The sequence below is a fragment of the Onthophagus taurus genome, chromosome 1 (genome assembly GCF_036711975.1).
Source record: "Onthophagus taurus isolate NC chromosome 1, IU_Otau_3.0, whole genome shotgun sequence".
NCBI lineage: Eukaryota > Metazoa > Arthropoda > Insecta > Coleoptera > Scarabaeidae > Onthophagus > Onthophagus taurus.
The window spans coordinates 10335743-10406498 of NC_091966.1; the positions used below are offsets into that span (position 1 = coordinate 10335743).

The following is a 70756-nucleotide window of genomic DNA, read 5'->3' on the forward strand; positions in this document are numbered from 1 at the left end:
GTTCTTGTTTTCATAATAAAAAACCACCAAAATTCAAGATAAAATGTTCAACACAATGTCAAAACTTACCTTCCAATATTTTTTTAATAATTCCAGTCCAAAAACTACTTCATACTTTACAGATTGAAATGCCGCTTGGTTTTTTCATTTCAAATACCGCAAAACATTTTTTTTTAAATGAGTGGTTACGATGCCGTACACTTCAGCAATAAGCGGCGATTTCAGGCTGCAAAAATTGTAAAGTGTGCTCAAAATATGAATAATTATGTGGTGAAAAGTTCGCAGTGGTATGTTTATTTGGTTCGTCAAAAAATCTCAAAAAGAACCTTCGCACGGGTCACTTTTTGCCATATTTTCAGTAAATCCCTTATTTTAAATGGATATTCTTCTACTTATAAAATTTTCATATCTTCTTTTGATATAATTTAAATACGTTGAATATAAAAACATTTCTCATTTGAATGAAAGTTTTAGTTTATTTCCGCCTAAAATTAAAATAATATAATAAATCATTTTTTAATAAATGAACTGATATAAAAAAACTATTAAAAAAAACAAAACGAATTATTACAAACGGTTTATTTATAATTATATAATTATTATTCACAAAATGATTTACAAGTTGTTCATCCAACACCTATCACATATTTCTCGTATTTAAATAGTAATCTATATAGTTAGAATAATTCTTGCGAACCAGATCTGCGGGCCCAATGTAATATTTTCCATAAAAATATCACATTTGTTACATGATGTAGTGTGTGTAAAGGGGGTGGGGTATTTTCGATATATAAATACTCGTTTGAATATATTACACATCTCGTACGTATTCTCAAAGTACTTGACTTGGATATAAAGTTTCAATCAAACGAAACATCAATAATCGTCGCATCTTTATCTCTTTTTTAAAATTCTTCTCTTCACTTATTGGACATTTACAATTAAATAACATTTAATAGTTAATAAATACTAATAGCGTAACTAATAAAATAGATTTATTTGTATTTTGTACTATATTACAAGAGTAAAAAAACGGTGAAAAATACAAAAAAAAATAATAAAAGGAAACAATACTATTTTATCGCTATTTTATAAATAAAACACACAACATAAAAAACTTGTAAACCACTTTGTCCATAGGTTTTTCAATTCTTTCTTTCTTTTTTATAATTATCTTTGTTTAAATTTGAGAGGTCTTGGGAGTGGGAAAATAAAATTATTAAAAAAACAGACGTATAAAACTGAAATATAATTTACGGTTTTTCTTCACAATTGTTTTTTTAAAATTATATTTATATTTATAATATGTATACGTGTGTGTACAAATCGTGTGATGAGGAGGAAAAAACGATGCACACAGACAGGACGTATGATCGGCAAAAAATATACAATAACGTTAAGTGCTGTACAAATAATATGTATAAAATGAAACGAAATTATGTACGGGGATTACAAAGAGTGGATTATCATCGTTCATTTTGTTTTTTAAATCGTAATAGAAAACCGACAATTTTATTATTTTTTTCAGTTAATATTTAATATAGTTTTCTTTTTTAATTTATATTATCTGCATTGTGTAACATGAAACAAACAAATGGCTTGTGCGGTCGCGAGATCGGCAAGGAGAATTGGTGTGAAAAACATTTAGGAAAACAATTATACACTCAAACATCTAAAAAAACAATCGAGAGTCGAGTATAAAAATAAAATATATATAATAAAATCTTTAAGTAATTATTTATTCAATTTACACTAAAATCGTTTCGGCCGGCGAGACAACGCGCGGTCTCGCGCGATAAAAATAAAACTGTACAATAAAACCTATGGCTCTCACGATAACAATTAGTAATAATTAAAAAAGAATTGCACCTAAGCCATTTGTTCTGTACAATATCTGATGAAATTCTATAACGAGCCTAGCTATCAAAAATCGTCAACACGAATTAATCATTTCAAAATGAAATATATAAATTAGTACTATTCGCAATATATTCACAAATACCGTAACTTATTACAATATGTACAAAAATATGAATACAGACATTCCACGAATGTAATTGACTTTGTACATTGAATCCACACACAACATTCAATTTTTCCATTCATACACAAACATACCAACACGCGCACGCGCCGAACGACATTTTATCATTCTCAGTTGTCTATTTATTATTAAATTAAATTATTTTAAAATGGCTTCACCATATGTCGATAAAATCAATACACCACAAAATTAACAAAAAATTCTCAACTTAAAATTCATTATTCGCTTAAATTCAACTTAATATTTCCATTTTATATCATAAATTAGATCTTTTTACATTTTGTTTTAGAAAAATCTTACTTTCATAATGATATAGTATGCAAAATACGAATGTCACAAATTACTCATTAAAGATATTATAAATTTCAAATATTGTTGGATGATTTATTCTGCTTAAAGAAAGAAAAACAAAAGGAGGTATCTTTTTCGAGGACAACGAAAACCATATTCGTATAGGTCGCAAGATTGTAATTTTGTGCACATAATTGCTGTTGTACAAGATTTTGTATTATGTTTTGTCCTCGTTTTGTTGGTTAAGCACTGTTTTTTCAAAAAATTTCAAATAAATAAAGAAAAATAATAATAAATTCTCATATAATGCAGGATAATAAAAAGCCAGAAATCATTCATAAATAGAATTAATAAACAAAAACTCAAGTTGTAAAGGCAGCTAAGATTGTATCTTTTGCAGCTCCAAAAGAGCTGTCAGTCTAATATCTGACTTTCGATCTTGTGCAACAGCACACAAAGCCCAGATCTCAATCCTATTGAGAATTTATGGTCAATATTCAAGATACAATATTAGAAAAGTAAACCATTTAAAAAAAGCGGTGAAGACAGAATGTGCTAAAATACCACCTTAATTAATCAGTAAACTTGTAGAATCGATACCGAGGTGTCTAAATGCTATTCTCAAGCAAAAAGGCTACCCAACAAAGTACAGTAAAACCTCAACATAACCGAACTCGTGAGAACGATCTTCGGGTATACTTGTAATATTTAATACATGATCACAATGTCAACGCATATAGATTGAATGTAACACTCAAGGTATTCCCTTCATAGACTATGAACATCAAATAGAGCCAAAAAAATAAAATCAAATCAAGCCTTCAAGTATAAAAAATATCAGTACACCAAAGAAAGAATATCAATACTGCTTTGTGTTAATACCGATATATCGCATAGACTGACGTCCGTCATGATTGATCCGTCATATGATGGAATATGAAATAGCAGATGAAAATGAAAATAACTGTGAAAGCGAAAATAGCGAGAAAGATTAAAAATAAGCCTAAACATATAATTATCAACGATCAGATCGCATCTCGATGAAAGAAATGCAATAGTATGGTACTATGCACATTTTCGTAATTTAAGAAGTTGATTATAAGAATACAGCAAATCTGAAAAATGCAAACTAAACATATTACTTCGACATCTAATACATATAAATATCATTTCAGAACGAAAGTGTGCATAAGAAGATCAATAGACATAAGTAGTTTCTTTATAATTAATATGTATATAAAAATTAAGTGTTAAAAAAATGTTTTGTATTTGATAGGAAACAATTTTGGTGAGTAATATTCAAGAATATATTTTTATCCCCCGTATTAGTCCATTATAACGAGGTTTTACTGTATTAATATTATTCCAAATAAATAATTTTCTTAGTTTTATTCTTAGCACGAATTCGGTTTTTGCTGTCAACTGCAATTAAAATGTCCTATAGCGTTTAGGGGTCGAACTGCATAGGTAAGCAAGATATCTACTTTTGCTTTTACCTTTTCTACTTAAGTGAAATACATCATCAAAAATTTTGAAAATTGTACTACCTTTCTTGAGTAATTCGTGATTTTCTAATTTTTCAGTGGGTGTACGAATGCGGATTTTCCATACTATATAAACATTTTTTTACAAAATTAGACAAAATGATTAAAAAAATATTCAGAACACTTACTATTTTGACAAAACATGATTGTCTTTATAAAAAGATTGTTATGATAGAGAAAAAATAGAGCGCAATTTCTATTATTAAACCATCTTCAAAAGCTTTCTTATTCTGTTCGACTGGCTGATTTTGATACATTTTTCTATAAAACCCTGAAATTAAAGATTAATTGTCTTATTTAAACAAAACTTTAAAGTTAAATAACATTTACGTATTGAATTCTTTATTTTAATTTAAAAGTTAAATTTTTTAATTTAAATTCAATTCCATTCATTGAGATTTTCTTGTTAATTTGTAGGAAGTATCATAAATGGCGCTTTCACCATCTCTGTACAATCGGATCTGTTCGCGTCTTCACTGGTCAACTTAAATACCTAATAATAATTACAAATTACAAGATACTACCTATTGTACACGCTATCATCTAACTTCACAGTCCTTGTTTAGTGGCAGCGGAGCCGTGGAAAGTCCGCTAGCTACGACGGGAGAGTCCTGAACCGGACCCGTTGGTACCACTATCGCCGTGGCAATCTCGATAGGATCGGCTTTGCCATTTTCGCCCTCGGATGTGATGGTCGAAGAAGGTGGTGTAGGAGGTGTGGCGGTTGTAGGGGCTGCCGTCGTTGTAGCCCCCGCTGCAGACATTGTACCCGGAGCCGTTTTCATTACGTACCCGGAACCTTCTTGACACCGCGCTAACTTTAATTTAATTGGTACCACTTTAACCGGATCCGACGTCGCACTTTGTTTATCAGGGGTAACGTTCACTTGCACAACCGCACTGTTACCATTCTTACTACTAGTCCGATCGTTATCGTTATTAGGTTTTTTGTGCAAGCGGATCACTAATTTCGTCGTTTCTTTAGAGATGATTTGCACTTCATGTTTTCGCCGTTTCTTTTTCCTACCGCTTTTATCTTTCTCTTTCTTTCGTTTTCGAACTTCCCCGAAATCGGCCATCACCTGTTTTCTAAATTTCATGCTCTCGCGTTTTAGATCTTCAACGCTTGGTTTAGCCACCGTTGGCAACCGTTTCTTCGGTGGTCGAATCGCGTCTTTTTTATTCTCGTCACCTTTCGGACCTTCTATTATACTATTGCCGCTAATACGAATTTTTAATTTGTCCACTTTTTGAGTGACGGCCACGGTTCTTGGTGGTCTTCCCCTGCGTCTCTCCATCGACCCGGAAGAGGCACTTCTTCTTCGTTCTAAAGACTCGTCATCCCCTAATATATCTAATTGTCTTAATTCTCGCGATAATTGCGATCTGGCTTTGTTTTCTTTGCGATGTTTCGTTTCCGTAAGATCGTCATTCGTTCGATAATCGCGATAATCTTCCTTAGTTGGTATGGAAGTCATCGAGGCAACGGCTTTAGGAATGGTTATGATTGTACGATTGAGCGCGGGGGCTGCTGGGGTGGTTGATGTAGTGGCCGAAGGATCGTCCATATTCATATCTTGCATACAATACCTCCACAGTAATTCTTTCTTTCTCATGCGCCAATTTGTTGCGCTTGGATTCGTTGTTACTGAATTCGCAACGCTGGGAATGGAGTTTGAAGAAGAATTTGATAATGGATGAACAGCTGGAGGTAAAGGCTGCACACTGGACGTGTAATTAGCAATTGGACCTTTAATTTTAACTTTTAATTGATTTCTAGAGTCGGAGAGCGAAACTTTGATATTTGATACTTCCGGTTGCGGTGGTTCTTCTGTTTTCTTACTGAGAGCTGTTTGTAATTCTTTCTCAAAGTCCTCATCCATCTCATCATGAACTTGTTGGGGTGGTGCCCCCGGTGCACTAAAAGCACCCAATAAATTTGATTCGCTGTATGTTTGTGAATCGAAACCACTATATGTCCGCATATCTACAGGTCCCGGTAATACTGGCGGTACGATATCAGGGAATGTTTGCGTTATCTCTTGACTTGGTAGCACGTTGGCGTCTGATTTTGGTTGGTCGATTGGTGTGGGAGGTCTCAATTCACTTAAATCGGCATTAAATCGCTTATGAGACTGAGAAGAAGGACTTGTGAATTTAGGTGACATAGAAGAATCTCTAGAAACGTCAGTTTTACCGCGTTCGTGCACATCCAACGATTTCCGCCTCTCTCTCATCGCTCTCAAATCACTCATACTCTCACTCGTCATATCATCGTCGAAATCGAGATCGTAAACTGTTCCAACTAATTTATTATGTATGGTGTTTAGGTCGTAATCGTTATGATGAGCATAAGAACCTCGTCCCCTTCCTCTACCTCTACCACGACCTCGAGATTGAACCTGACTTCCTCTTCCTGTAGATACTTTAACTCCTCGTTTATTTTCATTTCTAACACGAGCAGAAATTTTAGGCGCTTCTTGTCGCGGACTTTTACCGGGACTTTTACTCGGCGATTTACCTTGTTGAGATTGAAATCGAGCCGATGTTCTTGTTGGTTTAGAAGGTGATTTTTTACCTGCGGAGCTGTTCGATTTCAAAGATGGATTCGGTGACGGTTGAATATGGTTTGATGTTGGAGTAGAATTACTTAATGCAGGTGAAGGCGGCACTTCTTCGTGATTAATTGGTATGACCTCTTCCGGTATCTGTTGAGATGGCGGTTGCGGTATAGAAATTACTTGTTCTTGAATCGGTGGTAAAGCTGGCTGTGGTAAACTGGTGTCGTGACTAGAATCTTTTTGCGTAGCCGCTTGGGTGGTTTGCGTTGGTGGATTAACCATTGCGGCAGTCAAAGCCATGTTATGTTGTGATGAAGTAAATGCAGCTGTACAAGGAGACGGGAAATTCTGTTGGTCTTCTACAGGTTTCAATCCGGCATTCATCATTGTATGCATAGCAGGAAATGGGGCGCCGAAGGGAGGAGGAGGAAACATACCTGCACCTGGGGAAGGAAAAGGTAATTGATTACTTAAATTAGGAGGAGGAAATAAACTAACTGGTCCGATGCCACACGATTGTGGATCAGGAAAGGTGGGGGCGAAGTTATCGAGTAAATTATGACCGATATGCATTCCATGAAAGGGAAATTCCATTGAATTAACCAACATCTTTTCTTGTCGTTTTATTATATCTTCTTCTTCTGGTTTTCGTTGTGGTGAACTAATTGTTGATGCTGCAGAGCTTGATGATGATCTTCTACTCGGCATAACGTGTCTATCTGCCCATTTAGCTTGCGGGTGCACGTAAGGGGACGGACTGGGCATGTAATCCATAGATGCAGTATCAATAAATGGTGTTTGAGTCACGTTTGGTGAAGGTATTTTATTAGTTTCGACTTGTGGTGGCAAAATCGAATTTTCTACTTGAGGAATATTATTATCGATATGAGTAGATTGGGTATTAATAGTATGAGTATCAAAATTGGACATATACGCAATCGCTTCAGGTTGTGCATTGGTGTGTTGAGCACGATTCAAATCTAACCCTTGCAAGTTTGGATACGGCTCGCTAGGAGGCACCCATCGTTCATCAGCTTCCGCAGTTACAGTATGATGTGAATGTTGGCTGTGTTGATTTAAAATATCATTTGCATGTACGTTCACCTCTACAGAAGCAGTATACCTCAATTCCTTCGCTTCTTCGATCTCCTTAAAGTCCTGAACATGCATTTCAAATTTCATATCAAGAGATACTCTTGAATTGGTCTCTATTATGTTATCATCTTTTTGTAACGTATCTTGAGTAGATGTAGACACGGTATGTTCTGCGAATTCGTTTCGGTCGATATCGTTTCTACCGGATGTTACGCTGGCCGTATCATCAAAATCGTATCCAGTTGACTTTTTTGATAAACCCATACGTAGTTTTTCGACCAAATTTAAAGTTTCTCTGGCGCTATCTTCTTTCGTGTCTTCTTTAAACGATGGGATGTTGTTAGGAGGAATAATGGAAGGTTTTAAAATTTCATCTTTTCCGATACCATACAAGTTTGCGTTTAAAATATTATCGAAATCATCAAACAAATCGTTTTCTTTGTCATGCCGAGGTTGAGGTGAAAAAATAGATCTATTTCCTTCTTCGATTATATCTTCCGTCTCGTTCTTGTGAGAATTTTTATTTTCGTGATTGTCAAACTCTAATTCTTCTTTCTTTTCGTCTATAATGATAATATCTTGTTTGACTTCAACATCATTTTTAATTTTCGTTTTAGTTGGTGATTTTAAAATATCTTTTTCTTTGGGCTCTTTGTTCTCTTTTGAGGGAGAACTTGATAACCTTTCGAATGGTGGTTGATGTTTATCTTCTTTTAATCGTTTCTTATCCGGAGATTTAATAATTTCATTTTCTTTATTTTTGCTAGGTGATTTAGTTAATTTATCTGATAAGTTGGGAGAACGGGCAGGCTTTTCTGGTGATTTTGCTTTCTGGGGTGATTTACTTAATCTTTCCTTCTTTTCTATTTTATTTGGTTTTTCGCCTCGACTTTCACCTCGATCGGGTCCAAATAATCGATCTAGTGTAGATTGAGAGGTTGAAGACCCACGCCTTTCAATGATTTCTTTTTCTAAATTCCTTGTTGGCGATACATTTTTCTCATTTAACTTCTTCTCCGTTTTCCTGACCGGAGATGATACGCCACTGGACTTTCTTGTATCTGTTTCCTTTTCGGCCAATTGTTCTTCATTTGATTTTCCCTTTCTGCTCTTAGACTCCTTTCTGTCAACAGGGCGACGTTGGGTTTCAACGACAGCTCGAGGCCGGACATTAACATCTCCGATCCGATCACTATTTGATGGTGGGGGTTTGGAGTTGCTGATTCTAGGGCGACCTCTACCTCTTCGTCCAGTACCTCTACCTCTACTCGATTCCTCTCTTTCAAGTGTTGTCGAAGTTGAGGATAATGTTGATGTCGATTTTTTGTTGTCAATGCTTTTTCTAGCTGGTTGTGCTGGTGCGGCTTTGGGTACTTTAGGTGGAGTAGGTGTGGATGGTCGACTGGAATCACTCGAGTCCGAGGAGCTACTAGTAACAGGGGATTTGGGTGCCTTGTCAAGAAAGGGCCAGTCCTTGTTACTAGACCGCTTAGTCTGATCTCGAGCTGCCGCCGAGACTTGACTCTCCGATTGCGGTTTATCATCGTAATCTTCGCTGTCCGAACTAGACGTTGATGACGAATCAGAGGAAGAGCTTGAACTGGAAGACGTGCTACTGTTTGAGGAAGATTTTCGTTCAGACTCGGACACTTTAGTGGGTTTCTCTTCCTCTTTTTTCTTAATTTCATTATCTCTCTTATTTTTGGTTACGTCGGCTATTTTATTATCGTTTTCAACCTTCGTGCCAAGACCTTTCATACTTTCAGTTGCCTTTTTGGCTGCTTGCCTCTGAGGAACATATGCTAAAATTTCTTGATTATCACCTTTCTCCACTTCCTTATCTATATCAAATATATCACTTTTAACAACTTCCTTTTTGGACTCAGTCTTTTCTTTTTCTTTAATAATCTCCTTGTCTTTTATTGGTGGCCTGCCCTTCGGTCTTGGGGGTTTATTGCTTTTCTCTTTATCTCCAACATCGATTGGTTTTCTTTCTGTAGTTTCTTGATCGTTTTGAATTTGCTCTTTTACTCTGTTAGTAGATGTTTTGAGGTTTTCAGAAGCTTTCTTAGCAGCTTGTCTCTGAGGAACGATGAGATCTGAAGGGACGTAATCCTTCTTTTTAATAACAGGTTCCTTTTTGCCTTCTTCTTTTGTTCGCTTTTTATTTTCAGGACTACTTTTATTGGGTGACTTGGACGTTGTTGGTTTATGAGTGAAATCTTTCATCGCGGCTTTTGTGCGCATTTTGCTTTGTTGAGAATCACTTGCCGCGTCGTTACGCGTTGAAGCGTCGGAACTATCGCTGTCTGAGTATATTAAAGCCATTGCGTTCGTCGATTCTTTGTGTTTATTTACAGGTAACGGCATAAGTTCGTCGCTATCGCTGCCCGAAACACCCAGCTCGTTTTCAATTTGAACTAGTCTAGATTTCGGTATCGATTTCCACTTGTCGTTTGGTTTGACATCTTCGTCACTGCTTGTCTCGATTTTAGGTTTCGATATCCTACTTAGTCTTTTCTGACGTCTTTCTGTGGTCTTTGGACCTCGTTTGTTGACCGACTTAACTCCATCGTCAGAACTACTGTGTACTCGATTTTCTTTGTCATCTTTAGGACGCTCGTCACTACTGCTACTACTAGACATACTGCTACCATATAAACTACTACGTTTTTTAGATCCGTTAACGTATATCTTTTTGTACGGATTATTTTCTTTGAAAACACCATTGAAATCAGATCTTTTCTCATCGCCGGACGCCTTGAGGCCGGCAATTTTCGCTAAAATACTATCAAAGTCTACAGTATGATCTTCAGCTGCAGTATGAGAATATAGGCGATCGTATATCGACGGACCGTGATTTGCCTCCATGACAGCTTGTACAACCGTGGACGATAACGTATTTCCGCCCGAACTAAGCACCGCCACTTGTTTATGAAAGGTCTGTTCGCGCATACGAAAGAATGTCCGCGATAACTTTTCTCTTCTGCTCACCATGTAGCACAGATTACGAACACGTTCGAGATCCTGCCTCAACTGTACAAACATTTTCATTTTTTCTATATCCGCTTGTTCTTGTTTGTGAGAGAGCATGTCAACATCATCCGATTTCGGAGGAAGAAGAGGTTTATTATTGCCCGCTTTTCGTTTCAACCTCCAGTAATTGTATATTGCATTCAACGCTTCCATATCAACATCGATTCCAACTACGACATCTTTAACTGTAACATGCACATAAAACTCGGCTTCAATCTCTTGTAACCTTGTTGCTCGACCCTGATTATTCTCCTCCGTATCTTTTCGTTTCTTCAATTTATCGTCATCTTCGGATCCCGAATACATGCTAATCTTTTTTCTTTTTCGCAATTTACTATGTTTTTCACAATAGGAACGCAACCGGACACCTTCGGCCGTATAATCGTCCTCGATGATCGCCCGCATCTCAAGTCCGTGTTTGAATGCACACGTCACGTGATACGCAGTTTTACACGACCGCACCGAACATTGAATGCAAGCTCCCACACGTTCTCGACAAAGCACGCAAACGAGGGCCCAACGAGTTTGTGGTATACTCGAAATTTTAGTTATTGGTTCCATTCTTTCCACGCACCCAATACTAACTTCGGGGATCCATAGAGAGCACGAGACATGAGCGTAATGTTTTCCCGATCGCGTTGATTTCATCGCCCCGCCCGGATTTGGACACAGCACGCAACACGGTTTCACCGCTTTTTCGGCGCACGGACCGCACAACCATTGTCCTTCCGGAATGCTCATAATACCGTAGCAGGCTTGATGTACACAGATGTTACAACTATCACAGAATACCATCTCATTGCCGTCCTCCGAGTCTGGAGATCGACATACGTCGCACACTACGTTTTCGTCGTACTCTATACCTAAGCCCTCTTCATTTTTTAAGATTGACTGGATCTTGTCCCAGCACCTCACCTCCAACTGCTCAAGCACGCGTTCCAATTGATCTTCTGTGATTACAGGGAGTCCCATGCAGGATCGTTCATCGTTTATCAATTTTAACCACGTCACGTCGCATTCGTCCAGGTCATACGAACACGCTGCCTCCGCCTGTTTTGGCACCTTCGACAACACGTGATCTTCCGATTTGTATCTGTCATCGTTCGTTATTCTTACGTATTTGTTCTTCGGCCTAAAGAAAATTAATATTAGCACAATATTCTTGCAGAACAATTAAGTTCCTTTTCATTTCAATTTGATTACTTACAATTTAAATTCATGCGGCGACTTGTAACTGTTGGCGCAGTGAGTGACAGTTACGGATGGTTCCGGCAGCGAATCCGGATTGACAGGCACCTGAACGCCCCTCTCCCATTCCTGCTTCCACTGATCGCAAATCACCCAATATTCGTGAGCAGCGAGCGGTTCAGAATCGGGCAGTTTCATGGCACTAATAAGGTCCTTTCGAAAAAGCTCGGCGGGAGCTTCGGTGGTGGTGCGATTGTAGATGCCCTTGAGGTCGTTGAGGGGCCGAGGCTGCCATGAAGCCACGGAGGCCGTCTCTTCTTCTTCCGGCGCCGGCCGCTAAAAATTCAATTATACTTTAGTCAGAGAAAAGATTAACTTCTTGATCAAACTAGTTTTAATCAAGGAATAGAAATTATAATTATTAAATATTTAATATGATATTTAAATGATAAGTCCACAACATGATTGTAATAGTAATAGAAATACAAGGTAAACTTATTAATAATATAGTTTACAGGATACATGAATAATGCAATATAATAAAGCATAAAATTAATTCCAATTAATTCCTCTTATTGTAATTACTGACAAGTATTACAACTATATCTGACGAGTGTGATTGCAACGAAAACTCCTTTGGCAGTCAATGTGCTAAGGTATTTTTCAATAAGAAATTCAAAGTATTCAAGGACAAACTTATTCAGGAGCTAAGATCTGACATTGCAAGATGCAAAAATAGAGTACAGAGTGATCCAAATTTGATTATTGATCTTCAGTTATCAGTTATTGCTCTTTTTCAAGAAAATTATCATACCGAAAACCTCCAAGGTTTTTATTTTCACCCTACAACAAAAACTGTGAATTTCATAGGCACAAAATGTGTACATTTACTGGGAACTGTATACAATAATAACATTAGTCTGCGAACGCATATCAACAATATTACAACTACAACAAAAGCACATTCTATAACTGACTTTCCTTAGGTTACACATTTCCTAACAGCTGCATTTTTTAAATCCTTGTCCATTTGTAACAGATAATAATCCTATAATTTTATTTGGTAAGATTTCAAACGTTATTGTTGTCCTTATTAACATTGTTGGAATATTTTTGTTTAGAATAGCATTTGTTCAACTATTAATTTAAGATTTACTGTAAAAAATTAGTTTGTTCTATGTAAAAATATCAGAACTGTTTAGTAGTAAAGTGTTTCTTTCACCAACAAGACAAATCTAAATGTTCCTCTAAATATATTTAGAAGAAGTGTTTAGAACTTTAGTAACTCAACAAGTTTTAATTGAACTGCACCTCTTAAGTTATCCATATCTTCATTTTATAGTTTGTAATTTGGTCTCAATTTAAGTAGATGAAACTAACATAATAATAAGCTATCATTGAAAAGTGATAAAAACTTTCTACAATTGTCACTTTAAATATGTATTGATTGGTGATAACTTTTTAAATCCAAGTTTATTTTGATCCAAATAATGTTTCACATAGCGTTTCTACAAAGAACTATCCTTTATCATCCATGTATTATTCTAATAGCGACCATTAACTTTATTTATAAATTTCCTTATGTTCACATCAGAAAGTAGCTAAAGCTCCTAAGAGTCACAAACCATCTATTTAAGATTTCTTTCAATAATTTCTTCATTTAAATGTGATAAATGGGAAATGAAGAGGTTGAACTGAGTTGAATGTATTGCTTGCAATCCATTTCACATATATTTGAAATCCAATCTTTCATCATTCTTCCCCAAAATCCCCTTTATTTCGATTTTCAGTATGTTTTGAGGTATTCTGGCTCCATCTTCCTTGTTCTTCACTTCTATAAGCCACATTTCCAATGAAAATCCACATGAGTACGTAAGAAATAAATCCTTATAGACACTTTGCAACAAATTATTAACTATATCATTAAAATCCGCAAATTTGCACATACAGAGAATATATTGAACGTTAAACACTTTATAAAATTTCCATTGACCATTAATTTTCACAATCAGTTTCCACAAATATTTCTTCTCTGATTTTTGCGTATACAAATTTGGGACACAAGTTGATTAAGTAATCATTGTGTTAATCACTGTGACTGCGCCTTTCTTTTCTCACATCACAAATGGTTAGTTGTTTGATTTGGTGAATTTGGTTTCCATCCTAATAAAGTGACCAATCATCTATTGAAACAATATATAAATCAATTTCTATTTCAAACTTAATTAAATTTAACTTCTTACCTTAAAGCGGTTTCAAATTAAAATTTTCCATTCATTTCAGTGGTGCAGTATATAGTTCCCTTCTTTTCTTGAAAGATACTAGACAATCCTGATTTTTCCTTCTGTGTTGTGCCTTGTGTTAGAATGCCAAATCATTCAGTTTACTGGCAAAGTTAAACAGTTTCCTTCAATGGTCAAAATCACTTTCATAATGATGAATCAAACATTGCAAGGTATTTGCAATTACACCTAAACCCTATAACTGGCAGTGGATCATTAGTTGTATGTTGTACTGGTTGAGATATATCACTACAACACTTATACTGGGCTAGTTTTCTTAAATTTACACAGGCGGTTTTATTTTTTGGTTGTCTCCACATCATTGAGAATGAAGTTTAGTTCATTATATGAATTATTAATGAATAATGAATGATTAAACAAAGCTACACTTTTTGTATAAGCTAACTAAAACACTCCAGAAATAATGGAAATTTAACTCATTTAAGTCTATTGCAGCCACTGTGATAGTTCTAATATGGGCTTTATCATTGTTGTTAGTTCATCCTTATTACAATATTTGATTATCTAGTCTTCAGTCAATGTTAACACCTGCAAAGATCATGTTATCATGAAATATATTATAAATAAAGGTAAAATTATGCTTACTTCAATGCAAATAGTTTTCAATACTTACTAAAAATGTGTAACAATTTAAATAATTCGACATTTTTTACTTGTCCCTATCCCAACTTTCGGTACCATTACTGTAAACTATTTATTTATCACTTTTCAATACACTTTTCCCTAATTTTCAACTGACATCTACTACAAAAGAAAGTAAATGTACACATTTCCCTAAATAATTTCAATCGATGTATCATTAACATAAATAAATATGTTGCTTAGTTGTTTATGATTTAAAAAAATAGATTTGCATGTAAATACATCGAATTTGGACCACACTGTACATATATATTTCTGGAAATCTCTCAGAGGTATTCAAATATAATTAAAAAATCCTTTTGGTTATAATACCCTATAAAAAGCAAGGCAATAAAAATATTAGTTGCTTCTAGTTAACCACTTATTTTTAAGACTATTACAATCAAGAGAAATTCAATAATTTCAGAACTAATCATTAGTTTACCTAAGAATTTAACTAAAACTTGTAAATAACATTGTTGTTTAGTACAACTAATACAAACTAAAAATTATTAAGAAGCTTTGCATTAAATGTGATTAATAATATTAATCAAATCTAGTAATGGATTCACACTTTTTGTTTAAAAACGCTTATATATTCTGTAATCACTAAATCATGAATGAAAAAATCATTAATTATGTTTGAATAATCAATAACTTTAAGTTAAAAGTGCTTACCTTACGCCTTTTAGCAGGAACCGAGCCATCGTCACAACGATTAGGCCGCTTTACTCTCTGTGACATCGCACAAATATAGTGCAGGTAATGAGCTTACGCTGCACAACCTAAAAATGTGAATGAATGAATTAATACTGATTTCTATTAGAGGTTAACCTCAAAATCACTTACTACATAGTTTCCTTGTAGCCCTAACATAAACTCGACTGGGATTTATGTCTGAAATAGAATGAACAGTATGTAAAACAGATTAAATTGGATATATAATCGTAAAATAGATTAAGAAACAGCGTTAGGACGTGAAGAAACATACAGAATGTGGATGGGTAAAAGAAAAAAATAGTAGTGTTTAGCCCCTGGCTATGTAATATCTGTGCCCATAACAGAGTTTTGGGATCGTTTGGGGTTTCCATTAAGACTCTAACGCAGATTGGATAATCCTAGAGTCAGAAATTTCCCGCGATTTCAAGAAAATTCGCAGTAATTCATTGGTATAGTTTGACAAACACTAAAGGTGTCTCCCAATGTCTAGGTTGTAAACATTTACATTTAATGGGCAACACATACACAAACACTAATTTTCACAACTGATACACAAATCACCCAATTAAATAATCAATTCTATTACCATTTTCGTCGAATTTTGGCCGCTTTAGTACGGGTTTCAGAGTTTTTTCAATAAATCGACTTCATTAGACTCCATTTGGTAAGCCTAACAACATTGACAGTATAGGTGGCGCCACCGTCGGCAGACACACAGCAGCAGCAGCAGCACAAGTAGCTGAATTATTAAGCGTCTATCTCTCTCAGAAATCGTCTCGATACGGCGATAAATTATCAACGTATCCAGTAATTTGTATTTTTTCGTTTGTACGCGATGCACGGTACGTTCACGTTGCCGTAAAGCAACGAAAATCTTTTAAACGTGCGCATCCTAACGATGAACCGTCCAAAAACTCTACTATTGTCGTCTTTATTTATCATAACCAATATGTCCTCATTACGCATTCCTAGCGGTCCGAACGAGTTTCACTCACCGCCAAAGCAGCTACTACATTCTTATTTTTCAAGTTTTTATTTTGCGTTATCCGTATTTCGTTTTTAAAATTCGGTAAACGCATAAGAAATCGAAACACTAAAATAAAAATCCGTTTTTCGCACAAAACTGGTCAATGTTATTTGGCGCCATCATTGTCTAAAAAAATAACTGACCGTACTGGTCACGTGACATCAATACCGTGTTATTTTTTAAAATCAAGTTCAAACGTTTATTTTTTAATCTAATCAAAACTTTTCTGGTGCATTCCCTTTAATTAAATCATTAACGATTTTGGTATTTTTGATTTAAAGAAAGCTTATTGTTTATTTTTAAATCGGAAAAATGTGCTCAACCGGTATAATAGTTTCCTAATTAATCTGACGTTATTTATAAATGTAAACAATACGAAAAATAACAATGGAGCAGGTTTATTAATTATTTTATTCTAAAGTAACTCATTTCTATTTATTTCTTTTAAATTGTTAGGTACAAAGTCTTAAAGGTAAAATTGATCAAGCAGTTCGCACCGCTGAAGAATTTACAAAATTATATTACGATACTGTTGACAAACGAAGGCATGTAAGTTACATAACCTCAATCTTATAAGCATCCTGGTTAATTTATTTCTAATATAACGTAGAACGTCCGGTGAAAGAAAGTTTTATTACGAGGGCGTGATTCAAGGTCGTCTCTCGATTTTACTATTAATATTTTACCTTCTGAATTAATTACCTTTTAATTGATTTTCTTTTTGTTATTTAAGTGTATTGCAAAATTGTACCTGGACAATGGATTGCTTACGTGGAATGGAAATGGAATATCTACCAGTGATAGAATACAAAAATTTTATATGGATTTACCTTCATCGGAACATTGTGTTATTACATTAGATTCACAACCAATATTAGGTATAAAATTAAATATCTATTTCTTAACCTCTTAATGCAACTAAAAATTGAGAGGAGATAGTTTGTGTACCAATATTTTGATACACTGAAGATAATTGCACTTTGCTGAGCAGAGTTAACTTAGGCAATAAAAAATGCTTGAAAATGATCAAAAAAAAATTGAAAAATAAATTTTTAGTTAAAATGGTAAATTTTAAAACACATAATGACACAAAAAAGGATGTAACATTCACGACAACGTACATATTTTTCTTTGAGCAGAGGAATCATTGTTGGATTTTCTCAGTAGTGTTTGATGGCCATATTCTTAAGATACAATTTGAGTTCAATTACTTTCAGACAAAATTTGAGTGATCAATTTCTCCACCAGATTTTTTGTAAAGCATGAAATCGTTTAATATTGCCAAATTTAAGAGATGAAAAAAACCTTTTTACCAATGATGGTAGAATTTAAGAGGACTGCTACATCTTGAGTTTAGGTGCACAGCTTGATGGCCTATTCATAACATCATGCATTGGTAGGCAACTACTATTCTATTTCACACTTTGAATTAGGCTAGAACTATCATAGTTCTATGTCATAATTTATGTTTGATGAAAAATATTACAGTGTAATGTACCTAATAGTTTAAATGATCATATGTCTATGACCATATGTTCTCATCAACAGAACATATTATATTTGTAACCAAAATGGCGTCTGTTAAGCTTTAGAGCACAGTAATTGCCACCAAATTATTAATTTCCAAGTATAAAGCGAATGAAATGTTGTACAATGCCAAATGGAATGTCTATAAAAACAGAAATGAACGTTTACTTGTTTATCAATGGATTGCTGAGGTTATAATTGATATTATTGAAGGTTGTATCTACAGTAGCAGATGTAAGGAAGAAAATCAATGGATTAAGTTGCTAAGAATCAAAGTGTTACAATATGGTGGTTTTCCACCCTTATATTGTTTCTGAAATGAGTATTTTTCTTTGAAATCAATTTATATGCTGTAGACGCCAAGTAACAAAAGTTTTTCTCACCCATTCTTAAATAGTTCTAGTAATATTTTGGGTTTTCACTTTTCAGTTCTCTCAATAAAATATTTTGAATTCCCAAATTATTACGCCCAAGTCCTAACCTACACTCGTTTTTCACTCTATATGTTGCTTTTCAACAATAAATATATTGTAATTATTGAACTCAAACAGGCACCAAATACACTGAAAACTGAAAGAAACCGTTGTTCATCCATTTTGTATAATTATGTGATCAAATATATTACATAGTGTAAATCGACAATATATTTTCCATATTTTCTCATCAAACTTTATACTACAAATATTTGATAATATCTATGACGTAGAACTATCATAGTGTAATACCGGCCTTAGCAAATGCTTAATTTATTCTATTCGTGTTTTGTAATGTTGTTAGTTTGACATTTAATAAGGTTAATAATATAAAAGAAATCTTGATGCAGTTTAACTATGCGTCTCTTAAGACAGCTGAAACCAAAACTTAGTTCAACTAGTAGTAGTTAAACTTACTAGTTCTAGGCCTAGTGTGGTTAATAAAAGTATACAATAATCAAACGTTCAATAACAACTAAAACTAGAAGAGCTAACGCTAAACCTAGAACTAGAAACATACAGGTTTAGCCTTTTGTCTCTTAAGATGGCTAAACCCGATATTTCTAGTTCTAGGTTTAGCGTTAGTTTTACTTTTAATTCAATCTAACACTGAATAAAGAGTAAAACTAGTGCTAACACTACCACTAGAACCTACACTACACCTAGAATTAGAAATATTCTGGTTTAGCCGTTCGTCTCTTAAGATGGCTAAACTCAAATGTTTCTAGGTCTAGTGTTAGTTCCACTTTTAGTTCAATAAAAATATACAACAATGTAGCGCTAAATAACAATTAAAACTAGAACTAACTTAAGGCCTATAGACGATATTGGATATGTGAGATATATAAAGATACGAAATCTTTCCATTTCATTAAACACACTACTCACCTTCCTCTCTGAAAAACAATTGTTTTTCCATCTTTTATTGTTTTACTCTTCAGCTCACTCAGTATCTCTTTTCGTGATACGTACAATGTTCCATAAACATCAGTTTTACTTTTTTATCAATAGATCAGCTAGTCTAGATGAGTTCCTTTATTCAATAACGGTCGCATCAAAATTGGAAGATATTGGAAGATCTACAAATTCTCTGTCGTGAATGGTATTTTTATGGTATCAATTGTTTATTAAAATCAAGCTGGAAGAAATTTAGGCAACTCTAATCATCAATATCAATATTTTTAACCCAGAAGGTGGAGCGAATGGTGGAGGTGGAGCAAGAGTGTGATAATTATTACTTTCCTTGAACAAGCATCACTCTTTGAATTATTACTCACTTGGTTGTAAAACTTCATTTTCTGAACTAAATAAGAACAAGTGTACAAAGTAATAAGAAATGAACAAATGTGTGTTTGCACAAGGTAAAGATTACATACGTGTGGCAAATTTTTTTTGCAACCTATTTACCGTATCTAACACATTTGATGCTCAATTGTTTCTTTGAATATGGTAGATAATAGATTATTAAGTGTGGAGCAACATTCCTTCTATAACATTTTGTCATATCTCCAACAATAGTCGAAATATCTTTGGTGACAACTAAAATCAAACACACTGGATAATAAGGGTTATGAGTTGTGACTATATACCAATGCATACCGACGGTAATAAACTGTAGCAATATATAAACTGGAAATATGCAATTTTTGCATTTATGGCACTATTGAACTAAGTAGATGTACGATATGTTGGGAAAAACACAAGATGGTAACTTTATGCTGTAGATGAAAGCAATGTCTGTGGGCCACATTTAGTACACTTGGATATGAACGTGTTAAAAGTCCATTTACATGTTTTTATTGGTCACATTCCGAATCTATATAACAAAATAAACAAACTGTTACTTCTTTATTTATTTCTTTGTCCCTGTGTGTACTATCATACTGTTGTGTTTTCATCCATGTTGTTTTTTTGGTGTTTCTGTAGGGGAAGCATATTGAGGTTACTGCCATATCTTTACTATTGCCAAAGTTTAATACGAATTCTCTTCACATTTCCTTCTCCATGCAATGAGGTCTATAAACAAACTCTGCATCTTTTCATAGTTTGGCATCTATATATCTTCCACGATAAATTTGATGTAGTTGCTTAATTAGTTATCAGGTATCATAGACTTCACTACCATAGACCAACTTTTAAGAGTTGATAAAACCTTTCTTTGATAGCCTCCTCTTCCTTCCCTATGGGGTAGTGGACATTTATTAGTGCTGAAGTTAGACGACATTATGGTACTTTTAGGTTGACATGTTTTGGAGTTTTATTGCTTGAGGCTGACAGAAAGTGTTGATGAACACACGATTTTGTATAATAAAGATTTCATTGATACAATTTCTTCAAAAAAATCTTTAGCAATATTTCTAAGAATACTTTTATTAAGATTATTTCTTTTTTAGATGCAGCAGTAAATGGTCAATTAACATTTTTAATTCAAGTAAGCGGAACTGTGAAATACCAAGATAAGCTACCAAAAACATTCCAACAGAATTTTGTAATAACAGCGCAAGGAGATAAATGGAAGATTGTTAACGATTGCTTTAGGTTACAAGAGCCTTTGAATGCAAGCGATAAAAATTAATTTTATAAATAATTAATCTTATATGATAAGGAAATAAAAAAAACTCAACTTTTTGTAATAAAATTTATTTCATTGTTTCCAATATAATTTTCTCTTTGATTATCACATCAATTACATTTCTGAGAAAGATAAAATTTTTGTTTTAGGCCTACAACAACTTTTTTGACATGGAATTACATTTTCTTATAAACAATGTAAATGTCTATATAAATTTTTAAAATAGTAAATTGCTGTGAGATTATTAGTCAATTTAAAAACTAATGAAACATATATCGCTTATATAAAATATATACATACAAATTAAAATTCAAAGCCAATTAAAACAATATTTTGATTACAAAAATAAATGAATGCAAATAAAATTTTTTAACCCATAAAAACAGTGCTTGATTAAATTTAATCGAAATGAGCCCCACAATTTGAACACCTCTTTGTTTTATCAGCGAGACAACACAAAATTCCTATTGGGAAAAAGAAAATAGCGCAAAGCAATCCAAAACAAGTAAAATGGTCTTCCAGAATTCCAATCCTACAAGCTGGACAGGCACCGACAACAATAACTTCTGGTGGAACTATAACGGTGGTATGGGTACTAGTACCATAACTCGGAATGAAACCTTGATTTAAAGGGGCGGATGGTTGATATGGATAATATTGCGGTTGGTGAACACCTTCAAATTGTTTTTAAGTTATTTTATTAAATATAGTAAATAATGTGCGTTGAACATATTAAACAAAAAGAAAAATACCTGTTTGAATGGGGTTTGGCCCCGGATATGGTGGCGGAGGGTCTGGTTTTGTTGACATTATTTATCTTATAGTTTACAACAAATAAAAAACATAAGTTGTCAACCTCAATTATTGTGAATCATACGTCAATTAAATGACAGTTCAAAACAAGAACAATATACACACGAAAATTTCTTTCAATTTAAAAGAAATCAAATACTTAAAAAAAACTGACGAACTAAATATAAAAATAAAATAAATAAACAAGATTTGTTAATTTTTATTTATTAAATAAATAAATAAACCTAAAATTCAAAATGGAAAATAACCATTTTCGTTTGTTGTATGTAAAACGAACTTTGTACGAATTTCAATGCAAATATCTGTCAAAATCAAATGATGTGTCAGTTTGACATTTAGTAAGGTTTTGTGGTCGAGTTATAATTGAATAAAGTATAAATATGTGGTGTTAATGTTGGTGTGTACGTCTAAAAATTCTTTGATTTCGATTATAATGTTATCGGAAACAATACTTTAAGGTTAGAACGCGAGAAATGTACTAAAATCAGATAGCGATACACGTCACGAAGTATGGTCCTTTCATTAACACGGTGGGGCCTTCCATGAAAACATCACGCCGATTTTAATTAACGATGCAAGCGAACCTTAAAACGAAGGAAATGTTTATCTTACGCGCCCTAGAGAAAATATTAAATGATAAGGAAATCAAGAGGTCGCATCACTCCCAATTAAAAAAGGCTTGCGAATCAGCTTTAGGTTTATTTTAAACATTATTTTATCGTTGTTTGTGTTAATTTTTACGTGTGATTGTAGAGGAAATCAAGAAAGAGTTATCCAACGTTAACGATAATGAAGAGGAAAAAGTATCTGATGCTCTTCCGATACCAAAAAGTGGTGATGCTAATGTTTTAACCACTGAAAAGTATTTTTTACCTTTTGAACTTGCTTGTCAAAGCAGGTCGGCTCGAATAGTAGTCACAGCGTTAGATTGTTTGCAAAAACTTATTGCTTATGGGCATTTAACAGCAAATGTACCCGATTCAACAACACCTGGAAAATTACTTATTGACAGAATTGTTGAAACAATATGTGCATGTTTTTCAGGGCCACAAACAGATGAAGGTATTATTTAAAATTATTTATTTAAAATTAGTAATTTATTTTTAATAATTTTTATAGGTGTCCAATTGCAAATAATCAAGGCTCTATTAACAGTAGTAACTAGTCAACATGTAGAAGTACACGAAGGAACAGTCCTCTTAGCAGTACGGACATGTTACAATATATTTCTGGCCAGCAAAAACTTGATCAACCAAACAACAGCTCGAGCAACTTTAACACAAATGTTGAATGTAATTTTTATGAAGATGGAAAATCAAGCGTTAGAAATGGAAGTTCACGCAGAACAACAGAAGCAACACATGCATGAAAATAAGAATGAAAGTCTCGAAAGAGATACAGGGACAATTGTTGAAAATGGAAAGAGCGATGAAAGTAGTTCGGATGAGAAAAAGAGCGTTGAAAGTGAAGTTTGTAGCGAGGACATTGCAAGAAGTATTATTGATGGTATAGTTGCTTCTTTGGGTGAGGATGATACACAAAATGGATCTGATCGAATGACGGATACTACAATTGAAACTGATGGTCAACATAGTATTGTTAGGTATGTAAATAATGGTGAAATTTAAATTTAATAACATTTATTTAAATTTTTCTCTAATAATGGATTAAAAATGGTTGCTTTTTTGTATAGATCATGGAATTAACCTATGTATTAAATAATACAGACATAGCTGCTTTGAAATATGCAATAAAAAATCGCATATTTTTTTGGCGTTACTGAATGTAAAGAATGTTACAAAAATTTAAATTATATTGTTCATGGGAGTTAAAGTTATTTGCGTTATCTACATTATGCAAAATTTATTGTTGTATGTAATTGGGATTGGTTTTATATTCTTTTATCGCTATTGGTGTATTAATATAAAAGCAGATTAAAAAAAAATTATGTTTATTGGTGATATAAGAAAAAATACGTAAGAAAGAATATGCGTCTAATGTAAAATGATTCATCATTCAAAAAACATACAGTTTGTGCATAGAAAAAACAATAGTTTTCTTCTAATGTGTAATTAAATTTAATTATTAGAGTTAATTTTAATTTATGATTTAATTGAATTTTTATTTATATTATATAAGGGTACAGAGCGGCTGCATTTGAACAATGGTAAGGCCTAGAGATTTGGGAAAAAAATCCCATTGGACAAGAGCAAGGACGGTAGAATCTAAAAGGAGTGCTACATCCTTTGTTCTTTTGTAATCCTGAAAATGACGTCACACAGTGGTCTGAAAACACTCAAAACCCGATCGAAAATCCATTTAAAAAAATGTTTTAGTGTTGTTTTTTTAAATGTTACATATATTTTAACTATTAATAGACTCTTATGTTAGTAAAGTTTATGAAATCTTAGGTGTTTTATAATAGCTACTCGAAATAAATTGCTATTACAATTTCTTTATTTTGTATAAAGAAATTTTCTAGAAAACGACACAACTTTATAAAACAAAAAAAGATGGTATATCACTGCTTGAAAATATTGTGTCGTTGGTTTCTTATAAAGTACAGAAAGGTCTTCATTTTATGTCTTTCCAAATTTCAAAAGGTGTTTGTTGAAAAAAATTACAACCATTTCTATTAACGTCAATAAATACTTATATTTATTTGACAATTCAATCTCTTAAATTAAATATCTTGTGAAAGAACAATTTTTTTACAATTTAACAATTTAAGAAGCTTGGGAAAAATCATCATGTGGCTTAAAAATTGACGATTTTTTTAATCAATATGAAATGACCCAAAAAACACGTTAAAAATAAAAAGAAAGGGCGGAAAAGTGATTAACACTAGATTAACTTCAGTTATAAAATTTCTATTATATGATAACTAACTTCAGGTTTAAAATGTGAACCTCAATTTTGACATATTTGTAATCTTTATTAAAAATCCTTTAAAATGAGTACAAACACGATACGTTTAATTCCAATATTACTCGAGATATAAGTAACTTCCGGTTTGAAATGTCAATGTCATTCTAAAAAAATAAAAAATTAAGCTTGGTATTAATATTTAAAAATTAAATTTCTATCTTCATTGTTCAACTTCGGGTTTAATGTTTTTTATTCTAACGTTTTTGAGACAAGTGCGTCATTTTTGGTCTCATTTTAAAGGTTTTTTAATGAAGATGACAAATATGTCAAAATTGACGTTGACGTTTGAAACCGGAAGTGATTGTATTTCCATTAATATTAAAGTTAAATATGTCGAGTTTGGACTCATTTTAAAGGATTTTTTATGAAGTTGACAAATATGTCAAAATTAAAAATTGAAAGTTCGAACTTTTTTGTTTTTTGAGATAAATGCCTCAAATTTGGACTCACTTTAAAGGTTATTTTATGAAGATTACGATTATAATAATAAAATTAAAGTTGATATTGATAACTGAAAGTTTTTTTCACGACTAAACCCGAATGTTTCTAGTTTTAGTTCAATAAAAATATACAACATAGTAATACATTAGATGTAACACTAGCCCGAGAATTAGAAACATTCGGATTTAGTCCCACGTTTCTCAAGACGGCTAAACCCGAATGATTCTAGGTCTTCGGTTAGTTCTAGTGATAGTGCTAGTGTAAAACTAGAACTAACACTAGACCTGGAACTAGAAATATTCGGGTTTAGCTGTCTGAAGAAATGCATGGCTAAACCCGAATGTTTCTAGTACTAGGTTTAGTGTTAGTTTTAAGTCTAGTGTTAGTTCGAGGTCTAGTGTTAGTTCTAGTTTTAGTGCAATAAAAATATGCAACATACTGATATCTTATGCTAACTAGCGCTACCTACCGCTGTCGTTTGTAAAATGGATAAGATGAGAGATGTTAATCTATTTGCAGAGTCTCTGGAGATGGCCAAGGGCCGAAACTAGTTAGACTTAAATTCTATATAAAATAAAAGACATAAACTTTCAATTTTACACTAACATCTAGAAAACGACACTGGCCCGAAATTGTAGATTCATCTATTTTTTCTATTGTAGAATTTCTTGGTGTATCTAAGTGTCGTATCTAAGTCGGTTCTTAGACGTATGATGCAAATCGGACTTGAAATCGTATAGCGTGATTGGCGCTTAGCTTTATCCTTTAAAATAATTAGTGGTAGTATTGTAGGTCTTTCGCATTTATTCTGCATTTTTTCTAAGATAAGTTACACCTTTACCTACCAGACAGCATGAAAATCTCTAAAAACGATAAAATGTCGCTTAGTCAAGAGATGTATAACGCTGTCCAATTGTGGATCTTATTTAGCCTTGCTATGATTTTCTTTATTTTGTTGCTATGTTTTGAAAATTATTTGACTACGAATTATGGTCTCCAACATCAATTCAAATTAAGAGCGATGAATGGTGCTGTGTTTTGTAAAATTATTCTTGAATAGTTTTTAAAACATTTTTAGTAAAAGCTAGGTAAAATTAAGCTAACTAATCTAATGTAATATTGCTATTTCCTGAAAATAACCTTATATCAATTTGATAAATATCAAATTATTCGCTACTCATAGTTCCTCTATAAAACAATTTAAATATGTATTTAGGAATTTCCGGTCACGTAATTTCACGAAAAAATGTGAAATAATCGCCTAATGTCTTGCACGAAATTTTATAGTAGTATTCTTCTTTGAAGTACTAATTTACATGAAAAGAAAATGAGAATGAATTTAAGTAAAGTACTACTTCCGGTTGACGAATTTAATTCAAATTTTGACATAACATTTCCTTTTTGGTCTTATAATCATATGCCAAGTTTCATAAAGCTAGCTAATAACAGCTAAATAATATTTTCGATACGTCACACCACTTCAGTCATGGGTCAAACCCGACACTTTCTAGTTCTAGTGTTAGTTTAATTGTTATTGAACTGAAAGTACAACCATATAACAATTTTGTTACTAATAATATTTTTATATCGATATTAATTAAATTATCTTTCATTTTCAAAGTTTTTCCATATTTTTAATTTTAGCCAGGCACATTTTTTAAATTTAATTTTCCTGCCAAACGGTTAACTTCTAGCAACTTGACACGTGGCAAGTTATAAGTCAATAGAGATTGAAACATTTACAATTGACTTGTACTGATCTACTCCACTTACCTTGATTAAAATTTATTAAATAGAATCTTTTTGTTTTTCAGAGTGCCTTCTCAAGAAAGTGTAGACACCCACAGTGAAAACGACACAGCAATTACAGCAAAATTCACTCATATCCTTCAAAAAGACGCCTTTTTAGTTTTCAGAGCATTATGCAAATTATCTATGAAACCATTACCAGATGGAACGCCAGATCCAAAATCCCACGAACTCCGATCAAAAATTTTATCACTACATTTACTCCTCTCAATCCTTCAAAATGCCGGTCCAGTTTTTCGTTCAAACGAAATGTTTATAACTGCAATTAAACAATACTTATGCGTGGCATTATCTAAAAACGGGGTTAGTTCAATTCCGGAAGTTTTCGAATTATCATTAGCAATATTTCTTGCGTTACTATCAAATTTTAAAATGCATCTAAAAAAACAAATTGAAGTTTTCTTTAAAGATATCTTTTTAAACATATTGGAAACTTCGAGTTCTTCATTCGAACATAAATGGATGGTGATTCAAGCGTTGACAAGAATTTGCGGAGACGCTCAAAGTATCGTCGATATTTATGTGAATTACGATTGCGATTTATCCGCTGCGAATCTTTTCGAACGATTAGTTAATGATTTATCGAAAATTGCTCAAGGTAGACATGCCTTGGAACTAGGGGCATCGCCAAATCAAGAGAAAAGTATGAGAATTAGAGGATTAGAATGTTTAGTTTCTGTACTTAAATGTATGGTTGAATGGAGTAAAGATTTGTATGTTAATCCTAATTTACAATCAACTGTTGGGGAACAACTAATAGTTAGGGAACCGGATACAACGTCCCTGAAATCTCATGGTGGATCAAGTACTAGTTTACATTCTAGTGAAAGCTCCGCTGGAAATAAAGAAATTTTGGATTCTCCTGAACAATTGGAAGTGCTTAAACAACAAAAAGAGGTAAGATTTGTATTAATTTGGATTTTAAGCTTTAAAATTTTAATATAAATAATTTTAATTTTTTTTTGTAAGGTTTGGGAAGCTGGAATTGATATGTTCAATAGAAAACCAAAACGAGGTCTTTCATACCTTCAAGAGCAAGGTTTATTGGGCACCACACCACCGGAAGTAGCAAAGTGGTTACTTTCTGATGATCGCTTAGATAAAACATTTATCGGCGACTTCTTAGGTGAAAACGACGAGTTCTGCAAAGAAGTAATGTACAGTTATGTGGATGAAATGGATTTTAACGACATGGACATTGTGGCTGCTTTAAGACATTTCTTGGACGGTTTTCGTTTACCAGGGGAAGCCCAGAAAATCGATCGACTTATGGAAAAATTCGCCAGCAGATACTGTGGATGTAATCCGAACAACGGTCTTTTTGCTAGTGCCGATACCGCTTATGTACTTGGATTTTCAATTATAATGTTAACAACCGATCTTCATTCGCCGCAAGTTAAGAACAAAATGACTAAAGAACAATATATTAAATTAAATAGGGGAAATACTGAAAGTAAAGATGTACCGGAAGAGTATTTATCGCAAATTTACGATGAAATAGCTGGACATGAAATTAAAATGAAATCGGTTGTAAATAAACCTGGAAAACATCAAATAAATAGTGAAAAAAGGAGGAAGATTTTATGGAACATGGAAATGGAAGTGATATCAACGGCAGCTAAAAATTTAATGGAAAGCGTTTCGCATGTTCAAGCACCTTTTACAACTGCGAAACACTTAGAGCATGTTCGTCCGATGTTTAAAATGGCTTGGACGCCTTTCTTGGCAGCATTCAGCGTTGGATTACAAGATTGCGATGATCCGGAAGTTGCTTCGTTATGTTTAGATGGTATCAGATGTGCTATTAGAATAGCGTGTATTTTTCATATGAGTTTAGAAAGAGATGCATATGTCCAAGCTTTAGCTAGATTTACTTTATTGACAGCAAATTCGCCCATTATGGATATGAAAGCAAAAAATATCGATACAATAAAAACATTAATAATGGTAGCACATACTGATGGAAATTACTTGGGAAATAGTTGGTTGGAAATTCTAAAATGTATTTCTCAATTGGAATTAGCCCAGTTGATTGGAACGGGAGTTAGGCCACAATTTTTAGCTGGACCTGGACATAAACCTCCTGATCCTAGTTCAAAGGAACATATCGGTCAAACAAGTTCTCAAAGTGTTGTAGTGGCTGTAGATAGAATATTTACAGGATCAACAAGATTGGATGGTGACGCAATTGTAGATTTTGTAAAAGCACTTTGTCAAGTATCATTGGATGAATTGGCTTATCATAGTCAACCAAGGATGTTTTCTTTACAAAAGATTGTCGAAATATCTTATTACAACATGGGAAGAATTCGTTTGCAATGGTCGAAAATCTGGCAAGTTTTAGGAGAACATTTTAACACGGTCGGATGTAATTCAAACCAAGATATTTCATTTTTCGCCGTCGATAGTCTTCGTCAACTTTCGATGAAATTCATTGAAAAAGGTGAATTTGCTAATTTTAGATTTCAAAAAGATTTTTTACGTCCATTTGAACATATAATGAAAAAGAATCGTTGCTCTACAATTCGTGATATGGTCGTTCGTTGTGTTGCGCAAATGGTTAATTCTCAAGCGACAAACATCAAATCTGGTTGGAAAAATATCTTCTCAGTGTTTCATTTAGCCGCAAGTGACCAAGAAGAAGGTATTGTTGTATTAGCTTTTCAAACAACAGGAAAAATTATCAACGAATTATACGAAAAACAATTTTCTTCAATGATCGATTCCTTCCAAGACGCCGTCAAATGTTTATCTGAATTTGCGTGTAACGCACGATTTCCTGATACAAGTATGGAAGCTATTCGACTTGTTCGAACTTGTGCATTAAGCGTGCATTCTGCTCCACACTTATTTGCTGAACATGTGGGGATGGAAAATGATGTGGCTGTACCGGAAGATGATAGAGTTTGGGTACGCGGTTGGTTTCCGTTATTATTTTCGTTATCTTGCGTTGTAAATCGTTGCAAATTGGATGTAAGAACTCGAGCATTAACCGTTTTATTTGAAATTGTTAAAACGTACGGAGATTCTTTCAGTCCACATTGGTGGAAAGATTTGTTTAAAGTTTTATTCAGGATCTTTGATAACATGAAATTACCGGAACATCAAACGGAAAAAGCTGAATGGATGACGACGACTTGTAATCACGCTTTATACGCAATCGTAGATGTTTTTACACAATACTTCGATGTTTTGGGGCCGTTATTATTAGAAGAATTATACGCCCAATTACATTGGTGTGTACAACAACACAACGAACAATTAGCACGATCAGGAACGAATTGTTTAGAAAATTTGGTGAATTCAAACGGACATAAATTCGACGAAAACACGTGGGATAAAACGTGCCAATGTATGTTAGATATATTTAACAGTACAATTCCCTCGGCGTTATTAACTTGGAAACCCGATCCAAATCAATCTAATCCAACGATTGTTGAAAATGGTGATGTTAAACATGGAATTCTTAAGCGTCCCAGCATCCCGTACGATAATAATAAAAACACTGATGCGGCGTTATTTAACGGATTAGTTATAAAAACAGCCGTCCAACTTGAATTGATACAAACGATAGATAACATCGTTTTTTATCCGGCAACATCGCGCAAAGAAGACGCCGAAACTTTAGCTTTGGCAGCCGCTGATATGACCGGAAATGGAATTCTAACAGAAAGCCAACGAGAAGAACAAGGAATGTATAGATTAATAAGCTCCCCTCATTTATTACAACTCACAGATTGTTTATTACAATCTCATCGATTTGCTAAGGCGTTTAATATGGATCACGAACAAAGAAATTTGTTATGGAAAGTTGGGTATAGAGGGACCGTTAAACCGAACCTTCTAAAACAGGAAACTCAAAGTTTGGCTTGTTCGTTGAGGATATTATTTAAGATGTATTGCGATGAAGGAAGGAGACAACATTGGCCTATTATACAAACTCGACTTATTGCAGTGTGTCAAGAAGCTTTGGAATACTTTTTGAGATTGCAAAGTGAATCTCATAGAGATTCTTGGACTTCTTTATTATTACTTGTATTAACAAGACTATTAAAAATGCCGGATGATAGAGTAAGTTCAAAAATGTTGCGTGTTTTAAATAATCAAACTAATTTATTTCTTTTTTAGTTTGCTGTACATGTATCTAGTTACTATCCTCTATTATGCGAAATAGTATGTTTCGATTTAAAAGCAGAGTTGCGATCGATATTGCGAAGAGTATTTTTGCGAATTGGTCCAGTTTTCAGGATAACAACCACTTAAAGAAGATTAAAAACAGTGAGATATACATCAAAATACATGTGATTATAACAATGATAAATTCAATTATTATTACTACCTAAACAAAGTATAAAAAGAATAAATCGAAAAATTCGTAGAAAATTCTTATAAAAGGAAAAAAAATAGTAATTAGGTTACATTCCAGGTCTCCTAAAAAATTATTTCAATTAACCATAAAATTGAATTAAAAAAAAATAGTGTTTATGTCTTTCTCATATACAAATAACCAGTTTATAAAATAACACTACTTTTCTACTCACTTAAAAGAATGAAATTTTATTAATTAATTCGTTTTGAATAAATAGTAATAATCTAAAAAATGTATACAATTTCAAACAACAAAAAAAAAGTATGAATTAATCAAATAGTTTCTATGTTTAGATAAAGAAATAAACTTTCATGTACGTTAGTCTGTAATTGATTTAAATAAAAACTTAAGGATCGTCTCGCAATTCTGTACAGGCTTAGGAAAAGGATGGCAGAAATATGTATTATGTGCCTTCAAATTGAAACAAAAAAAGAACTTAATAAGTAAGAAGAACATAACGTGAATGACAAAAAAATGTTACGTACATAAGAATATAAGTTTTAAAGTTGTTATGTACTTCTAATGTAAAAAAAAATCAATATTTATAGTCTTTATTTAATTAAAACACTTATGTATCGGTTATGTTGATGTAAATATGTCCACATCTACTATTAAAGTTGTATAATTAACTAGTGACATATTTTATTGTTTTTCCTATTTAAAAACGTATCAGAAAAATAACAAAAAATACATCATAAAACTATACATTTTTTAAATACGAATAGTAATACTTACAGATATATGCTCTAATAGAAGCAATAGAAAAAATAATAATGGTAATACTAAATAACAATGATTAATTTTGTGTTGTTAAATAGCTCTTAATAGACAACTCCTACAGCGATAAAATAGTACTCAAGTTAAGGTATGAAGTCGAAGGAAGAGCACACAAATCAATGATGGACTATATAACGTACACAAGATTAATGAGATATGCATAAGTATAAGGCATTAAAGTCATTAGAGAAGTAGAGTTAAATACAGATTATTGATTACTAATAACTGATACAACTTTCAGAACGCTAAAAATGCTAAAATAGAAGAGTTAGAGAAGACCAAAAAATAATTAGAATACTAAAATAAGTTAATGGATATTCTAAATATATGAAAACACACAAGCAGGCAGAGACAGAACCACATAGTATATTATATACATGAGAACACACTAATAGAACAGTAGAAATGAGTAAGGAGTTACATTTAGCTTTTGTGGAACTAAGAGAAGCGGTTGATACAGTACTGAAATAGATTATTACTGACTAACACTTATGAATACCTTCGATCTAGTCTATGCAGACGATATAATATTGATAGCAGGTAAAAAAACTGAACTATCAAGAAAAATTATCATCTGAAGAGCATGCTCAATGTAACGAAAGTGGAAGAACATAAAAACATGAATGTACCATTACTATTAAGATTGGGAAAATAGACAAAAAGATACAAAACAGAATACAGAAAGTAAGTAATACCAAATCAACAACATAATAGTTAAAACGGAAGTAAGAACCAATACAAAAATAAGAATTTGCAAGTCGGTTTGGGTGGACATCAAGGCAATTGCTTATTTACAGTAAACATATTTAAGTCTTGATGTAAAACGCGATTTGATAAGAACCAGGGAACGTTACATAATGGAACGACAACCCGGACGTGGATCTTCATCTCGTTGAGAATTGATGCGTTTCTTTTTCTTGCTGCACAAGATCTGTCCCCAGCACTACATTTCAAAAGCGTCAATTTTGCATTTGTGGTGGGAAGTGTTGTATTTGCAGCGTATTTCTTCGGTCCACTATCATTAGTTTAGGAATAGCGAGATTTACTTTCAACCACAGTACGCGGCTTTAGTTAGTACTTACCGGAAATATTCCTGCAAAGTCGATGGCTAGTATACTTGTATCTTCCCATTTTTCTTATCATAGATGGCCATCCTTTTTGGCGAAGAGTTTTTTTCAAGAACTTTTACTTTCTTGAATCAGTCGTGGATTTCGTTTCGGTTCTGCTATTCTTCTAGTTCAACACATATCTTCTTGCTGTAGTTGTCTTTGTCTTGTTGGCATTTCTTCTGTATTTGTTTGACTAATTGTCTGTACAAGGTTCTACCTTCCTGAGTGTGAATGCTCTCATCTTCACTATTTTCCTCTCTTCATAAGCTTTATTGTTTCTTGGGTGATCCAGTGCTTATGTTGCTTACACTCCTGTCTCCTTTTGTATATTTCATTACATTTGAGAGCTTAGGCTGTATTTCCGCCTTGAAGATCTGGATTTCTTCCAGTATCATCTTATTGGCTTTAGGTGTCTTTTTTATTGTTTTTAGTATTAATCTATGTTCCATCACTAGTAGTTGATAGACGGACGCGCAATCGGCACCTGGGAAGGTTTTGCAGTTGGTTACTCATGTTTTGAGCTTCAGTCGACGATGATGAAATCAATTTGATTGCTGAATCTGTTCCTTGATCACTTTCAAGTATAGTCGGCGCGAATGATTCTTGGGTAACTCCTTTAGTTTGAGACTGTTTATTCTCGTTCGTTTTTCCTGAAAAATATACTGTGGAGCACATATTATGATTTTATTTGTATTTAAGCTAAAATTAAATTTATTGAAATGGTTTCAATTATTAAAACGCCAGTTTGTATGGATTTTAGGAAAATTCTAAATAGAATTAAACAAAGTATAATAAAATATACTTAATTTTTTAAAAGATTTATTGGATTGACATCTTTAAGCAAGCATAAAATGTACTAAAAACGAGCCTAATTCTAAATTTGGCATCAATATACATAATTATTATAAAAAATCATCAATTTTAATTAAATTGCTTTTTTTTTTAATTGATTTTTTACCATGTAAGGCCACAGTCATAAGACACAATTATTAATTACATAGAAATGTTACATGTCAACAATAATTCTAAATTGTTAATTAGATGACAGAAGCAATAAAGAATTATTAAGTGATTCTATTAAAAGGGCTAACTTAGTCTAGAATGTCTAGAACTTCTGGAAGTCCTGCCTGAAATTGACCCCTTTGATCTTGGTCTTTTCAATTTTTCCTTCAATCTTTCCCTATCGATTCTTATAACAGACATTTTTTCTGAAGTTGTTATTTCGAAGAAAACGCGATGGAAAGCTTCAACAGCAGCAGAAACCTTAAAAAATTAAATTAAATTATGAATTATTTTTCGATTTAAATTTTACCTGTTGAATAAGCCTTCTATGTAATTCAACATCTGATTCATTTATATTATCAGCACATTCTGAGTGAAGTTCCATTGCGCATATTAAAGCATCTTTTATAGTTTGTATAAGTCCTTGAACTCGTTCACTTCTTAATAACCTTCTTGTTAAGTACCCTCTAATGTGTGCTTGAATTACAGAAGCAGCCCAATTCTAGTCCAGAAAGAAAAAGAAAATAATATATAAATAAATAGAGGATAATTAATTGATGAAATACCATTTTTATATAATTGTCCCTATTTAAATCACCAAATAATTTCCTATTGCAACCTCTTAATGTTTTTGAACCTTCAATAATCGAAGAAGTATAAACAACTTTGGGTTCAATATCAATAATATTTATAGGAAGACTATCAGTAAGTTTATTGTGATCATTAATAATTTGGATGTTTGATGATAATTTGGATGATAAACCATGAATTTGTGGAGATTCAAAAGTGTCTGGTGTATAATATATGCTTCTCTCTGATTGTGGATTATAATTTAATGGTTTATTAATAGCCGGTATAGTTAAACACTCTTCAGTTAATTTGGTATAAGATCTTAATCGAACAGTTTGCTCCATTCTTTGTTTCTCTAATAATTCTAAAATTTGTTTCGAATACGATTCTGGAATCGCATTTAAAATATTTGTTAGTTTTTCTTGATCGTTTTGATCTAATGATAAATCTTTAACCAATGGAAAATCCCAATGATTTATTTGATTTTCTTCAAATTTTTCATCACATTCTTTATTTTCATTATCATATTTGTCATGATCCTCATAAAAACTTGTTTTTTCTATATCTCCATCAACAGTAATATCTTTAGATAACACAGTAATATCACCTTGTGTTGAATGACTTGAATGATCAGAGATATTTTTTAATTCTGATTCAGTTTCTGAACAAAAATCAGATTTTGTTAAATTTAATTTATCTTGACCCTCTTCGTTTGGTGTTGAAGCAATAAGTCCTTTTATTGGAACATTATTTAATTGAGATTCATCATTATGACGTTTTAAATGTTCCAATAACATTGGGCTGGGAGTTTCCAACACATAAGAATCACTTCGAATTAATTTTGGTTTTCCAATTTCATCATTTGGCATTATTTCATCAAGGTTAGAAGTGGAATCAATTTGTGGTGGGGTTTCAATCTCATTTTCAATTATATTTTTGATTACTGAAGTGTTATTTTCAAAATTTGTTATTACTTTAAACTCGTTATTTGTATATTGAGATACTTGCAGATCGCAACACAATTTTGATTGTTTCTTAATACTAATTTCATCGCTTGGCGTTGGAAGCAAAGTGTTCTCATCAAAAAATGATAATTGATGCTCTAAACTTTCTGTTAATAAATTAACATTGTCTAATTTTGGAAGATAATATCGAGTGATGTACTCTCGAAGCTCTCGTTCTCTCTTCAATCGTTTCTCAAGTTTTATAGCTTGGTGCTTATATTTCAATAATTCTTTTCGTTTTGCGCTCGTTACCTGAATATAATGTAAAAAAATTATATCAAAAGAAGAAAAATGAAATTATTAGTAATTACCACAGGTGGTAAAATGGGTACGCCGTTAATTTTGATACAGGAAACATATTTTCGCTTTTCATTAACTATTTTTTCTAACATTTTCATCGATTGACAAGCACTTTATCGGTTTATCAAAGCGAACATTACAAAAAGTTTGTTCGAATTTTATTGAGATATGTCATAAACAAGTTGTTAGGTTAGGGTTTTCTGTTTTACCGGCTCATTTTAACTTTTTTTAATGGCTCCATCTATCAGATATAGATAGATCTATGACTTTGAGAGGAAAATTTTAAATTCTAAAGAAATGTGTTATTTTAATTCTTTCTTTTCTGTTTGTTTGGCAATGTTTGATAAAAACGATTCTATGGTGAAGTAATATATAATATACTACTTCATTGAAAAAGCTGTTGAAGAAGAAACACATAAAATGTGGTGAAATGTATGCATGACGAAAAAACAAAAGGAAAATTCTTGGCATGAGGAAGTAATAATAACAGCTCATAATACTAACGATTTTCTGAAACTGTTTCCAAAAGCAACTACGTAAACAATCAATTACTTGTAAATTACGACCTGGGCAAACAAGTTCCACCCACAAAACATTCATAATGCTGTTGAATGTGGTGTAACTAAATCAGTAAGCCTATAATGTAGTAGTGATATGGGGTATGACCAGTGATGGGCGCTGGGTAAATACCCGGCGGGTAGGTATTTATAAAATGGGTATTTATCTGGGTATTTACCCCGGCCCAGGGTAAATACCCAAACAGTACACATAAAAGTGATAAGAAAATGTAGAGGAACATGATGAAATGGTTCCACTTGAGCTTTGCCACAATTTTGACCGCATCATTTACGCCAGTTCTTCTTCGTAGGTCATTTTGTATATGGTCCCTGAGGGTTTTACCCTTGTTTTACCCAGCATCGACCTCTCCATCTTTCTTTGCGTTACTTTGAGCCTTCTGGTAATGGCCACCGTTAATGTTAAAGTTTCGGAACCGTATGTCATAACCAAAGGAGGAAGCACGCATTGATTGAAAGCCTTTCTTTTCAAATATACAGGAATATCGCTGATGAAGATGTCTCTAAGTTTCCTGTAGGCTGCTCATACGAGTATTGTCCTTCTGTTTAGTTCGCGCTTGTTTGATTATTATCTCTCGATACGCCTCATGGCCAAGATATATGAAAAGACAAAAAGAGATAGAGTTAGGCACAAAATTGTAAGAGAAATTTGTGGATTCGGAGATGTCATGAGATTTGCTAGGGCAAAATAAAAAAATTTAATGAATACTTCCAAAGAATAGAAGAAACCTGGCTGATTAAGACAGCAAGAGACCAAAGATTAGCTAGAAAAAGATCCCGGGGGACCAGGAAGTTGGATTTCCAGCTCTAATTAAACACCAATGATGCGTAAAAAACAGGTTACAACCTGAATAAAAGAAGAAGAACAATAAGTTCTTAAACGAACTACTTAATTTTTAATTGGAAATCAACAATCTCATGGATCTTGGAATCTTGGATTTGATGGAAGTGTAATATGACTCAAAAAGAATCAAACAACAAGAATTAATGAAGCACAAAAACTGAATTTAGTCATTAATATTAGACTTATACTCAATTCAGGACATTCAAAGTTGTTTTTCGATCATTAAAGAAATCGTTAAATATTTTCGAAGAGTATTACGTAAACGAGAGTGGTCGGTAGTGAAAATATAAACTTTCCCGAAATATATGTACACTTTAAAGCTAATAACACCAGGAATGTGTATAAATTTGTTAGACAGTTAAGACAAAGGCACAAATCGCACACAGCTCTATGCTGAGATGGAACAGGAAAAATAATATGTGATAGTGAAATGAATGACATTTGAAAAAATTATTTCCAAAACCTATTAAGCATAGAAACTGATTTGGAAATAGACAACAGTCCGTCACACCAAAGAAAGGATAGTGTCATGGAAAGGCATCAGGGATTAATGACATGTTAGAGCTTGGAACAAGATTTGCAAAATTTATACGTTCAGCATCAGTTTCATCTCTCCAAGGCTATCCAAAATAAGGACTATTCGTCCGCGTAGCGCAAATTACTTAGGTATTGTCATTAATGTTTATACCTTTTTGGGTCCAATCCAGTTGTTTAAATGCACTCTCCAGGACTGTGATGAACAATTTGGGTTCAACATTACATCGCCTTGTCTTACTTCACGCCCAATGGGTATTTGGTCAGTACTTTCATGCAATTTTACCGTCATTGTAGCATTCTTGTAAATGTTATAAATAAGTTTTGGTGTATCGATAATGGACTCTGCATTCTTGAAGTACTTGCAAAACTGCCACCAACTCAATTTAATTCAAATTTTATAAATACCTCTAAATATCCATCTTGGGTAAATACCCCCCGGTATATATCCAGGGAATTTTCCCTTGAAAATAAATACCCGGGTATTTAACAACACTGGGTATGACAGATTGGAGTACTCATTTCAGCAGAAAGGGGTACGTTAGTGACCTTTGCGCAAACGCTGATGGAAATACTGTTCCTCCAGTATTTGTATTCCCATGATCTTTTGTACGAGATGGACATACACTGCCATTCTTTTACGATGGATGCAAGTTGAAACTAGCCTTGTTTTTCTTCAGCGCTTAGAAGTTGATAGGTTGATACTATCGCTAAACGTAGAGGGGCGAAGGTCCAGAGGACGTTCACTAACTCGATAAATAGCCCAGATTCAGAAGATTAATGGAGAGTACTGACAATACAAGTTCCTAATGATCGCGATTCTCAGTAATGAGAGAACGATTAGAAAGAGAGATATATTTTTATTGATCTTTGCTAAAACTTAATCAGAGCCGAGTAATAATTTGTAATTTACAGCATTCTAAAAAGTTTTCTGCGATAGTTTCAATCTCTTTTTTATTATAATGTCTTAGTGGTAGTGTAGTACCAAAAACAGCTTGTAATTTTTTAACGATATAATTTCAAAAAGAAAAAACAATTTTTATGCAATATTTCAATAATAATGATAAATTTTATTAGGTTAGTAATTTTTAACAAACATCGGGTTGTATGTTTTAATAAAGTAAATATTATGCAGTATACTTAAATAAGATATATGCCATTTCCTCTTTTGATAAGATGAATAAACGGAGATTTTGGTTAGTCATTGGAAACGTATTCTCCTATGAAAAGTATTTTTATCTATCATTCATAAAATGGCTTTTGACTTGGGTAGAAAAGAGGGGTTTCCAACTCAATATGCCCCAAATCAAACCCCCGTCACCGTTGATGTTCTAGAAGTTGGTGTAATTGTTGCTTTCGTAATTTTATACGTTGCGTTACTGTTATTTATTCCAGGAAAAAAAATAAGCACGGTAAGTGAAAAAAAAAATATTTGTAATGAAATTTTATTATTATTCCTTATTGTAGAGCTTTAGTAGATTTACAAGAATAACCGTCTCGTTATTAATTGGATTATTAATTATTTGTAAGTATAAAATAATAGAAGTATGTAATCTCTTTCCTTATGTTTATAAAATTATGTTTTATAGTAGGAAATATTGGGCAAGAATGGGAGGTGGCTCATATAAGATCAAAAACAGCATACAAAGCTGGATCGGGAGAAGAAATTACTGCGGATATAGGTGTAAAAATTGGTCTTCGATCTGTAAATGTTACCCTTAAAAGTGGATCAATTCTAAAACAACAGGAAGAAATGATCGATTATAACGAAAGATTTTCTTGGGTTTGGGATCAAGGTCGATTTGGTTTTGGACCTTATGGTAAACAAAAATTCTTAATTTATTTTAACTTAATAAATTAACATTTTGTTAGCTGGTAGAATTCAAAGAGAATTTAGAGCAGCCCAATTCACCGGTCTTCCTTTACCGATACTTTGGGTTGTGGATTATTTTGTAATTGACGGCGAAGGTTTTCGTTATGGAAGATTTTATAGAACAGCAGGATGGTACGCCCATATTGCCATTTGGACCGCTTTTCCATGTTGGATTATCGCCAACATACTTTTTAAAGCCGTCGTACAATATGGAGCTATATTCTTAGGGCTAGCCGGTGGTTTTCTTTTACTCGGAAATTTCCTCTGGGCTGTTATCCGAAATCCTTTACCTTTAGTCATCCCATTTGAGGACGACATCTTAAAATTTAGTTACGGTTCTAGTTTTTGGATAACTTTAATAACTGGCTTAGCGTGTATCTTTATCGCAGTTGCTATTTACATATTGGATATTTATTTTAATGAGGAATTGTATATGTTTTTTGGATTGGATAATTTATTAGGTTATGAAGAAACTTATGGTGGTAAGAAAATTGCTGTTCATAATAAAAACACACTTATAGCAAAAAAAAATTATAGGCGATGATACCGAGGAAATGGTAACTCTTCGTCATGATACTTTATTACCTTTAAAAGTAATCAATTCACATAAAGAAGAAGAAGAAAACATTTATGACAATCCAAAACCAAGATATGTTAAGCGTTCTATTTATAGAAGGAAGTCGCAGAAATCGAAGAAAGTCGATTCACATTTAATGGAAGATATATATCAAAATGTATAATTTTTATTTTAATGCTTTAATTTGAATGAGTTTATCTTATATTCAATCTTTTATACATAGAAGTAGTATAGAAATTTTATTTGTGTAGAATTAGTTCGAAAATAAACAATATTTGAATCATTTTGTAAATTATAAAGTTATCTTTTGATCTATTCAACAGTTGTTAACTCCATATCATACTGTTTGAGGCAGTGAATGTTAAAAACGTAGACAAAAATAATTGCATTAAAATTACTGAAGCTGGATGAAGCATGGAAACTGCAAGGGAATTAAAATCGATGGTGCAAGTTAACTAGGCTAGCTAGACTGGTAAAAATGCCTATAGTCCATCCAGGACACATCTACAAATCCTACCTCGACGTCCACGTCGGGCAATGCTAACGGAGTAGGGTGAGGGCAAGTTTCCGGAGCTTTAAAATCAGAACAAATCGGCTAAGGAATGGCTATAATTCCTACAGAAGGGTCTCTGACCTTTAGAGAAGCCTCGGAAGTTAGGACGGATAGCAAGGAAACGACTTAGGCAACGGTATATGAACTTTGATTTGAAAGTAGCACCATTAGAAGAAGAAGAAGCTAGACTGGTGCTTAACCAATTAAATAACGATGTCCACCAACTCATGTCAAAACTATCATGCAGTAATTGAGCTTAGCTGTCAACCTACTCGTTTTGGTGAGACTAACTCAAAGTCCTTTAATGTCAATTACAGCAATATGCACATGCCGTCCAGAAAACTTTCGGCAACGCAGCAGAAAGACTGTGGCTTTTCCTGGGTACCTCCTCGACTTTGAAATCAAGCCTCACCTTCCATCAGGACGCTTATTTATTATTACCTGAAGATCTGAGAGAATCAATGAACCCGCACACGAAAAATGTAGTTGTATTTAATCTAGTTATAATGCAATAAAATGAATGACGCAAGACGGTGATTTGATATATTGGTGTTACAAGAACCCGATGCATACTCAAAATAAATGCCACTACAAAAAAATGTATTCTATTTCATAATAACGATAGGAGACTTGCAGCAATAGTAGTGATAAAGACTTCACGCGGCATGAGATAACGTTGGAAAAGGTAAGAACAGGTTTGTGTAGTAACACTTTATTTTCAATGGAGGAAGAAAATCGAGGGATATCTAATTAAGATGAATGTTATTCCTAATAGGGTTGAAGAAAAATGTTTGATTTTAGGTTCGAATGAAAAAAAAGTATTAACGTATAAACACTATTAACGAGGTAGCTAATATGTCACCCTTACCACTCATAATGAAGAATCAAGCATTGTTGTCAAACAAGTCGTACGAACAAGAACAAGCATGTTCTGCTTATTTACTGAACCAAATATATGGAAGTGAACCTCATCACTAAAGAAAACAAGTGTGTCGTGGTGTGCCAAGGATCCCTTCATATGCATTTTCTCAAGCAACAACATCGCATGGATTAAGTTCCTGCATGTTTGCGTCAATGTTTTGGAGTGATCTAGCTGTTCGTGGAACCTCTGGTTTTTTTCTTCACATCACCAGTTTCCTTGAATTCCGACTACCGGTCAGGAACTCTGCCACGGGCGTAATATTGAAATAATTGAACGACCTTTAGAAATGTATGCTACGATAGCGAACGCACGCTCCACCTTCATCTACTCCATGATGGATAACTTCTAACTAAACCAGGCGAAACAACAACTTTACATTTCATTGGGCCAAATGCAAATAAGAATACGTTGCTAATAACGTTAAACAGGTTCGTTAGATAAAATCAAAGATCTTATTAGGGAGAGAATAGATGTAAGAAGGGAAAGAGTGGATGGTAATGCACTTCAATAAATATTAAATGGGAAAATAAAGTTTAGGTAGTGGTGCAGGAAGTTAAAAGATAAAAATAGAAAATTTGTACGAAACTTTAGATATGAATGATGTGGAAAATATTGGGGTGTCAACCAAAATAATCTTCTAATTTTAATCTTCGTCAGGAAAGATAGAAAGAATAAAATTTACATTTAAGGGGGTGATCGGTGTTGTTTTGGCAAATGGAAACAATTGTTTAGGTCTTAACCTAAACGTTTGTTCATAGCGAAGAGTTGAAAATCTCAGACAAGAAAAGACTATTGAATTCACTGCCGAACAGTGAGTTTGGTGAAAGGAGTTCGAGAGTTTTTCCAGTGCAGTTCAGAGGAGTTCGGCAGAAAGGGTTTTTAAAAGAAGTTCAGTTCGGCATTAGTTGGTGGTCTAGTCCAGTCCAGTTAAGAAGGGAATCCAGGTGTAGAGCAGCCCAGAAACCGAAGAGTAGACAACAAGAGTCAAAAACCGGAGAAGAAGAAGAACAGAGCAGAGAAGTGCAAAACCGTTGCAAAACTTTATTTAAGAGTCACTAATAGCATTCTATTTCTTTGGCATGTCTTGTTCGTATTTTTGTGCTAATATTTTTTTTTATTGTTCTCTTTTTCTTTTATCAAAATTAATAATTTTTTATTAAATTTTTATTTGTTGAATACCCAATTGTACACCCACATGTCAATGTAAGAGCCATATGGATGCACAACCCAGTATTGGTTTAGTACACTGCTTTGCGAATATTTAGTACAAAACTGGGATTTGATAAATTGAGAGTCTCTAATTAATTTTTTGAGATTAGGAAGGCCAAGAAAAATAAAATTACAACCAATACTAATCCGTTAGCAGTCAGCTAACCTCAATTTGAAACTTTTTAGGCATAGCCTTAAAAATCCCTATAATCCCCAACCGCACTTTGTATTAAAAGAGGCAGATCTAGCTAGTTGATATGATATTTCTTTATAAATTAGCTCAGATGGAAATTGAACCAGAGCGGTTGGGTTGGGATTTTTATACCATAAACAGATGAGATTTCTGTCATAATGGTGGTCTCAACACTCAAAACTGTCGAATATGATCTATAGAATTTACATATTAGTTCGTACAAATCGTTCTTAATAACGAATAAGTCGTCGTGTGGAGCTATGACTTATTAATTAGGTATGTGTGGCGTTGCACATATTCCCTGCCACATTGATTTTACTTACTTTTTCAAAAAATCAAGAAATCGGTTATTGAATAGACTTCAGCACAAAAGGAATTTTTTTATTTTACAAATACAAAATCTATTTCTAAAAAAATACTGGTTATATTATTTTATAATATGTGAGAAAACCCCCACAGTATGATACCATAGCTAATTTCCAACAGAGAGCCTCTATTACTAGACGCAAATGGATTATAAAATTCCAGCTGGTTTTTGTAGATTGTAGGCTTCCAAGATCGCATGATCTTAACACAGTAAATTACTGGCTATAGTATTGTTTAAGTTTGGTGTTTAGAAATCGCTTACAAATGCAGCAAGATTCAAAAACGGCCAGGCGAACACCGTACTGTCAGCAAACTCTCAGAATCTTTTCAAACAGTTTTTTGGCAGAATCAAGCATTCGCAATGGACAAAGAAATGGATATGAGCAAAGATGTATTAAAAATTTAAACGGTTTTATTTATATTAATCTAATATTTAAAAAACAACAATTAAGTTGTACTTACTTAAAGAATAAAATATTTAAAAATAAATCTTTCATCTTATCTTAAACAAAGTTAATAAATAATTAAATTATAATTATTTTCTTCAAATCTTCGTATTTAATAGGTAACAAGAGCAGATGTAGTTCTTTTGCTTAACTTAGGTTCCTCCAAAACATGCATCCTTTTCAAATTGATATTAGTCAATTTAATTTTCCAATTATTTTCGCAAATTGGATCCCTAGCCAAGGTAAACATTTGCTCAAAGACACCTGCACATAATTCCCCTGAATGTATTGTGCCACAAGCCAAAATAACAACTAATCCATGTGGATCTATTTCTCCATGAAGTCCTTCTGAAGATATATTTGGATTAAAAAGTAATTGGTGCTCAATTTTGGCTTTGAATAAAAGCTGAACAATTTCATTAGGCAAACTAACACTTTGTTGAAACGCAATGTTATCGTCCTCACTTTTCATTGTTAAACTTAAAACTGCATCGGGAAAAAAGTGGGATGTTTCTAAGGGTTCATTTAAATTCATCATTTCATAAAACCACTGTGTAAACTCTTTCGCCATTGTTTTTACATTACATTCATCATTTGATTTATCATTCAAAACAATGGCATTTGATTGTGCTTGAATTTCTTGGTTCTGAATGTTCCATAACATGCAAATTTGGTCGATTAGTTTATCTTTTGTTGTCGGAATGGAAACTGTGACATTATTGGCATGTAAATAATTAAATAAGACGTCTCTGGTTATGGCTCGTCTTCTAAGTATAGAAACTTCATTTGTCGAATATTTAAATATTACATCTAATGCATCTGAAAAGATCAATGACTTAGGTGTCTTATTAACCAAGTAAATCAAAATCAAACCTTCTCTGGTATGAACAGTCCCTTTTAGTAAACCTTGTGTTACTGTTCGTGCTAATCCAAATATTTGTTCATCATCTAAGTTACTTAAAATCTCTCTGATACGTGTAAAATCGGTGTCATTCATTATGATTTTTTATCAAACTTGTTCATACTTGTTTTTATTTAAAGTTAATGATTTTGAGGTTATTTCTTATTACAAAATGTTGGTAGATTGATTAGTGGGTAATGTAGAGTTCGGTTTTTTATTCAATTTGATGGTAAGTGAATGTTTTAAATTTAGTTTTTAATAAATTACTCAATTTATTAATGAAAATAATAAAAATTGTTCGGATTAGTTAAATTTTATGTTATGATAAATAGTGTATAGATTTATATAGGTTATGTTTGTGATGTTTTAAGTTTAATTTGTATACATAGATGTTGGCAGCACTGATTGGTGGGTAAAATAGATTTCAATGTATTATTAAATTTGACATATGACGATAAGTTTATATTTGAAATGTACGCAATTGACGGATGGAAATTATGAAAGTTGTTTGGTTTTGTGTTGTGAAAATAGTGTCAAGATTTATATAGTTACTATTTAATTTTTGTGTTGACAATATTTATATTTAACCGGCCAAATTAAACTTACATTGGTTATATAATTTTAGTGCCGGGAGGGAAACTGCTTTATCGATTTCAATCGCCCTATCTCCGTCGTAAAAGTGTGGTTATAAAATTTCATAATGTTGAGCGAAATATAGTAATCCTCTACGGAGCGCCGAATAAAAAATACACTTATTTGCTATGGCATATCGACTATTAAATACCAGTAGAAAGTTGGAGAAACTGTTGTGGAAAAATCTGAAAACTTACAATGTGGAAGTATTGAAGGTATGTTAACCTTCAAAGAAACTAAATAAAAAATATTTCACCCGCTTTGAATTGTCTACTATCTTGTTTTTTATATAGAATTCATCGACTTTTCACACAGTATTAAACGAATTTAGGTTATTTTGTGAAAAACCACCAAAAGGTTTTGAAAAGTATTTCAAACCAGGCAATAAACCTGTACCTAAAGAAGGCAAAGCAGCCGAAACGAAAGGAAAAGAAGCAAGAGATGGGGGCGGTAAGGATGCTAAAGCAGACGCGAAACATGAAATTCCTCCACCTAAATCAACGTCTTCTTCCTCTGGTCAACCAGGAAAAAAACCATATGATCAGTGGTCATTTGGGCTGTTTGGTGGTACTGGATCAAGGTTTGTTTTATTTCTTATAATACTATGTTTATGTGTTAATTAAGGAAAATAACGATTTCTCAATTTTGTTTATAGAGGCAGTGGTGGAAAACCTTTTGGCGAGGGTGAAAAGGAAAAATGGTATATTTTTGGAGCAACCGGTGCAATAGCACTTTTAGCAACACTAGCTTTTTGGGAAATGGGTTACAAAGAAATTGGATGGAAAGAATTTGTTCACAAGTATATCTAATTAAATTATTAATTAATTAATATTATTACTTAATTTGATTTTAGTTATTTAGCTAGAGGAGTTGTAGATAAATTGGAAGTAGTAAATAAAAAATGGGTTAGGGTTAAATTAACAGCTGGTAATTCTGCGGATGGAGCTGTAAGTTTCTTTTAATTATAAATACACTTTTCATTTTAATAATTTAACTATATTTAATTTTTAGAATATATTATGGTTTAATATTGGCAGTGTGGATAGTTTTGAAAGAAATTTAGAAAACGCACAGATAGATATGAATGTGGAACCACCAAATTTTGTGCCTGTTATTTACAAAACGGAATTAGAAGCAGCGAGTTTATCGGGTATCTTACCAACTCTTCTTATTATTGGTTTCCTAATTTATATGATGAGAAGATCTGCTGAAATGATGGGAGGACGTAAGGGAAGACGAGGTGGAGGTCTCTTTGGTGGGGTTATGGAAAGTACTGCTAAATTAATTAACTCAAATGAAATCGGAGTGAGATTTAGGTAACATAACTAGATTTGAAATTAAACAATCAATAAGGAATATTTTATGGGGTGTATTTTAGGGATGTGGCGGGTTGTGAAGAAGCTAAAATAGAAATTATGGAATTTGTAAACTTTTTAAAGAATCCTCAGCAATATATTGACCTTGGTGCTAAAATTCCTAAGGGTGCCATGCTTACAGGTTAGTATGTAAATGATTTATTGCATAACAAATGTTGATGGTTAAACAAAAATCTAATTAAAATTTTAGATTGTTCTTTATCCATGATTTTCTAAAATGAATGAGTAATGTAGTTTTATGATTTATTGTATGCTTTTTTTATGAGGTAAAACACTTAAAGTATAACCTTCAAAATTTTTATAACTGGAATTTTTTAGGAAACAGTAATTTTACTAATATTAAATTAACTTTGGTAATATTTCACTTAATTGGATATACAATGTTTTTTCTCTTGAACACTGGGAATTGTATAGGATCCACTTTCTTTTCAATTTTTGTCCCATTTTAGGCGTTCTTATTTATTTTCTTATTTCTTAAGTTCTTTGTTGTAATTTTAAGGAAGGATTTACAATTTCAAATGATTTTTAACAAATTTTACTATCAACAAGAATTGATGCTCTAATTTCTATATGATTTGATATGAATTTTTAAGTGTTATGCTATATTCTTACATGTTTAAACATTGATATGATTTGAATTTATGCTATAAGTGATAGTAAAACTATTTTATGTTTTGTGAATACTTTTTGATTTATTCCATACTACTTATAATTACTTTAAATAAGTAGAATGGCGATTTTTGACAGATGCAGTGAGATGTCCCCTGAATGAATTAACGACAATCATCGACGTTCATTTAATAATTCACTTGGCCTATGACACCATACTTGTGTTAACCATTCCAACATCAGCTCTTCTGTCATCCATCCTTTTTTGCGCACTAACTAAAACGTCTTTCTTTAAAAGTACTTCGATTCCAGAATGGTTTATTATTTATTTTTCTTATGATAGATTAATCTATCATATAATTGGATAAGATAAATAAATAATCTTAAAGTTACCTTACTTTAAGCATTTCTATCACATCTGTTCAAGTCACAGATCCTTCAAAAGGATAAGTTTTAAAACTGAAATTTTGTCTTTTGATGGTTAGTTTATATTTTTGTAATGAATTTCTCAAGTTTAAAAAATACGTTTCTAATTTGTATCCAAACAATTATAAATTATATTTGTATAATGTAGAAACATTACCAGTATCAGGGAGATGCCACTAAGGTAGCTGATATTTCAAAAATAGTATTTCAGAGGTTGTAAGATGAGGAAGGACTAGATTAGTGGTTCAGTTTGATACCTTTATGAACATTAATGCTTCTTTGAATTCGAATATAGACACTAGAAATGGATGGCCCGCTTATATTCCTTTAAATAGTATTTCTTGTAGGGGTTACAGATCAAAATGAGGAAACAGGACTTGAAGGGGAAATAATTAAGATGATGATTACTGATAATAATAGGAACGTGTAAGGAGTACGTAGATTAAGAAGGCGGCGACAGAGGTCGTTATTGGGCCTGACATAACCCACAAGAGGTTTCATCAATTGTCCCTCTACAGCCCAAAGTTAACCATCTGGATTGCAGTTTGTAAGACAGCTTTATTGAGTATAACAGCCATTCCGACCGCTACCTAAAGCGCGGGTCACATTAGCTGCTTGCCAGCAGCTGCTGATCAGTAGCAGGCAGTAGCACCAGCAAGTAGCGGCGGGCAACCTGGTCACACTGTCTACTATTACTCGCATTTCGTTTAGTCGCTTGCAGCAACCATGCCGGCTGTGGGTCCACGTAAACAATTAATTAAGCAATGGTTAAGGGTGGATTAACAGAACAGACATCGAACATAAATAAAGGACCACGTGGCGCGTACTGGTTTACTCGCCGCTGATGCGCTGCTTGAGTGGTCATACTGATGGATGACAGTAGCGGCTTCCATATCCGCGGCTGGCAAGCAGCCTAGTGTGACCCGCGCTTAACGGTGATAACTGACTTCTTGCTTCATGAATTACGTCGGCAAATTCCTCTTAGAAGAGATTGCTTTTGGCAGGATGGGACGACTGCGCACACTTCATTTGCGTCTACATCTCAGATAAGAAGAAGTTGGTTCACTCAGCGGTGATATTCCATAATCGGCACGTTCATCAGATTTGTCCCTGTTTGATTGTTACCTGTGAAACTGTGAGGGAATATTCAGCGTTAAAGCATGCGGTCAGATGGAACCTTGGAAACAGTGATGACTGATGACTAACTTATTTATTTGTATCAATAGCAGGAACAAACACCTCGTATCTACTTTTCATTAATTTACAGCTGTACCATTTCCTCTTGTTTTTACATTATTTTTGAGTTTCCCAGACTGATGTTTCACTAACGGATTCTTTCGTCGTTTCATTTTGCAACATTCGAAGAATAGTAGTTTATAATGAGCACCTTTTTTAAAATCGATTTTTTAACCTACCCAGATGTATGTAAGCCTTTAAGTTTCATTGCTTTCTTTTATTCAGTTTGGTTTCTTTTGGTTGGTAGGGGTAGAATTTTTATGAATGTTTGTGTTTTATTCGCCCTAGTAACTTACAAGATAATAGATAAATCTTTTAGAAAAACATAAATCTTCTACCTTTTATTATTTTATTATTTTATTGTTTGTTCGTTAGTCAGAATCAGCAGATATGGGCTGATTATTTAGTGATATCTGAATTATGCAAAAAACATACTTAACGTTATACAGGGTGAGTCAGAATGAATGGGAAATCCGAATACCGGAGATACTAGACACCAAAATATGATGATTTAACGTAACATCTCTTATACAAATGTCAGTGGTTTTCGAGGCATAGGGTGTTGAAAGTTAAATTCTTATTTCGAAATTTCTTGATAATTTTGAAGGTTTTTGTACTATTAAGATAAAATTTGGTAGTTTTATGTTTTCGAGCATGAGAAATACGAATTTGAAACTTGTTTTGTTATTGCTCGTAGAGGGCGCTAGATACACGCTGCTCGTTTAATAAATCAAATCATAAGTTTTTTGGCTCGACAGCTACGACCAATAAGAACTGCAAATCACAAAGAGCATTCAATTTTACATAAAAAAGGTACTCTTATTGAAATTGTCTAAGTCTGTCGGTTTTCGAATTATTTACTTTTAAATGTTTAAATGTATTTTTTCTTCTAAAATATTTATTTTTTAACATAAGCAAAGTTGGGTTATTTTTCCGCTTATGTTTCGACAATTGTCTGTTAATTGTCAACATTCATCTAATTTCCGTGTGCAATAATCATTTTTACCAACAATAAAGTTATTACCAATTTGAAAATGCCATGACATAATGAGTTTTTTAATAGTGAGAAATCCAGATTTAAGTCCACTGGATTTTTGAAAATGGTCACAATATTCTATTGTTATTAATTAATTGTTATTGTTATCGATTATCATCGTTACTAATTGCTATAGTTACTGTGTGTTATTGATTTTAAATGTTAACCTTAAAATTACTTTGAAACAATTAAAAGCAGAAAACTTGGAAACCAGTAGGCTTAGACAATGTAAGCAAGACTACCTTTTTTGTGCAGAATTGAGAACTCCTTCAGAGTTCTGGTTTTAATTCACCATACCTCAATTGACAAAATAGTCAAGTCATTGATATCTCAAACGTACAGTGTGTATCTAGCGCCCTCTACGAGTAATCACAAAACAAATATCAAATTCGTATTTCTCATGCTCGAAAACATCTAATTACCAAATTTTATAAATCCTTTGCATTGTCGTACATTTTTTAATAACAGTATATTTAAAGTCAATTAAAACAAAAACTATGAAAGATGTAGGATAAAAATAAAAAAAAATTCTGCGCATTCTTCCAAATTTATTATATCTTAACGATTTTTTTAATAATTTTTAAGTTATTATAAAAGTTGCTATAAATTTATTAATATTTCTCAAATATAATTCTAATATTTATTTAACATTTAGGTCCTCCTGGTACTGGTAAAACATTACTAGCAAAAGCAACTGCAGGAGAAGCAAACGTTCCATTTATAACGGTATCTGGTTCAGAGTTCTTAGAAATGTTCGTAGGCGTAGGTCCATCAAGAGTAAGAGATCTGTTTTCGATGGCTCGAAGGCACGCCCCTTGCATTTTATTTATCGACGAAATCGACGCTGTTGGTAGAAAACGCGGCGGGCGAAGCTTTGGCGGTCATTCCGAACAAGAAAACACTTTGAATCAACTTTTGGTAGAAATGGATGGATTTAATACGACCACGAATGTTGTTGTTTTAGCTGCCACAAATCGCGTGGATATTCTCGATCAAGCTCTGTTGAGACCGGGTCGTTTTGACAGGCAAATTTTTGTACCGGCTCCAGATATTAAAGGGAGAGCTAGTATTTTTAAAGTACATTTGAATCCACTAAAAACCGAGTTGGATAAAACTGAATTAGCGAGAAAAATGGCAGCTTTAACACCTGGATTTACGGGAGCTGACATTGCGAATGTATGTAACGAAGCGGCGTTGATCGCTGCTAGAGATTTAAACGATTCGATTAATATGAAACATTTCGAACAAGCAATCGAACGAGTTGTGGCTGGTATGGAAAAGAAAACTAATGTGTTATCGCCAGAAGAGAAAAGGACGGTTGCTTATCATGAAGCCGGACATGCTGTTGCTGGTTGGTTTTTACAATATGCTGATCCATTATTAAAAGTTTCAATTATTCCACGTGGAAAAGGTTTGGGTTACGCGCAGTATTTACCAAAAGATCAATACTTGTATACTAAGGAACAATTATTTGATCGAATGTGCATGACATTGGGTGGTCGTGTTTCTGAGGAGTTATTTTTTGGTAGAATAACAACTGGAGCTCAAGATGATTTGAAAAAAGTAACGCAAAGCGCTTACGCGCAGGTTGTCCATTATGGTATGAATGATAAAATAGGAAATATTAGTTTTGATATGCCTCGCGACGGTGAAATGGTTTTAGAAAAACCGTATTCAGAAAGTACGGCGCAGATCATAGACGTAGAAGTTAGAAATTTAATAGATAGCGCGCATAAACACACTACCAAATTGTTAGCTAATCATAAGGAGGATGTAAAAAAAGTTGCCGAAAGGTTATTAAAACAAGAAATTTTGAGTAGACAAGATATGATAGAATTGTTGGGAAAAAGACCTTTCCCTGAAAAGTCAACTTATGAAGAGTTTGTTGAGGGTACTGGATCTTTTGAGGAAGACACTTCTTTACCTGAAGGATTAAAAGAATGGAATAAAGAAAGAAATCCACCACCTCCTCCCAGTACACCACCCAGTGCAGACGATAATAAAGCTAAACTCTAAGGAACATTTGTTAATTTAAATATAGAAGAGACTTTTTCGTAAAAACATTTTTAACTATATTTCATTTGAAAAATAAATATATTTAAAAAATTATATTTACACTTATAGTTGTTTTATTTCTTAATGTTCGTCATAATAAAGAAGAACACCACTGCTGACTTTGTTATTACTGTATCCAATTGTTGCTGCAGTGAACGCGTTGTAACTTGTCTTGATACTTCTACATTTTGTTAGATTGCACCTGGCTTATACTTCTTTTTTAATATGCAGTGTTTCGATTTTAATAGGTAATTATTTATTAGGTAATATGAAAAATGTTTGTATCATTCAAGATCAAACAATATTATTACATATATTGTAATAATATAATATCTTTACAAATTTTATGTTCGCCAAACACGTTAAATTTTTAGTTATTTTTTGAGGAAGCTCTATTTTTCTGTTTATCAGGTGAGTACTTTTATAGTCGCTGTGTGTAATCGCACAATATTATAACGAACGTGGATGTTAGTATACATGGTAATGTTGATTTTAAATTTAGTACTTTAATTAAGATTTTCTGTGGTGTTATACTGTGGTCGTATTATACAGCGTGTCCCGTATCTTCCGCATCAGAGCATTATACGGTTGTAGAATACATTATTCTGAAGCGATCTTTCTAATAAAATTTTTTCGAAATGTTTATAATAACCGCACGGGAACTGTTTAACGACGACCAATAACGGACGACTTTGATTCATCGAAAAAGTTTATTTCTCTTTCCATGACGAATCTATTGGTGAGTACACGTGGGAAACGAGTTATCATCGGCGTAGCGAACCGGCCGAGGGTGGCACCGATTACCTGAGTCTGATTTGCGATCTGCTGATTGGACGAAAAACAGTTCCTTAAAACAGTTCCCGTGCGGTTATTATAAACATTTCGAAAAAATTTTATTAGAAAGATCGCTTCAGAATAATGTATCCTACAACCGTATAATGCTCTGATGCGGAAGATACGGGACACGCTGTATACATAGGTACTCTTCCGCTCAAACAGAATAATGAGGTAAAAGGGATAAATTCGAAAATTATGCAAAAAGATAGTTTTAACGGTTTTCTTTTTGTTAAAGGTTGGTGTTGAGACTTTTAATGCGCTGAAACAAAATAAAGGCTGATTTAAATTAAACGGCATGTTGATAATTATTAAAATAATATTGGTGACTACCATCAAGATTAATAAAAATAGAATGTGATCCACTGATACGTACCATAAAAGAAATTCTAGCATCATCATAATAAGACCTGTGAAGAAGCTTGCATTAAGCTACCTTGAATGCATCAGTAGCTGATTAGAAGTATTAAGAGAGGCAATATTTATAGGTGCTAATTTAAGCAATGAAATTGAAGCATGATATTTGTATGATAGGCAGAAATTCGCTTTGATGGTAAATAAGCAAGGCTTGTAAAAACAACTTGTAGCGTTGTAGAATTATCTAGGATCTTGAAAATTTTGAATATACAGGAGTTAAAAAACGATATATGTGGGATTACTAATCATTTTGTTTTGCATATGACTTATGCAGTTCGACATTATATTTAATCCAGTGCCGGTGCTAGCAAATGAAGCGCCAGGGTGCGGGAACCGGAGTGGCGCCCCCCAAGCATTTTGGGCGGAATGCGAAAACATACATAATATTGGCAGAAGACTAGATACTGTTTCAAAAAAACTAAATATTGCTTTCTGAAGACTAGATACTGCTCTGGAAGATTAAATACTGCTTTCTGAAGACTAGATACTGCCGACAGGTCTAAATACAGCGTCTGGAACACTAAATACAGGTTTCTAAAGACTAAAATTGCTTTGTGGAGACTAAATACTGCTTTCTGAAGACTAGATACTGCTGACAGGTCTAAGTACTGCAAAAGAAAGATAAGATATTGTTGGAGAAAACATACATAACGTTGGCAGAAGACTAGATACTGCTTCTAGAAGACTAAATACTGCTTTCTGAAGACTAGATACTTCCGACAGGTCTAAATACAGTGTCTGGAACACTAAATACTGCTATCTAAAGACTAAAATTGCTTTGTGGAGACTAAATACTGCTTTCTGAAGACTAGCTACTGCTGACAGGTCTAAATACTGCAAAAGAAAGATAAGATATTGTTGGAGAAAACATTAAAAAGGCGCCGGCGCCCCCTTTTAGGCGGGGCCCGGGTGCAGTGCATACCTTGCACCGCCCGGTTGCGCCGCCTCTGATTTAATCTACTTTATTGCGTCGGTTAACGCACACGATAACACAGTACATGTCATGAAAGTTGACATATATTTGGAGCACTCAACTTTTCGTTTTAGACCTTTTTGTGGTGAAAGGGGTTAATCCTTCACCATTGTCTCCATAATTGAACCTTATTCCATTTGAAAGGAGATTGTTGACATATCAAGCTTGACATAACAATATTTCAATCTGAATCTTTGTATATTTCTAGATATCAAGAAGAGCTATCGTGATGGAACTTGGTATTAAGATTTCGTTACAGTTTTTGTATTCTTTCATTTCTTCTTTTTAGCTCGATGTTGTAAATTTATCTTGTTGTCCTATAAATCATCGATAGATTATAATTTAAGTATCTGATATTTATGATTTCATGACTTTATGATTACATCGTATTCTTATAGGTAATAAAAAACAAAGAAGTTATGTTCGTAACGTAGCGTACTGCATATATTTTCTGTATTTAAGTTGGAATTCCATAAACATGGAATACAATGATCAATGATATTGAGAAATGAAGCCACTCCATATCAATTATAAGGAAAGATTATTGTATGTGGTGTACATTAATAAACTTATAACTGCGTGACTCGCTATTTGCGTAATATAGCGAGAATGTTCTCGAACTGAAACAGATTGAAAAAAGATACCAGCGAACACACATTGTAACGAAATGAAACGATTTATGTTTGCAACAGATACCACATATAAATAAAATGCAAAAATAAAAAGATATCGACATTTTGTCGGTGAAGTCCCTAACAAAATCCTTTTGAATTTTATCTACAATTTCACAAATTGGCTACAAATTTATTCTCTATTCGTTTCTGCATTGTAACTTTGGAATCGTTTACTTATCAAACATGTGAGGTCGAACATAAACTCATTTCCCTACCCAACGCAAAGCACGTAGACGTTTCATCTTTTATTTATACAAGCCAATAAAGTAGGAATACGAGCGCTCTTGTAGAAGATATTGTCACGTATCTCGACGATAATCTCAGGAGAAACGAAAAACTGGACTCATTTTAATTTGACAGAGATGAGGAGGAGGGACGGAATGTCCCAGTAAGCAGTACGTTTTATCGTTTTGGCTTGGCCTCGGATCGCTCCCAGCCAAGTTAATCCCTTGCGGGCCGTTTCGTCCGTTCCATTCGTTTCCTGCTTGCACTGTTGCTCCTGCTGCTACTACTACTCATCCTTTTTTCTTGTTATAGTAGTCTTTCAGCATGTTGTCAGTTACCGTACGATGTTAGAAACAAAACATTTAAATAGAATTTGAAAGTTGTAACTATAAAATAAAATTAACTTTGTGTAATGACGTTAATGAAGTTTTATGGACGACTGTATCACACACTACAAAAGTCACTATTTTACAGTACAGTTTTTTATGGTTTAATATCCATTGATATTAAAATCATTGAAGTAACTAAAACCGCAAGATTAGGTTTCTGCAGAGTTTGCTTTTTTATTTAATCCGGTATCTTTTTTAAATCGGGCGACTTTTGGTCTTTGAGAGGAAGAGAAACGGAACTGGTCCCTCGTTGAGGAGCCCATACCCGGTGAAATGCCTGGACCATGAAAAATTTAATCTAGAGTCCCCCATCGTTGGTGAAACTGTCGCATCTAGTCGTCCCCAATTTCCGCGCAATGCTAAACGACTTCGGATCCAGGTCCGAATCCGAATGGCCGCTGAAAATGGAAAGGAATTATTGAAATACTATCAGTGGCTGAAATGTAGGTATATGAAAACCGTTCGTTGCATTTCCGAATCGGGTTGAAAGCTTAAAATTTAATGAAAACGTAAAAGATTTTGGAAACGATATTGCTTGTTGAGATACATTGAAGTAGATCATGATATGAATATAAAATATGTACTTAATACAGATTCCTAGAAAAATATCATTCGTATTATTGGTGTCTACTAAATCTAGTAGGATTGCTTGCAAATTGAGAATATGGAAATGAGGTAATTGATGTACAAAAAAAATTAAACTTGACATTTTATTTCTGTCGTAAAATGTAACTGTTGTCCGTCATTTTGTAAGGAATGTAAGGATTACATTGAGCTGCTTCAGCCCGGACGATGCGTTCCGAATAACAACGGTGACAAGAGCGACGTAGGGGTTGACGGTGACGTAACAGCCCCTTTGTTTTCGTCCTATTCGCAGCTCGTATTCAATATAACAACAACGAGGGACGGAGGCAGGCAATTTCAAAAAAATTCGTGTTGGCTCGCTTTTTTATCGTGAAAAAAACAACGAAAATAAATGCGCTGTCCATCGCGACTAATTGCGATTTCTTGTTGCGGTTTTTTCGTTATTAACGCGCCCGCTCTTGGTTTGCATACTACTTTTTGGTGCCGCCACTGCCGTTTAATGAAATTCAATTTTTTGTATACGCTGTTTAAAGTTTAAACATCCGGTTTGCAACTTTTTCTCATATATTACTGAGAATAACAAACACCTATACAATTGGAGTGAAAACAAACGATTTTATCCTGTTAATTATAGCTTGTTTTTTTAGTTAGTTATCACCCAAGAGAATTACCGGTAATTGACATTATCAATGTGCCATGATAATCTAGTGCTTTTGTCGGATGGGATATGAATGTTATATATTTAGAGACCAGTCGGGCCGTACCGTGCCGCCACTGCTCAGTCAGTAGTAAACGCGATAATATATCACGGAGGCAGTCAGCTGCACTCTTCTGCTGCATCACGGCTGCTACGAACCACCAACATTTTACCTACTGAAGCAGCAGTTTGCAACTCCCTACAGGATCATAAATTTTTTTCAAAATAAAACAAAACTGTAAAAAATAGCCCACGTCATCAGATAAAATAAACTTTTTTATAAACTAAATACTGTTTCAAAATTTCACAACACTATCTTAAAATCTTGATAGATCTTCGGAAGAAAGTAAACATGAAATTTTATTTAAGCATTTGCCTCAAATAATATCTATCATATCAACGTTGCATGATGATGAGATTCAAGGTTCAGGTTGTAGATTGGTCTAACTGCGGCCTTCCCAAGACAGTAGTCTTGTAGCATAGAAGATTTCCTTGATTGTTTGCTCTCTATTGTAGTCTTAAACAAAATCATCTTTTCTGGTTCTTAGAAACTATGCGGCATGAGTTCCTCCAGTTTTATAATCATTTCAATTCCATTAAATTATAATGCATACTTAAAATATACTTAATAGTTATAACTTAAAACTAATTCTTTATATTGGTTTTCCAGTCATTTCTGTTTTTTTGCGAGCCTGTTGTATTCAATCCAGTATGAATTCACCACGAATATTAGTAGTAGAGAGAGTGCAGAAGACCTGGCCAGGGAAGTTGTACTGTCCGCTTTTTACGCAGGATAGAAAAATAAGATGAAAGGCAGCGAAGCATTTGGGTCCATGCCTTGAATCAAAAACGGATATACCTTAGAGAATTCCATCACCTTTTTAATGAAGATGAGATGAAGTTTTTCCGATACTTTAGGATGTCACCTAATTGTAACCTTTTGACATTCTTCTTGATATTCTAGAACCGGAGTTAACGTTTGAAAACACTTTCTTTTGAAGAGCAATCCCAAAAGCAGAAATGATTTTATGTCCATAAAGATTTATTAAAAGAGAAAATTACAAAAATAATAGTCTATTGTATAAATATGTGATATATGGAATAAAAGTCTAAAAACAGTTCTTATAAACATGTGTCTAGAAATGATTCCTTAAAAAGTTATGCACGAATTCTAAAATTGTGCGAATTTCAACAAATTTCACATCGTGCTTAAAATGTTTTTCTTCGGCAGGAATATGGGTTGGCATCGTTGAACCATTGATTATCGAACACGCTTAAGAATTAGAAAAGTATGACAGATTCAGTCGGGCTAAATTTTGAATTGGTGTAGAGTACACAAGTTGGTTTAGATGGTCTCATAAAAAAATCTATCGGAGTGCAATCTGGAGAACGTAGTGGCCACGCAACTGACTCACCTCTGCCAATCCAACGATTCGGAAACGTATTATTTCAGTACTCCTTAGCAACAAGGCTGAAATATGGTGGAGCACTCTCATGCATGAAGCATAAGTCACGGCGTGTTTCCAACGGAACAGTCATTTAATGCAAAGAATGCATTTAATTTTCATGCAAAGATGTTACATGAAAAAGTTTGTTGGTGTCTTCATTGTCTAATCACCAGAGGATTTTCTACAGCCCATTGATGATCATTATGAAAATTCATAATTGCATCCCTAGTAAATTTTGCATTATCCGTAAAAAGCGCAATGAATTGGAAGTTCGGAATAATACACTGCTGTAGAAACCAGTTACAAAATTGCAAGCCTGGTCCAAAATCAGCTTCATTACGTCCCTGCACTCGCTGTACGTAATATGGGTAAAGTAGCTGTCCTTGCACAACTATCCATACTGTACTATGCAAAGCACCTTGTATAACAAAGGTTCTCTGGTTTTGATGCTTGTTCTTCTTTAACATGAAATGACATCACTTAAGCTCATTGTCTTCGTTCTAGTAATCAAGATAATTCGTGCCATAGTTGGAAGGTGATGGCGTAGGAGTAGAGGTTATTGTTTTTGTAGAATATGAAGCATGTCATTCTTGCTGAAAGTGTGGTGTTGTCGTAGTGAATTGGTGATGTTGATACCCGGGTTGACTGGTCAGGAGTTGGAATCATAGAATTGAAAATAATATTTCTTCTTTCGGCTTCACTAATTATTCCAAATATTTTAGAAATTACTTTGATTTGCAGCTGGAGACTAAACATTTTTACCGTTTCAGCCACGCAACCAAAAATTGTTTAAATCTGCGTGGCTGATTTAGAGTCCGATGAATTATCCGAGAGGTCATAAATAAATTGAAATCACAAATTAGGTCATTTAGATAACGCCCTCTTCTCTCCAGGTGGCAAATATTCTTCTTCTATATAAGACAATTTTGAAATGTATTCTTGTATCTATGTATCAACATGTTCTTGGTTTGAAACATTCATAGGACTTGATAGATTCCGAATGAAAAACTGGATGAGTGGCAGAAGGTATGTCAGGATAATTATTATGTTATAATTATGTATTAGTACAGCAATAGTAACAGTCTGTCGAATGGTATTTTTGATTTTGTCTTTTAACCAGCTCCTCTTACAACTTAACAGCACATAGAGTCCACAACTTATCTTGATTTTCAATGAAAGATGTAATATTTTGTCTATGCTTTTGAATGGTGAATTCTCCACATGGATAAGAAAAACTGTTGGGATTACTTACTTGGGAAACCTAGAACTTTTCGTATTACCGTATGTTTTTTGACAACAATGCGAATCAACTTTTATCTTGTTACAGTAATATTTCTTTTAAAACTGTTCGTTTTGAAATAAGTTGTAAGAAGTAAACTCAGTGATATGTTAAAAATACAATCTTTACGGAAAGTTAAACACGTCGATATACGCGAAGAGACAGGATTACAAAAGGATTGAGACGTCAAACGCAGCTTTGCCGCGCGACAGTTGACTCGCCCTCATCAACCAATGTCCTGGTAACAAAACGAACCGAGGGCGAGAGTTTTTCGGTGGCAAATAGGGTTATCTCTCCGTTATATATAGCCTTCAGATAAACATTGACACGGACTGAGTTTTTTCATTAAACACGAACGCCACGGTAAATCGGGCCGCACATAAAAAAAATCCGGGCAGGATTATCGTCCGGGAACTACACACGCCCGATGAACACATTGTGCCTGGCTTGTTTTTGTAACGTTTTACAGTACAAAGACTGTTTTAACGCCGCAATTCGTTTAAAACTAATTAAATTGTTTTAAACGACAGCTTGGGAAATATATTTTACTAGCGGTATTTTATTCGAATTGTTAAAAAAATCGTTTTAAATCAAACAAACTCATTCAGATTAACTTTACATAATCCCCTAATTTCCGTTGCATCCAGACCACAATATAGAAAGCAAAACAGCCGTAAAATAATTATTTATAATTGCTGACTACCATCTGTTGCGTGTTAAACGCGTTATATTTAGATCAGGTTAATTTTTAAATTAACTTAATAAAATAATTTAAATCAATTTATGCACTAAAAAATATTACTTTAAAAAACAACACACGTAATATTGATGAGAGAAAGGAAAAATCGAAATAATTCGTAAGATTGACTCATACAGATGAAATTATTTGTGAGTATCTTTTCGTGCGGAACTTGGAGGAACCAGACGGTGGAGGCGATGTGGTTGAAAAGATCAGCGCGCGCATCTTTTATCATAATTGAGTAGAAAGTTAGACCGTCTTCATACTCGGGGGCGCAAGAACTTGGGTATATAAAGCCTTGGGTTTTGGTGGAAGGCAAGCACAGTCACTTGAGTTCCATCAACAAAAGCAGCAGCATGAGGTTTCTGGTAAGGATTTCAAACAAAAAGTTGGATGAATTTGTTTTATTCTTATTTATTTCTTTTGTTATTTAGGTATGTGTAGTATTTGTAGCTTCCGCGGTTTACGCTAAAGATGCTGAAACAAAGAAGAATGAGAAGAGAGGATTAGATCTTTCCATTGGCGGAGGAGATTTTGGAGGACATGGAGGATTCGGTGGAGGAATAGGGGGAGGATTTGGTGGTGGACATGGATTAGGAGGAGGATTTGGGGGTGGAATTGGAGGAGGAATCGGTGGAGGCATTGGAGGAGGAGATGGTCACGGAAAAATCACGCACATCACCCTCCACAAACAAATCGCAATTCACACCCCAGTACATGTTCCATACCCAGTTGAAAAGAAGATCCCTGTACCCGTCAAAGTCCCAGTTCCAGTTCATGTTGATAAACCATACCCAGTTCATGTACCGAAACCATACCCAGTTCATATTGACAAGCCTGTCCCATACCCAGTTGAAAAAACCATTAAAGTACCAGTATCCGTTCCAGTTAAAGTACCAGTTCCAGTTAAAGTACCAGTCCATGTCCCACAACCATACCCAGTCAAAGTACACAAACCAGTACCAGTACCAATCCACGAAACTGTTTACGTTAAGAAACCTGTACCAGTTATCATCCACACCGGGCATGGACATGGAGATAGCGGATTCGGTGGAGGACTTGGAGGAGGATTAGGAGGAGGATTCGGTGGTGGACATGGAGGTTTTGGAGGAGGAATCGGTGGAGGACACGATTTCGGTGGCAGCTCTTTCGGAGGTAGCTCCTTCGGCGGAAGCTCCTTTGGTGGAAAATACTAACAAAAGTCCATGCCATGGATAGCTTGGGTCCTGTAAGATCCAAGATTTTCCTGTAGAAACCAAATGCGGCGACTGTGTGATCTAATTTAAGTTTATTTATGGTGCAAGAGGTAGCGCGAATTGTTTATTAAAATTAACAATTTTAGTAACTCGCGATTTCCTCTTGACTGCTCAACCTCAAATTTTTGTTGTAAATCACTCTTTTGTACATTACAATAAATAAAAAATATAAATAAAATCTAAATCATATCTTTTCATTGTATTTGTAAAGTTCTAAAAATCTTACCTAAGCATAATAAGTACTTTTATATTATTTATTTGACATCATTAGAAAAACTCTACATTTGTTGTACGTGATCTGGTTAGAAAAACTGGATATAGGCAGTTCAGTGTCAAAATTGCAGTCATAAATCGTGTTTATGTCGAGGTTCGCAAACAGGAGTCCTTTTTTATTATGGCACGTCATTTCGGTTGCGAACTACACTCGTCGGCAAGACACCCTTCTCGCCTCCAGTTTCGGCCGGCGTTGTTTTCCATAGGAAAGCGCGCGCAAATTGCCGCATTGTTTGTCAACGTCACGTTGATAAAGTGTAAACCGTTTTGCATTTTCCCAACGGCACTTTTAGTTTCAAACCGTTTCGCAACGGACGCGGAACCCGCGAAAAACCGGGGAAAAGCTGCTGCTTTGCAAAGCTGGAAAGAGATTGCGGCTCGACCACTCTCTCGACTGACGCGATTGCGTTTATTTGATATTCATGGGATTTGCTGTTTGCCGGCGACAAAGTAAAAAGGGTCGCGCGTGCCACGTCATTTCAATGTTACCCGTTATCCTGGAAATTGCTCTTTGAAAAAAGTACGATCGATTTTCAATTTCACCTTTTTGATCTTTCCCATCAATTAACTTTCATTTCAACTAAAATGATATTAAAACGAAGAATTATTTTTAGATATTTCTTTTTGTAATTATTTGCAGGTGAAACTTAGGATTTCTTCATATTTTATGTGTATTTGTAATCATTTTTACGTATAAGCAATTAAAAAATTTTGCTTTCACTTTCATTTCCTGTATTGTGAATTAGACATTTGCATTAATCAGCGGTGCGTGGATATTAATGGTGTATTTATATAATCCAATGTATCTAAGTACATACACATGTACACATACATATAAGCTGTACTTTAATGTACCGTTACAAGTTAAACTATGCTCCTATTAATGATCGGAGGGATTTTTTTAATTTATGATAGCATTGATGCATATTGGCTCGCTAGACAACAGAATTTAACATTGAAGCCAAAAGGATCCGTACAAAAATCGCGTGGTTTAGGAGAACAGATGTGCGAAGTTGTGTCGAACAAAAGTTCGAAAGTTTTAATCAATATAAAATTACGGTATTTGCATACAAAATCAATTGGAATTGATTTGTAGGTTTCAAACTATGCTACAAATATTTATATAAAGTTAAAGTTTTTTAGTTTATCAAATAAACCATAGTGTTTGAATAAAAGAATTCTGAATGATAAGAAAATAAGACGCAAAAGCATAATAAAAAAATGCGTCTATTCGTAAATTCGTTAATGATGTGTTAAGCTGACGCCACACATTCGAATATTTGTCACAAATATTTGTGTATTTGGCAAATACACAAATTAGTGGATGAGTTTAAAGACCAATATTCGTACAAATATAGAAATTCGTCATTCGATGTCAGTAAATCAATGCTTAATACGCAGATGACGACTTTTTAGTTAATATTTAAAAAGTTTTAGTGTGTTCATGTACGTTTAATTCATACCAATGGAGTAGTTAAATGAAAAAACCTTGGAATTTTTCAACCTTTAAGAAAATGATAATGTAATTTGGAACTGGATCACATTTGATATTGACATGGATTAACGCCACTTTGTATTGCTGTTTTAGACTTAGCAGTGAGGTTAGTATAGCTGATAATTAGTAGTATCGTGCATGTGGGTATGAATACGACTTTGGGCTTCTATTTCTTCTATAGCTATGTCAGTGCCTGTATTGCTTACTTTTATATCCTTTTTTAATTTTACATCTACGATTTCCTCTCGTACTTCGTTCGTGTCCCATCCACGCTGGATATTCCTTTTTGTCGATACGGTTATTTATACTTACTACAATAAAAAAAATCACGAGCGACAAACTTGTTAACTGTTAGAATTGTAAAAAAAATTACCATAGGTGTGGTGCCATAACAATTACTGAGGCAAAGGTAGTACTTTTTGATTCAGGGTTAAAGTGAAATTGTATGACCTATGAGATTGTTGGCAGTGATATTAATGCTTTAAGGTTAATAATTAATTTTCAGTGCTGAATTTTATTTTTTGACTTTTGACAGAGTTGTATAGACTCTCTGTTAACAAATAAAAGAAAAAGCAAAAACAATTCTTCACTTTCTAAACAGTGGTTCATGATAGCATATCGCAATCTTGTTTACTACTCTGAAGGTGATAATTCCTTCAGTGACTCTCTGTCGTCTTGGCAAATTTTATGCATCGATGAGTCGCTTTCAAAAATTGTGTTCGAGAAATTGAAAAATATTGTGTTATAGCAGATATTAAAACTTAGTAGTAGATCTGACTAAACAACGAATTGAGGGAACCATTTACAGTTGTGGATTGTTTCAGTTCACCTAGATGTTGTTCGCAATACACAATGCTGTTACCTTGATGACATCATCATGGTTACTGAAATGTTTCAAGAACACCAATGAACTTTGCGCAAAGTCCTCCTTAAAGGCTTAAGAATGCTATCCTCACTTTAACCGATATCAATGTCACTGGATCCATTTAGATTTGAATATATTTAAGTTATGTTATCAGCAGAAATGGTCGTCATCTGTAGTCTGAAACCCTTCCCAATTACTTGGAGAGTATATAGTTTGAAGTGTCATGCTTATTGAAGTGGTAGGAGCGTATGAGTACAACGGGGTGCTTTTGGTACTTTTGTCCGTCTCGATGACATTAGGTAGGTGAATAGGATAGGATGAAGAATAAATTGTGAAGGTATATGAACTATATGGAACGAGTTATCTCGAAGAAATTCAAGAAAGATGATCTTCGATAAGTTGGCTGAGGGTGCAATAAAACGCAACCTTAACTGCTTCTATACAAAATCGGGTCAAAAAAGTTTTTCTAGACATCCCTTGATTTAATACGATTTCTTCCTATAAGTAATAGAAGATGCGTTATTGAGCAATGCGTTGTACTAGTACTTGGAGATTATTTTAGCAAATATTACTTATCTCCCTTAGGATGAAATCCATCGATTTTGGAGGTCGGTGTTTTCATACTTTATAAATTCACAAGTATTATAACGTAGATTCCTTAAAATGCTCATTGCCAACCTCATTGAAAGAGCCTTTGTAGTGGTGAAGATCATGTTGTCAGCTTATGCATCAGATAGCCATAAAACATGAGCGGAAGATCTGACTAAAACATATACTAAACATATGCGATAAGAACAGGGGACATCATGATACAACCTTACTTCATTTACCATGGTCGGGATATGATCTTTAACGGCCACGGTCATCGGATATTCATTCTAGTGAGATGAATAAATAAATTTCGTTAATTCTGGTTGTATATTTCGCTGGTGTTGACTAGAATTACGCAGTTAGGGTTGAAAATCGTTGTTGATAACCTATTGGACACACAAAATGTTTTATTTAATCAAACAGTAACATTATGCCATGATTTAAAATAAACTTCTTTACTTACAATCAGTTGCTTTTTGTTGTACACGTTGGTGTGTTGATTTTGATATACTTTATGTTTCTTTTGAACATCAAATTTGTGAACAAATTTTAAACATTATTATGCTGACTCCATTGATTGATGAAATCTTAAAAATAATTAATCAAATGTAGATTATCGAGACAGAATTGTAAAATAACAGAGCTAAGTTCAACCAATTACTCTGGTGTAGTAGTGGTTTCACGGCCCATTAAAGGCACAATTTACATGGACAATTGAGCCCTTTAATTTGTACATAGTCGCGTGGACCATCCTCGGGCTTTGTGCGCGTTTAGAGGCGTTATATACGCATTTAGGTTCAGAGACGGCGCAGCGCGGCATTCGAAATCCGTTCGGATCACGCGGCCTCTCTCCGACGATGTTATAAACTCCTCTCCGTATACCCAGAGATTAGTTTAATGGCGTCCCATTTATACCAAACTAGTTGCCTCCTCTGTCGTTTTAAGTTTCTCCTTCGAGTTTCCGTTTGTATGTTTATACGAAGATGGTGAGCACTCGTAGAATTAGTTTATAACCGCCCAGAGGGACGAAGCGGGGTTAAGAGGAAGAAAGTGAGAGGAAATTTGGTGATAAAGAGAGAGAGAGGGTTCGGAATTGGAGTCTTGGGGTTGAAATAATGACGCTCGCTCAACTGTACATAAAGGAACTTTGATACTGTCCCCATTAGAATTAATGCAACGAAATTAACGGCTATAAGCAGTATTCGTAGCGCGACCCTGAATAATGCCTCTGTCTCTGGGTTGGTTCGTTTTGGGGTTTTGGAGGGCGGGTGGTTAAATCTTTCTGCCGAGAAGCCATCTAGGGAATCTCTACTAACTGCGTTACGAGAATTTTAAGAAGCTAATTAATTCTATGGTACCATTGGGATACAAAATCTCTGTTGATATTATTATCTTGATTGTATTTTCTCCAATTACTTTTCTAATATACAACAAGTTTTACATTTACTCAACAGTCCACTGGTATCTTATTTATTAGGATATGATACCAAAGAGACTATGATCATTGGTTTTGAATTGATTATTTTAGACACAAAATTTCTCCAAATAAACACTTTTGTATGTAAGTCCATGCATTTCGTTAATTTAACTTTTAATATCATTTTCCAGTCTGTATAGACTACTAGAAGTCCATATCTCTCTCTCTCTCGGTAGAAACGCGTTTGTCGGTCCGGAATTGTTTCGTCCTGCGGGACATTTAAGCAAAACCCGACAACCATTTAAATGGTAATGTTAGTATGCAGTCAGTGCAGTTATTATGACCGCAATAACCAAGATAGTTCGCGGCGTCCGTCCGGGGCGCAGTCCCCACGATCCCCCCGCTCGCTCTTCGCATCCTCGCAGGCCATTTAATTATTCGGTTTACCTGTTATTGTTGTCTCCCGCCGCCCTCTTAATGGCCTAATAATTGCCCATTCGTTTTAACAGAAACAAATGATAATTGGAAAATGTAAAAAGAGCTGTGTATGTCGTGTGGAACTTTTTCGATCCAACCTAAAATGGTTACCATTTACCGTTTAACGACCAATGGTTTTAACGTTTACGGTTTAATATCCAACCGAAATTAACACATGGTTATGAATATGGTGTTACAGTGAAGATTGATTATTGTATATTTTGTTAATTCTAGCAATAAAACAGTTTGTAAATTTGAAGTTAAAACTAAATCTCGGTTACAAATGAAAGAATAAATTGTGTTTTAAATTATTGATTTTCTTCAATCCCCATTCGCTTTTTTTCATGAATTTAAATTGATACTAAAAGTCTTTTTAAACATTTAAAAAACAGCTCCAACTCTATAATTCATTATTCAATTTCTACTAAAGTGTGTAAATATTTTATAGAATCCTCTTTTTTAACAAAAATAGTCGTATTAAAATAAACTAAATTCTAATTCTGTTAAATGTGTTAAAAAAATTAAATGAAGGTCAATTTTAGTTAGCGGGACATGTTATACTGGTTAAGTTAAATGTTTTGAAAGGAGACATTTTTGCGGAACCTGCTAATTATACAAGGAAAGCTCGGTGTCGCCAAAAACTCGGTTAAAACTCGTATAAGACCCGAGGTTGGTCACAGGCGGAATAATAATAAAGTGCTCCTCGTCCTGCAACTGGTCTCCTTTTCTTTTCCTCTAGGTCCCATTTCGCCGTTTCGGCCCTTCGTAAACTTATTACGTAAGTCTTGTGAGACTTTAGAAACTTTTAAACTTCGTAACCAGCGAAGCTACCTGCGTACCTATCTAGGTCTTCTTCTCCCTGTTTTCCTTATTACATTTGTTACACAATTTATGTACTTACAGACTTACAACATATCTCTTAAAAGAGAAAGAATAATTTCTTAGTAATTATTTAAAAATTTTAAAAAGTTACATAAATATTCTACTATCACTAGAACTAACACTAGACCTAGAATGTGAACACTTTTTCACGTGTTAGTTCTAATGAGTTTACTATAGTCAGCAATCATAACAGATTTTACAACGCTTTTACTCCTGGTTTGATAAGTTGTTGTAGACTCATAATGTTTGCTGAGCACATCTTGTCAATCTTCCCATTTCTGTAATACCACTATTTTATTCTGTTTTAAGTTCGGCTTGAATTACACATTTGGTGTTATTCTTACCATACCTTCTGATCGAAGGAACCCACGAAATGTGTAGTGTTAAAGGATGGAATATCCTTTATCCATCTAAAGCGTTCTTCTATGAGTGAAATCATGACTCCTTCACTCCTCCTTCATTCGTTCTTCGTATGAATAGTTCTCAGATCATCAAATGTATGAAAAATAAATAAGGAAGAAGCCATCGGAGCTATTGAACGCTACTACTGCACATAGCATGTGTGTCTGAAACATTTGGACGGTTATATTAAAAACTTTTTATGAGCTAGGAAAGCGTATTCTCTCTGAAGATATATTCCATCTCGATCAGTAATCTCAAAGTTTCGACATAATAAACTTATCCACATAGGGAATTCAATGAATATAGGAAGCTAATAAATATCTTCATGTCTGACGGATTTGCATCTACCCATAAAGATACTTTGGACTTCCTTGCAGTAGTTGTTGCAGGTTTCCTAACATCTTTATTTTTCGGAGAATAGTAATTTGTTTCTTGAACCAGTAAAAACCTTCTTCAAATAAACAAATTCAGTAAAAGGGGTGGAGGCGCCGGATACAGAATAGTCCTCGGAACATCAAATGAATGGAAAACTAATAAGGAAAAAGCCATCGCACCTAAAGCACCACTACTGCATACGCTATTGTCAGAAACATTCGGACGATCATATTAAAAACTTTTTACGTGCTAGGAAAGCCTTCTACAGAGAGAATACCAGTGTGAAACTAAGTCCATTAAACAAACTATATCTAAATCATTGAACTAAAACTAGAACTAACACCAGCACTTCGAATTTGTTTCTGAAGAAGGTTGTGACATGAAATCTGAAATGTTAAATACTTTTTCAAAAGACGCACTTAATCCGCATGTTTCTAGTCCTAGGTCTACTGTTAGTTCTAGTGATAGGATACTTTAATAGTACCTTTTGGTGTTAATCATGGTGGCGAAAGAGAATGTACAAACAAAAGAGGTCGCTCTTGGTCGATATTCGTTTATAATTGGACTATACACAATCGATACAAAAGTATTACAATTCACGAGAAAGCGATGGTCATCAAGTTACGACAACTATTGGGGGAAAAATATGGGGACCGAATTTCAGAATTATTCGTTTGGTATAATTTTCTGATAAACCTCTACGCAGATATATTATTTGAGACTGCCTTCAATTGTATACCTAAGAAAATTTTCGGTGAACAATATACTCTGACATCGAAAAAAGAACACTTTGTTTTAATTCTTGTTTTTATATTGTTGATATTTTTTCTTTTTTATCTGTGGTAACAGTATTTAAACTTTTGTTGGTTTAATACCGCAACAGTTAGAAAATTTTCATTGAAATGATATTCTGCCCAAGAAAGTTGTTACAAAAGGGCGCCCATAAATTCTAAAAGAACAAAGCTCGCGCGACGGTAGCACAAAAACTTTTTATACACGCCAGTAAACCCGCTCTTTAAGCGTGAACGCCTTCCGACGTAGAACGGGCCAGATTCTAAAACTGCCCCCGGGGGCGGCCGGATTATGGTAATGGTCGCGAAGGAGAGGCGGCAAAGTGCCTCCGGTCCGAAGACACCCCCGAAAGCTGATTAAGCCACCCTAACCGAATGCAAATGGGGGTCCCGAAAGAACTGAAGCGCTTGCCTAATCGCCACCAGGTTAATTTCGGGAGACTCCTGACCAAACGCGCCCGAAACTTTCCTTCCTCTCATATTTCTCCCGTTACGTTTTAACTGAGAGCTGACCTCCAGTGCCGTCCCACTCACGTTTATTGGTGCCGGATTAAAGTCAAATATTTGGAACTGACGTTGCGATAAATTTGGCCAATGCCTGATGCTGCCAGAATCACGAAAAAAGAATTCCGTTTCCCGTCCAATTCGGGTGTGCTATTAGCGCAACGGGCCGAATAATTTGAATCTCGAATCGTGCATAATTTACAATTATCCACAATGGGATATCGACTTAAATCGGTTCTAATACGAACTTTTCAGATTAAAGATATTGGAATGCACTCTATTACTTTTGAAATTGTTTTCAGATAAATACAGTATTATATTCATTAATTTTAGTTTGTGATAAAAAAAAGAAGATAATTTCAAACAACAATAATGCAATTTAATTAAACGCGTGATGATCTCACTTTTATGCGATCCCCACACGTTACAGTTTATGTTATCGAACGTAAAACCAGCGACGATTACAAGTTATAAACGGGGCGCAATACGCGAATAAATAATAAACCGTCGACGAAGCATAGCGGCTTTAGACGAGCTTTCTCCCGGCGCGCCAAAACGTACAACAGATGTCGCTCGCGTGTTCTACAAGCTTTCATATAACATATATTGGACGGGATTACTTCGAAGGGCGCGCAATAACGCCTAGGGAATTCGCTCCGTTACACACCAGCAGCGCGGAG

The 70756-nt window shown here is 33.9% G+C and overlaps 9 protein-coding genes across 9 annotated transcripts; 5 read left to right on the forward strand and 4 right to left on the reverse strand.

Moving 5' to 3' along the window:
- Positions 1-564: 564 nt before the first annotated feature.
- LOC111420535 (PHD finger protein rhinoceros) lies at positions 565-16560 on the reverse strand. Its single transcript, XM_023053555.2, has 5 exons — positions 15990-16560; positions 15533-15580; positions 15362-15468; positions 11779-12095; positions 565-11703 (listed from the first exon to the last, which is right to left on the reverse strand). The coding sequence occupies exons 3-5, from the start codon at positions 15425-15427 to the stop codon at positions 4419-4421; spliced, it is 7668 nt and encodes a 2555-aa protein (XP_022909323.2). The 5' UTR covers positions 15428-15468; positions 15533-15580; positions 15990-16560; the 3' UTR covers positions 565-4418.
- Positions 16561-16563: 3 nt separating this feature from the next.
- On the forward strand, positions 16564-21092 carry LOC111420536 (NTF2-related export protein 1). Its single transcript, XM_023053556.2, has 4 exons — positions 16564-16826; positions 16887-16979; positions 17164-17308; positions 20824-21092. The coding sequence occupies exons 1-4, from the start codon at positions 16818-16820 to the stop codon at positions 21003-21005; spliced, it is 429 nt and encodes a 142-aa protein (XP_022909324.1). The 5' UTR covers positions 16564-16817; the 3' UTR covers positions 21006-21092.
- On the reverse strand, positions 21055-21883 carry LOC111420538 (membrane protein BRI3). The gene is made up of 2 exons (XM_023053557.2): positions 21755-21883; positions 21055-21676 (listed from the first exon to the last, which is right to left on the reverse strand). The coding sequence occupies exons 1-2, from the start codon at positions 21810-21812 to the stop codon at positions 21402-21404; spliced, it is 333 nt and encodes a 110-aa protein (XP_022909325.2). The 5' UTR covers positions 21813-21883; the 3' UTR covers positions 21055-21401.
- A 223-nt stretch (positions 21884-22106) lies between these two features.
- On the forward strand, positions 22107-31307 carry LOC111420554 (ADP ribosylation factor guanine nucleotide exchange factor Sec71). Its single transcript, XM_023053576.2, has 7 exons — positions 22107-22216; positions 22274-22511; positions 22569-22877; positions 22935-23418; positions 26999-27890; positions 27963-31064; positions 31122-31307. Exons 2-7 carry the CDS (start codon positions 22388-22390, stop codon positions 31254-31256), a joined length of 5046 nt encoding a protein of 1681 aa, XP_022909344.2. The 5' UTR covers positions 22107-22216; positions 22274-22387; the 3' UTR covers positions 31257-31307.
- Positions 31308-34254: 2947 nt separating this feature from the next.
- Positions 34255-36306, reverse strand: LOC111420534 (Centriolar coiled coil protein 110kDa). Its single transcript, XM_023053554.2, has 4 exons — positions 36136-36306; positions 34817-36076; positions 34561-34752; positions 34255-34511 (listed from the first exon to the last, which is right to left on the reverse strand). The coding sequence occupies exons 1-4, from the start codon at positions 36220-36222 to the stop codon at positions 34335-34337; spliced, it is 1716 nt and encodes a 571-aa protein (XP_022909322.2). The 5' UTR covers positions 36223-36306; the 3' UTR covers positions 34255-34334.
- Positions 36307-39271: 2965 nt separating this feature from the next.
- LOC111420516 (dual oxidase maturation factor 1-like) lies at positions 39272-40810 on the forward strand. The gene is made up of 5 exons (XM_023053531.2): positions 39272-39489; positions 39545-39602; positions 39667-39897; positions 39950-40432; positions 40488-40810. Exons 1-5 carry the CDS (start codon positions 39331-39333, stop codon positions 40688-40690), a joined length of 1134 nt encoding a protein of 377 aa, XP_022909299.1. The 5' UTR covers positions 39272-39330; the 3' UTR covers positions 40691-40810.
- Positions 40811-44164: 3354 nt separating this feature from the next.
- On the reverse strand, positions 44165-45295 carry LOC111420508 (uncharacterized protein C3orf38 homolog). The gene is made up of 2 exons (XM_023053514.2): positions 45090-45295; positions 44165-45035 (listed from the first exon to the last, which is right to left on the reverse strand). Exons 1-2 carry the CDS (start codon positions 45211-45213, stop codon positions 44329-44331), a joined length of 831 nt encoding a protein of 276 aa, XP_022909282.2. The 5' UTR covers positions 45214-45295; the 3' UTR covers positions 44165-44328.
- A 241-nt stretch (positions 45296-45536) lies between these two features.
- LOC111420507 (AFG3 like matrix AAA peptidase subunit 2) lies at positions 45537-52542 on the forward strand. The gene is made up of 7 exons (XM_023053513.2): positions 45537-45965; positions 46044-46330; positions 46406-46549; positions 46604-46697; positions 46762-47066; positions 47129-47247; positions 51089-52542. Exons 1-7 carry the CDS (start codon positions 45879-45881, stop codon positions 52447-52449), a joined length of 2397 nt encoding a protein of 798 aa, XP_022909281.1. The 5' UTR covers positions 45537-45878; the 3' UTR covers positions 52450-52542.
- Positions 52543-61070: 8528 nt separating this feature from the next.
- On the forward strand, positions 61071-62188 carry LOC111420527 (probable H/ACA ribonucleoprotein complex subunit 1). The gene is made up of 2 exons (XM_023053543.2): positions 61071-61116; positions 61183-62188. The coding sequence occupies exons 1-2, from the start codon at positions 61105-61107 to the stop codon at positions 61942-61944; spliced, it is 774 nt and encodes a 257-aa protein (XP_022909311.1). The 5' UTR covers positions 61071-61104; the 3' UTR covers positions 61945-62188.
- The last annotated feature ends 8568 nt before the right edge of the window (positions 62189-70756 follow it).

Coding starts and splice junctions, on each gene's coding strand:
- LOC111420534 (XM_023053554.2), bottom strand. CDS start 36,222: ATGAAAATGTTAGAAAAAATAGTTAATGAAAAGCGAAAATATGTTTCC. Junction 34,753..34,816: donor GGGACAATTATATAAAAATG/GTATTTCATCAA, acceptor TTTCTGGACTAG/AATTGGGCTGCTTCTGTAAT. Junction 34,512..34,560: donor ATAGAAGGCTTATTCAACAG/GTAAAATTTAAA, acceptor TAATTTTTTAAG/GTTTCTGCTGCTGTTGAAGC.
- LOC111420516 (XM_023053531.2), top strand. CDS start 39,331: ATGGCTTTTGACTTGGGTAGAAAAGAGGGGTTTCCAACTCAATATGCC. Junction 39,603..39,666: donor AATTGGATTATTAATTATTT/GTAAGTATAAAA, acceptor TATGTTTTATAG/TAGGAAATATTGGGCAAGAA. Junction 40,433..40,487: donor TTATGAAGAAACTTATGGTG/GTAAGAAAATTG, acceptor AAAAAATTATAG/GCGATGATACCGAGGAAATG.
- LOC111420554 (XM_023053576.2), top strand. CDS start 22,388: ATGCAAGCGAACCTTAAAACGAAGGAAATGTTTATCTTACGCGCCCTA. Junction 22,512..22,568: donor GGCTTGCGAATCAGCTTTAG/GTTTATTTTAAA, acceptor GTGTGATTGTAG/AGGAAATCAAGAAAGAGTTA. Junction 22,878..22,934: donor AGGGCCACAAACAGATGAAG/GTATTATTTAAA, acceptor TAATTTTTATAG/GTGTCCAATTGCAAATAATC.
- LOC111420535 (XM_023053555.2), bottom strand. CDS start 15,427: ATGTCACAGAGAGTAAAGCGGCCTAATCGTTGTGACGATGGCTCGGTT. Junction 12,096..15,361: donor TTCCTGCTAAAAGGCGTAAG/GTAAGCACTTTT, acceptor TTGAATTTTTAG/CGGCCGGCGCCGGAAGAAGA. Junction 11,704..11,778: donor TCGCCGCATGAATTTAAATT/GTAAGTAATCAA, acceptor AATTTTCTTTAG/GCCGAAGAACAAATACGTAA.
- LOC111420538 (XM_023053557.2), bottom strand. CDS start 21,812: ATGTCAACAAAACCAGACCCTCCGCCACCATATCCGGGGCCAAACCCC. Junction 21,677..21,754: donor GCCAAACCCCATTCAAACAG/GTATTTTTCTTT, acceptor AACAATTTGAAG/GTGTTCACCAACCGCAATAT.
- LOC111420536 (XM_023053556.2), top strand. Junction 16,980..17,163: donor CTGTTGACAAACGAAGGCAT/GTAAGTTACATA, acceptor TTGTTATTTAAG/TGTATTGCAAAATTGTACCT. Junction 17,309..20,823: donor AGATTCACAACCAATATTAG/GTATAAAATTAA, acceptor TTTCTTTTTTAG/ATGCAGCAGTAAATGGTCAA.
- LOC111420507 (XM_023053513.2), top strand. CDS start 45,879: ATGGCATATCGACTATTAAATACCAGTAGAAAGTTGGAGAAACTGTTG. Junction 47,067..47,128: donor GAAATCGGAGTGAGATTTAG/GTAACATAACTA, acceptor GGTGTATTTTAG/GGATGTGGCGGGTTGTGAAG. Junction 47,248..51,088: donor TAAGGGTGCCATGCTTACAG/GTTAGTATGTAA, acceptor TTTAACATTTAG/GTCCTCCTGGTACTGGTAAA.
- LOC111420508 (XM_023053514.2), bottom strand. CDS start 45,213: ATGAATGACACCGATTTTACACGTATCAGAGAGATTTTAAGTAACTTA. Junction 45,036..45,089: donor GACTGTTCATACCAGAGAAG/GTTTGATTTTGA, acceptor TGATCTTTTCAG/ATGCATTAGATGTAATATTT.